Genomic DNA, 55721 nt, shown 5'->3' on the forward strand with positions numbered 1-55721 from the left:
CAAAACAGTATACATTCACGGATGACTTAATTAATAACTGATATCAATCAGAGTGGAGAATCTTACAAATCATTAGAGGCAGCTATTCAAGAACAACATGCAGCTTTATCCAAATAAAATCAGGAAGTAGAAATCAATAAAACTCAAATAGTAATCAGTGACAATTAACTCAGGATAAGTTAACAGAATTGGAAAATCAGATGCATCAGATTCCACAAAGAAACCCGATAATCCATTCAAATGAAACTATCAATTCAACAGGCATATTAAATGGATTAGGTCAGTTCGATAATACAGATAGCAATCTGCAGCTGAAACCATTTATCAATCAAATAAAACTAGTTCAAACCTTAGTAGCCACCTCTTGGAGTATGTGGCAACTCTAACCAGTTTGTTGTGCAGCAAACCTCTGTTGTTCTTCCAGATCCATCATCACGAATTCAGGACATTGGACGAATTCATTACAGCTCTCCTGGAACAATATTGGAATAAAAATAGACAATTGGATGCCTTAGCCAATATCATATCATGTGAATTCAATCCTAGGACAGATGGGGCATATACTACTTTCATTACTGCCCTACAATTCAAAAATTCTCAACTGGATGAGCCCATTAATGATTTAGCTCTAGCCAATATCATATTAAAGAAGCTACCTTTCCAAGTTAAAAAGACATTGACTAAGCAACCTATATCTGGTTGTAAAAATCTTATCAACCAGTTATATAGTATCCAGTCTGTAATGACCGAACCCAGCAGTAGAACAGGCCAACAAGGGAATCATAATCAATCTATATACAGTCAGGATTGCTACTCAATAAACTTTAACGATAGGAGACAAGGTGAGCACCTAGGATCGACTACTAGATTCGCGCGGCGTGAGAAGAATGTCCCTAGAGAGAGCAGATTTGAAGGGAATTTCCAGGAACAGCATGTTAACTGTTACCAGCCACAATCAAATCGAGGGGCATACCACACTGGCCTGAACAAATTAAACTACAATAAGAGAAGATATTCAAATAATAGCTACAATAGAAACTATAACCCGCCACCACAACAAGTATGCACAAATTATACCGTAGAACATGCAATAGGATTTAATCAACAAAAAGAACAGACCAACTACCATAACAACCCGCCACCAAACACTGAAGCTCATCATGCATTTAAACGATCTTGCAAACAGCAACCCATATTATATTATATTATTCAGTATATTATTCACCCCCGAAAATATGCCACCAGAAATTACAACACAAAATTCAATAAGTACAAATTATAGTAGAGAACAGACAACCAAACTACAGAAACTACAAGAAAAACCGGATGATTCAACCGAGAAAGCACCATCAATTCCCGATGCAACCCAATCACAGGAAGTACACCACAAGCAGCTACCCATAATGAGCAGTAATACACCACCGACGACTACTATACTACCGAAAATAATTGTTGATTACCAAAGCCCAAATCCAACCCATCTACATAGCCTAAACCAAAGTGCATCTATACATCCACCAACTGGAAACACAAGCGGCCGCCGGGGAGAGTAACCAACCACCAAGGAATACCAGGATGCAGTTAGGGAGTTGCTTAATATAGAGCACACATATGAGGTACCGCACACGAACGCCACACCCGCGCAGCGATGGACCCCCCCCCCCACAGCAGCATGTCAAGGACCAGAAGATGAAGGCCTGGAGACGGAAATGACAAGGGAGGAACAGCACGCGACGACACCGTCCACACACTCGGTTCAAGCCACGCCGGCAGGACTCCCTGGCATCAGACGAGAGTTGGAGGAAGGACCCAGTCAACAAGGAGGAGAACGACTGACACCAGCAGGGCATATGCGCCGCCAAATATAACGTCACAAGTAAATGACAACCTGATATTCATGAAGATTGAATTTATGAAATAAGTTTTCTTAGATTAGTCACCTATTGAAATCCTTGCATTCCACTGAAAGGCCCCATATTTCACTTCAGAAGTAGGATACAAATACCTCTTGACTAGATTATGGAAGCAATGTACTCTTAGAATTAGCAATGAATGACTCTATAAGTTACTAGCAGGCAACTAGTGCTTTGCACCAGGGAAAACTTTGTGTTCTAAATGCAATCTTCTTATGTCCAGGAAACATTTACAAATAGAATAATCATCTATTATTTTGTCAAAATTGCATGGATGATCTTTATCAGAGTTGAAAACTCTCAGCAGAAAATTATGAGTTTGATTGGTCTCCTTCCATTCATGAGCCGCGTGAGTAACCAATTACGTCACGGATTCAATTTTTCAATTTATTCACAACACACAAAAATACAATGAGTAAAAGCAATATACAACAAATCAATAACAATAACAGTAACAATGATATTAACACATTAAAAGACAATAAAATGATGTGTGCTGGAAGAAAGAGGGGAAAAATACCTTGCCAACTATGGTTTCCCATGTAATAGGCAGGTAAGGTATAACTGGAAGGGAAGGGTGTGTGATAGGGAAGTGGAAGAAGGTAGGTAGATAGACATGGCTGAGGGAAGGGAAGATAGGATGTGAATTAACGATCCAGGAAACGGTTACAATAATTTGAAGATTGGAAAAATAATTGCTTTTTATCCAATTAATGATTTCCTGCTTCATTATCTTTGTAATTTTAGCATTGTTGAGATATTGATCCGGAATTTTATTGATTATTATAGTACTTAGATAGATAAGTTGCCGTCTAATTCTTTCAATATTAGTATTATATATCAAATACTTATTTGATGTAGGTATCAAGCGGTACTGTCTATTTAATGAGTTGTTGGTGCATGGAAAATTGGTTCTATTTTTTATTAAATATTTAATTCCATTTTCAACATATAACTGTCTAACTGTCAAAACCTTGAATTCCTCGAATATAAGATCAGACGGGAAAAATCTGGGTTTATTTAAAATAGATTAAATTATCAATTTCTGCATTGAGAACAGTTCTTCCGAATGGGAATTATAACACCCCCCCCCCAAACTGCTACTCCGTATTGCATTATCGACTGTACTATAGCAAAATAAAGCATTTTAAGATGAGTTGGATTCAGAATTTTTCTAGCTACAAAAAATTTGTAAGAGAGGTATTTCATCCTTCTGCAAATGAATATGGAAATCCCAATTTCAGGTTCTCTATAGATACTTGGATATTTACAATTTTCAACTTTACTAATGATAGGACAAGTGCAGGAGTTGGTGTCAAGGTTGCAATTTGAATGGAGTTTCAAGTTTAATTCTCTGTATGGCTGTCCTAATTTTTTGAAAGAAAAGGTAATATATATGGTTTTTTGTATGTTTACGCTCAAAGTATTTTTATCTAGCCACTTTTTTATGCTCAAGCAGTTTTGCTCTGCTATTTCATGAACCTCAGCCCACGTTCTTCCTGAGAAAATAGCTGCTGTATCATGTCACGTGGTAAATTAATACCACCAAATATTTTAAAATGAACTAATGAAATATAATAGAACTATAAAATTGGAAAGAAGGTTAGACCTAGTCAAAGGATAAAACAACTCAAATCAAGTATTATTAGCGATTAGGAGTAATAGCATTATCAACAAATGATAAGAAAACATGTATAATTGTGATTTAATAATTATGAGAACCCATTGGTAAGATCAAAAAGTTATAAAGCGGCTTACTTATTATTGGCAGATTATAAAAAAAAGATAAAATGCATGAACATTGAGGTTAGAGTTACTTGTTTACATTTTGAAAAGAATTAGTCGATCTTGGATAAATCGATAATTATTAGAATCAATACTGAGCGAATCAGCTGATTATTCGATCAACCCATATGACAGGTTGAATTATATAAAATTTACTCATAAAGGATATGTTATGTATACTAAAGGAAGTCGATGTGTAGAAATACAGACACCCATTATTTTTGTATAAATATTTATTATAATCTAAGAAAGCATGATAAATCAAGAGTATACAAAACTCATATAAAGACTGAATGTAGTAACATCGCATGTTAGGATTTATTTATGAAATCAATTTAAGATAAACACTCCATACATTTGTATAAGAATTCTTTTTTATTTAATTTTTTCTATTATAAAGCCGAGGAAGCCCTGATTCCCAAGGCAACCAATTGTATTGAGTCTATTAAATTGAAGGCCAATCAGAGAGTAGCTTACAGAATTATTCTTGGAAGAGGCAAATTTTTCTAAAAACCTCCTTCTTCTGGCTTAAGATCCTGACCCGAGAGGATGCACATGGAGTTTAGGGTTTTTTCTTCTTCCTTTTAAAATTTTAAAACTATTAAGCCAGACCCTTTTTAATGTAAAGTATTTGTATTAAATGTTCAATTATATGTGAACTCAGTGCTGTCAAAGAGTTCGTAATTTGTAAAGATTCCCATAAAAATAGCTAATTCGAAAGAAACTTATAAAAATCTGGATCACGCGTTAGCCCAGCAGTGACGAAAAGGAGCCTACCTAATTAATTATTGGAAATAATTAATTCAATCCACGAGACCAGCTAGAACTTCAGTTCAGTGAGTGATAAGTCAAACCAAACGAGCTCGTTTTTTCTACGTCCAGTGGGGGTAATTAATTAATAAAAAAGCGCTATTCCAATTAATTTGAATTAAAATAAAAAGTCACCACGTGTTGAACAATATCACATAGTCCATAAGAACATTTATGAATTTATTTAATATATGTAGGAAGCTTACTTCCATGCACAGCCCGAATTCATATAAATCCCTGAGATCTCATGTTTGAATATTAATTTATTAATTATAATTTTGTCAATTGAACAAAGTACATCATATCAAACCTATAGACCGAACAGGTTTTTATCTGCAGAATTTTATATTGATTGGAAGTATAAGTACCAGTATTAAATATAATATATTTATGAATTTGAAACTCACTATTGTGAATATTAGTAAAGCCTGTGATAATTATTCAGATTTTAGAAATAGATTATTTAAGTGAATTATAGATATATCGAATATTTTATGCATATCTTTTTTATGGGAATATATTTTGTGTTTTTAGTCAGCATACAAATCGTAGAAGTTTATTTTATCCTAGTTCATCTCGTGATATACAGTTTGAGCTGTTTTAATATCAACAAATATTTTGCAGCACTTAAAATTATTGAATCAAGTGATATTAATCTTATTCAGAGCACTCAATATTTATCATCCTTTGATGATACTCATCTCATATACCAGAATAAGTATATTAAGAAATTATATTAATAAGGTTCCAGTTATATCATATAAGGATCCAGAGAGCTTCCAGAACTGGCGTTGTAAGTTCTAAGGAATTTTGGAAGGGTATATTGGTGAATACTTGTATTCACGACGAGCGTTTTAAGAATCAACTAGAAACAACTATAGTTGGTCCTTATTATTCTCTAGTGATGCATGGTTACTGATAATCAGTCATCAAATATTCTTTTATTTTCCGTATTGGTATTCTTCAAGAACTTCATAGAAGCAGCGGTAAGAATTACCAATCACCGGTCACTGAACCTTATGGTGATTATTTGTATTTATAAAATTCATGTTTCTACCACTGAGCTAGAGCTGAGGTTTGAACCCAGTAATTTTGCGAGCCGGACGGCCTTAATTTTTTGTGAATTTATTCGCAAAAGAGGGAATTTAGAGACTGCTCTTATAAATATCAGAAACATCGTATCATCTGTGAAGGATTTACAATTAACAACTTCACATAATATGGCACCCAACCAGTGGAGCGTGATGAAAAGCTTACCTACTCAATCTCACTATCAATGATTCATAAAATTATTGCTAAAACTGAAAACTGCAAGAAGTATAATCTGAAGTTGATTCAACAAGATATATCTGATAATCTATTATAAGTTCTGGCTAAAATAATTGAGTTGCTCTTCAAATTAAAATTTTTCAAGCTGCATAAATACAGACAAACTGTATCACATGAGTTTGATAACATAATTCTCATAATAGAGAAAAATTGGATGGAAATTTCCATAAAAGTCTATAGTAAAATTTTGATTTTGATTTTTGAATCTAGATATTGTATGCTGACCAGGGGTATAGATTATTTGAAATATAATCGCATAGCTACTAGTAAGGAAGATAAAACCCTACCTAAAATTTTAAGAACTATATTAGCGTAATCTGTCTATGTTGATAAGCGTACCTGTAGCACTCGAAGGTCTTTTCGTAATATATGTACATGACACTTGAAACTTTAACACCACACAATTTTATCCAGAATAGGCACTATCACTGAATCCATTTTAATATTCCTGAAACTTGGCAACACACTTGGCTATTTACTCGAAGTATTCCATAATAACGTCACCATGAACCAGTCGCCAGCTAACTCGCAAATTTCCTACTTCAGCGACCACCCCCAAAACTATGCAGCTACGACACCGGCCAATCAACAACCCCAGGACCATGCAGCGGAGACCCCACGAGAGAGAGAGGGAGGCAGCATATGCTCCATCAATTTCGACCCGCAAAACCTGGCCCAATTGTCTTCTACGAAGATCGATAACGTCGTTGATGCGATTAATTCCGATGAGAGTCCGGATGAGGGAGTGAGGGCGTCCAACCCGGTACCGGCGTCTTCGCAGATCGCTCCAAGCGCCGCCGAAGGAATGGAGAGTGCCGCCACCCAATCGCCATCCGATATCGCCAGTCAACCGCCATCCGCAACCACCAATCTAGGAAAAGGCAACACCACATTAAATTCTTCAGTCGGATATACTACAAACCTCATAGCAAACGATTCTATAAATGAATTTAAACTCTTGCTCAGCCAAGCCTTGGAGGGAGTGACTAAAAAAATACAAGAAGATATCAATGAAAACACTAAAGCCATCCAGGATAAAGCGAAGGAAAATACTAAAATCCTACAGGAAGGTATCAAAACTATGGATGAAAAATTTTCTAGCTTCAGGGAGGAAGTGAGAAATATAATAGATACAAAAATAGATACTCAATCTGCAGTTATCAAAAAGTTAGAAATTCGTATAGATGACGTCACCTGTCAAATAAATGAACGGTTGGATAACGTACCAAAGGAAGTTGAAAAACAGGTGGACGTATTGGGTAAGGAGCTGGGCACCGCTATCATGGGAACTGTCATGGGAAAGGTGTTAGAAAATAAGGGCGAGATAGAGTCGAAAGTGGAGGAAAATAATAAGAAAATAATAGAGATAGTCAAGGAACAAAGTAACGTGCAGGCATGTATGGCAAATTTAGCGGAGGAGGGGGCAAAATCAAGTGAGAGATACGGCATGTTGGAGAATGCTATAGGCGGACAGCAGTTGAAGCTAACCGGATTGTATGATGAAGTGAATACACATAAGAAAATTATGAATGATAAATGGATCGCAAATGAAGAACGAGTCTCCAGAATAGAGACACGTATGGAAAATATCCCAGTCAGTCGAGTGCAGTATACACCGAATGAAGTAGTAAACGGCACTCAACTTTTTCAAAGTCTTGGAAAATTTGATAATTCCCATCGTCATATGCAACCCAGACCATTCATAGATCAAATAAAAGCTATTCAGGAATTGATACCCACCTCTTGGTTAGTATGGCGCTTCCAACTGTCCAGTCTATTACTCGGCGAGCCGCTGATGTTTTTCCAGAGCCGGATGCGAGATATCAATAGCTTGGAGGACTTCATCTCCCAATTCCTGCAGCAGTATTGGAGTAAACGTAAGCAGATGGACGCACTATCAGAGATTATATCATGCACATATGATAATAGAGGCAGACAATCATATACTGAATTTGTAGCTAAGATGATGTGCAAGAATTCGCAACTAGACGAATCTTTGGCGGATACATCATTAGCAAATATATTAACAAAAAAGCTTCCTTACAATGTTCGCATGACACTAGCAGTATCTTCGATTTCCAGTTGCAAAGAATTAATGGAACATTTACACCATATCCAATCTGTTACTTCTGAATCCAGTCAAGTAAACGATCGCACAGGAGACTTCAATCATTCTCTTCAACATAATAGCAATAGTTTCAGAAAAAATTATAATGGTGAGAATCAAATGTCAAATGCCGGAGCAAACACTCGATATCCAAAATACACCAAAAATATTAGCAGAGGTCAATCGTTTGAAAATAATTCTAGAAATAGATCTCCATATTACAATAACAAACAACAGGATAGAGGAGCACATTATAACAGCAGACATCATTGGTATAGAAATAATAAACAGAAAATAACTTTCACAAATCAAGAAGTAAATTTCACAAAACAGGACGAAAATAATCAAAATAGTAACAGAGCAAATACATCATATACAGTGGCATGCACAATAAAAACAGACCAACAACAACCTACAGTAAATCAACCACCAGAACAAATCCACCACCGCACCAGCCCGCCACCAAATAAAGAAGCCAAACATACATCAAAATCAATCTGCAAAAAGCAACCCATATTAAGCCTACTATTTCCCCCCGAGGATCTACCACCAGTAACCAGCCCACCACCGAAAATAACATGCAGCATTAACACGGAAATAATTAGAGAATCACCGATAATAAAACCTGAAAATGATACACCGCCTTCATGCACTGAACGTATATGCCAGCAAGCAACGCCCCCACAACATACCCGATTGGAACAGCCACCACCTAAGCATCGTTGGATTCACCCGCGGCACACTAGGTTCAAGGGGCAAACCACCACCAAGGCAAGCCGAAAGTGTGACTGGCAGGACGACGTCGGAGTGAACCCTAGAGTCCAACACCGGAAGGCCCCACCGGAGAAAACAACAGGGAAGGCCACAGAAGAGAAGTTATCGCCCGCATGCTAAATTCAAGCACCGCAAAGGGTATATCAAGAAATCAGACAACCAGAAAAAGAAGGCAGCATGCAGAGAGGATAACCGACACCAGAATGAGATGAATATTTGGACCGACATGCACCCCAAGCACACACGGTTCAAGCAAGCAGCTTACCGTCATGATTGCAATTATGGAATAAAGAAAAGGAACATGCTCAAAAACAAGGAAAAAGTAATAACGGATCCGGGTTTAGAAAATGATAAAGGAAGAAATTATTATAGGAAGCTATTGGAAGATGGAATATGTGCATTGAAATTTAAAGAAGGAATGAATTGTTCATTGAAGGGAAGAACATCTGTGTATTGTTCACCAAGAGGTTATGTTACAAGCTTAACAATTATGCTGATTCATTTTTTTTATGATTATTAGTACGACTATGATGTCAGGTAAAAATTATGTTGCAAATATAATAATGGATGGTAAAACGTGTGAACTAAAATCGAAAGGAATAGTACATTGTTTATCGAAAATGGAATTATACGATTGTTGTTTATGGAAAGGTTATGTTGGAAGAAATACAATAAATACATTGATTTATTTTGTGAATATTATTATTATTATGGCTGTGATAGCAATTAAAGAAAATATTATTAATGCAATGAGGAATGAGGGCGTATCTTATATTGAGAAGATTGATTCAAAAATTTTCAAAACTAATCTGAAACTCAGAATGATTCAAGATAAACAAAGTAAATACTCTGGGCTATCCAGGATAAGGGAGTTGATGGAGAATCGGTCGTCAGAACCGCCAAACAATTCACAGAATCAAAGCCAAATACTTATAATCTCAAGCCGTATTATCGAGACAATAAGCGATAAGAAAGTAAACAATAATATTTGGATTCATGGACCTACCTGTCAACAAATACGTACCAAACAAACACCAGGCAACACACTTATTTCGCAGACGAGTATTCATTTCGACCAGCATACCTGAAAATAAAGAAAGAACAAATTTAGAAACCATTTTTAACACCATTCTTACTAATGAAACAAGTGAATAAATAACTTCCAATTTAAAAACCAGCTTACCGTTGTATATCTTAAAGAGGCATCAAAATGGCGACAGGTGAATAAAGAGAAGCCACTCAAACATCCAAGGATCAGCTGTTCACTACGAGGACCAGAATGATCAGTGCCTATTAAATCATCTAAGTTGATACCCCGAATAAGAGAAGATCAAGTGTCATATAAATGTGAATTGCATGTAGAGATATTATAAAAATATTATATTATTATTATTTATGTATAAACTAATTAAGAAAATCACTAAAATTATCCGCCAAATGATCAAACCGCATAGTTACCACCAAAAGCATTAAGCCAAAGTCTCAATGTATTAGATGAATAAGAAGTTCTTGTTGATAAAACCTACCAAAGATTATCCTTAAAAATATCCATTATATGAAAGCAAAGCCCAAATTCTGCAAGAGAATGAAATGAAAATGTACAAGTCACTGTTCTATGTTGAGGGAGAAAAAATATTATATTCTGCAAGTCGGAGAATTACCAGTTTGTTAGGTTGGCAATGATTTTGCACCAACGTTCAAATGTGCTTCTGGCCTGAGGGCGGAGCGTGGATTAGAAAAAAGATTTATATTATGTATGGAGGAGGAGATAGTTTTATTTGTGTATTGTGTATAGAAGGAGATTGGCCAATGTAAGGCGTATGTATTCGAATTGAATTTATTTATTGTGTATATGTTGTTGAATTGTTAGGAGGTAGAATTCTCAGTAGATTTATTAACAGACTTTGTAACATGTATGATTTCTGATCCAAAACCAACTGGATCATAAAATTTATATTATCTTCTCGAATTGTCGTTTTAAATCAGAAATCAGAGGGCGTATTGTGTCACGTGGTAAATTAATACCACCAAATATTTTAAAATGAACTAATGAAATATAATAGAACTATAAAATTGGAAAGAAGGTTAGACCTAGTCAAAGGATAAAACAACTCAAATCAAGTATTATTAGCGATTAGGAGTAATAGCATTATCAACAAATGATAAGAAAACATGTATAATTGTGATTTAATAATTATGAGAACCCATTGGTAAGATCAAAAAGTTATAAAGCGGCTTACTTATTATTGGCGGATTATAAAAAAAAATAAAATGCATGAACATTGAGGTTAGAGTTACTTGTTTACATTTTGAAAAGAATTAGTCGATCTTGGATAAATCGATAATTATTAAAATCAATACTGAGCGAATCAGCTGATTATTCGATCAACCCATATGACAGGTTGAATTATATAAAATTTACTCATAAAGGATATGTTATGTATACTAAAGGAAGTCGATGTGTAGAAATACAGACACCCATTATTTTTGTATAAATATTTATTATAATCTAAGAAAGCATGATAAATCAAGAGTATACAAAACTCATATAAAGACTGAATGTAGTAACATCACATGTTAGGATTTATTTATGAAATCAATTTAAGATAAACACTCCATACATTTGTATAAGAATTCTTTTTTATTTAATTTTTTCTATTATAAAGCCGAGGAAGCCCTGATTCCCAAGGCAACCAATTGTATTGAGTCTATTAAATTGAAGGCCAATCAGAGAGTAGCTTACAGAATTATTCTTGGAAGAGGCAAATTTTTCTAAAAACCTCCTTCTTCTGGCTTAAGATCCTGACCCGAGAGGATGCACATGGAGTTTAGGGGTTTTTTCTTCTTCCTTTTAAAATTTTAAAACTATTAAGCCAGACCCTTTTTAATGTAAAGTATTTGTATTAAATGTTCAATTATATGTGAACTCAGTGCTGTCAAAGAGTTCGTAATTTGTAAAGATTCCCATAAAAATAGCTAATTCGAAAGAAACTTATAAAAGTCTGGATGCGCTAGCCCAGCAGAGACGAAAGGAGCCTACCTAATTAATTATTGGAAATAATTAATTCAATCCACGAGACCAGCTAGAACTTCAGTTCAGTGAGTGATAAGTCAAACCAAACGAGCTCGTTTTTTCTACGTCCAGTGGGGGTAATTAATTAATAAAAAAGCGCTATTCCAATTAATTTGAATTAAAATAAAAAGTCACCACGTGTTGAACAATATCACATAGTCCATAAGAACATTTATAAATTTATTTAATATATGTAGGAAGCTTACTTCCATGCACAGCCCGAATTCATATAAATCCCTGAGATCTCATGTTTGAATATTAATTTATTAATTATAATTTTGTCAATTGAACAAAGTACATCATATCAAACCTATAGACCGAACAGGTTTTTATCTGCAGAATTTTATATTGATTGGAAGTATAAGTACCAGTATTAAATATAATATATTTATGAATTTGAAACTCACTATTGTGAATATTAGTAAAGCCTGTGATAATTATTCAGATTTTAGAAATAGATTATTTAAGTGAATTATAGATATATCGAATACTTTATGCATATCTTTTTTATGGGAATATATTTTGTGTTTTTAGTCAGCATACAAATCGTAGAAGTTTATTTTATCCTAGTTCATCTCGTGATATACAGTTTGAGCTGTTTTAATATCAACAAATATTTTGCAGCACTTAAAATTATTGAATCAAGTGATATTAATCTTATTCAGAGCACTCAATATTTATCATCCTTTGATGATACTCATCTCATATACCAGAATAAGTATATTAAGAAATTATATTAATAAGGTTCCAGTTATATCATATAAGGATCCAGAGAGCTTCCAGAACTGGCGTTGTAAGTTCTAAGGAATTTTGGAAGGGTATATTGGTGAATACTTGTATTCACGACGAGCGTTTTAAGAATCAACTAGAAACAACTATAGTTGGTCCTTATTATTCTCTAGTGATGCATGGTTACTGATAATCAGTCATCAAATATTCTTTTATTTTCCGTATTGGTATTCTTCAAGAACTTCATAGAAGCAGCGGTAAGAATTACCAATCACCGGTCACTGAACCTTATGGTGATTATTTGTATTTATAAAATTCATGTTTCTACCACTGAGCTAGAGCTGAGGTTTGAACCCAGTAATTTTGCGAGCCGGACGGCCTTAATTTTTTGTGAATTTATTCGCAAAAGAGGGAATTTAGAGACTGCTCTTATAAATATCAGAAACATCGTATCATCTGTGAAGGATTTACAATTAACAACTTCACAATCATCAGCAGAGGATATCATGGTTGAGTTTTAAGTTTTAAACTTAATCATTCACATAAATTATGAAAAGTAATGGCGATAAAACAGTGCCCTGAGGGAGGCCATAAGGGGTGAGCTCGGTGGTATTATTTTCATTATTTACAGATAGGTATTGGGTTCTATCAGACAAATAGCTCTCAATAAGGTCAAGGAAGACTCCCCTGAAGCCATATATTTGGAGTTTATCAAAAAGAGAATCATGAGGGATGGTATCAAAAGCTTTTATCATATCTAATGGAACAGCAATGGTTTTTAGATTAGAATTAAGGTTCTGGGAGACGGTATTAGTAAATTTAATTGAAGCATCTTTGGTATTTTCACATGTTTGAAAGCCATATCAATTATTGATTATTATATTATGCTTGTTCAAGAACATCACAAGTCTTTTCTTAGTGATTTTTTCAAAAATATTTGCTAAATTACTGTTAAGACTAATTATTGGTCTATAGTTACTTGGGTCTGAGGGATCACCTTGTTTGAAAAGCGGTTTCATTTTAGCTTTCTTGAAATGTTTAGGAGAGTAGCCTTTCTCAAATATTCAATAAAAATAAATAGTTAGTGGTTCAGAAATTATGTGGGCTATTTTTTTAAGGATTGAATTACTAATATTATCAATTCCTGGGCTTGAATTAATTTTTAGTTCCTCAATTGTAGATTCAACCACATTAAAATTTGTGGGTTTTAGGAAAAAAGAGTTCAAAACAGATGTGATATCATTGTTATGGAAGCTTGTGAGATTATTCCTAACCTTTTGGGCCTGCCTTGATCCCACATTTGTGAAGAAATCATTTAAATTAGCGGCGTCAACTCCAATTTTGCAACCATCCTTTTTTATCTTCACCAATGGCTTCATTTATTCATCTCCAAAGTTTTGAACTATTATTATTAGCCTACACTTCAATTTTGGTTTTGTGATATACTTCTTTTGTTCTACTTATTATACTATTTAATGTGTTTCTATAAGTTTTGTATTTGTTTATCAAATCTACATTATAAAGGGGCTTTTTTAGCTTTATCATGCATTTTATCATGAACGATTATTGATTTAACTAGACCTTCTGTTATCCAAGGTTTAAGGGGACAATTTTTACGAGGAATTCTAATTACAATTTCACTATGATTTATGGCATTTTTCAAACAGTTTACGAATTTCTCAACAAGTGTGTGATTCACATGGACAGAGCTCTGTTTGGCTGGGCTTTTATAGTTGCTTAAACTTCGAACCACAAATTGGATAGATTGGTTTTGATTTTTGGATAAAATTGATTGATTAATGAAAATTTAAAATACAAGCTGGATTATTTATCCACAGTAAAGTCAGAATCTTCACGTAAAATTGCAAGTTTATCAGTCCATAAAAATGATGATGAGTCAAACGTGTACTTCCTGTCCCGTACATGTATGAGTCAATTATTATTCCTTTCTTTATAATAATATACACGATATGAGAACAATAATTCAAATGGTGATTTTTCAAATTATTTTTTATGATAAAAAAATTTCTGTATAATATTGATAATGAAGATCTGTGACATATTCCATGTGGCACAAAGTTTTTTAAGAAAGATTGCTTGGGCACTGAAAACGAGCTTTTCCAAAGTACCTTTAGGAACAAACGAATCTTCTCGCATAATAATGTCTCTTGGTGTGTATGATGTGTCTAAGAGACACTCACCAATTTTTCATGAGTATTTTGGTCAAACTATGTAGGATACTAATATTCCTCCTTTCAGTACATTTTCGTTCAATCTTTCTGAACTTATTGTAGTCGTTAGTTGAATGACCGAACCAGAATAGTGGTGTGAGCTTCTGACGCGTTTGTAAAGTACAGTGACAATCAGTGTCCATCAGACACTGCATACACTCATCTTATATTATATAATATTTATATCTTATGAGGTATAACAGCGTGGGCAAGTTCTAATTTTTGATTTCACGTGTATTACTAACTTAGACTACATTGTTGCTCATTATCCTATACTAATATTTTTCTACCATGTGTTTTCCATCAATTACCTGATGAATCCAGTCTTTTCCATTCACTTTCTCTTCCCCTTTAATCATTTCAGGCCTAAGATTCATCAGGAATTTCAATCAGTGTAAGCTTGATCCTGCATGCTCTCTGGTCAAAGAAAATGTAGCATACACACCAAGGGATATTGTAAATATAAACTGCTGCTGTTTCACGCATAACGGTTGTTACATTTTTTTGGTTTACAGTAAAAATTTAGAATAAATTTTGAATCACGTAACAAAATAAAGACTACTTGACCTACTATCTGGTGTGGAAAGGAGATTCATTAATGAACAACATATTTGTAGAGAGAGAGATATGACTTTAATGGACTTGATTTTGTGAACATTACAATAGTTATTTGTGCAACTAGTGCGCAAAGTGACAGTTTGCTGCACCGAAAGAAATTTTTACGCACGAGCCGTAGGCGAGTGCGGAATAATGGTTTATTAAGTGCAGCAAACGAACTTTGCAAACGTATTTCAAATTAAATTTTTCCTACAGTTACCATTGAATATGAAAAGTGAGTAATTATGGGTAAAATTCCCTGAAATCCATCGAATGTTTTCCTGTGTAATTTTATTATAAATAAAAACCTTAATTTATTTAATATTGAATAATAATAATTAAATTATAATGATAAGTGATTCTATTGAAAATTTATCTGACTGCTTGAAGGGGGTTTATCTTATGTAAGCATAGAAATGACTTTAATCAAGGCACATAATAAATAGGCAACGCCGTTCTCCACTGCCATTATAAAATGGACCTCACTATACCACAGTCAGTGTTACCAATTTAATTTTGATTTCCCTGCACTGGTGCTCCATATAACCTACTAACTATTTTGCATTGTCATGCTGAAAATCTGGAGTATGCAAAGTAATACGTTGCGCACTAGAGCGGAAAAGGGATTCTTTGCGGGCTGCAATCAGTGTAGAAATGGTCACTTTTCAAGGTATCTGTAGGAAAAATATATTTCAACTGACTAGAAATATTTTTGACTAGAGATAATAAAGCCTTAAGAAATCAGGTAAGCCAAGATTAATACAGAGATCTTCAAAATAATAGATTATTTCAGCAAACAAGAAATTTATCAAAATCTAAGGTTGAGAAGTTACTCAAATGGGAACTATTAGGACTCTAGTAAAATTCGAACTAAAACAAAACAAGTTTACAAGATCATCCTGTTCTTCACATTACAGGAAATTAACCTATTAAATCTAATTCATAGTCCCTAGGCGCCTTTCATTATTTTTACCCCAAAGACTTAGATTGTGTCAGGGGTGATTAAACATTTTTAGAAATGCTAATCACACCAAACACAGTCTGTATTGGCGAACCCCTCCCCTTTTTGAAACAGTTCATAATCCACTTCGTTTTCCCTGTTTACATCTTTTCACGATGAATTATTTTTTCATACCTTGTTCCGTTGATCGTACTGGGTATTGTATTGATTTGATACTGACGGTTTGTTGCTGTCCCTGACACGTCCTGCGAGTTCGTAGTACAGAGCCCGTTTTTAGAATCCACTGCGGCAGTCCTTATAATGATTCGAGGGTTCCTGGTCGATTGTGAAGGCGGTGGGTCGTCAACTCGTAAACCGCTGTTTGAAATGAAATCAAACTAAATAATTTCGGTGTCTCTAGCAAGAGTTCAAAGCAACTAACACTGATACAAAACACAATTCTACGATCTAACTTCAAATTAGAATCAAAATACAGATGACCTAGAGACTACTCTGTGTTTGCTTCAAGAAAAGTATGAAATTACCCTACTTCATGTTACAGGAACTTAAGAGCTGTAATAATTTACAAAAACAATAATGCTAACCAAAAATAATTTCCACTCCTTATCTCGTTAAGTTATTCCAATCGTTATGGTATCATGATTCCATAAATTAAATCGCTCAGTTGTCTTATTGAGTACTCTTATTAAGTTACCTCAGCCAAAATTACTTCCAAGTAATTTAAAATAACAGGAAACAATACCTAACCTCAAAACGGTTACATCAGATGCCCTTGATAAAAGGTTACATCAGATCATAAACTGAAATCAAAAAATTTGTTTGGAAAATCAATCTAATGAATCTATAAAATACAAGTTACAATTTTTTTTATAAAATACGAAACTCTAAGCGGAAATTGTTCAAGAATAAAATCGAGCCATTTTCGTATCTCTCTCTTCCCTAGTTTTACATGAAATTTATTAGAACATAATAGAAGAAAAAAATAATACTGAAGAATATGTACAATTTGGTCACAACCAATGAACGACTACATATTTTGAATGGAAACCAAAACTAGAATAAATTGCAACAAAAAATCGGGCAGAGATACGCAGATGTTCCCTGGCTCCAAAGTTTTTCCAAGTGACGGGGAACGCCTTAGCAAAATCTTGGATGCAGCTCGATCAGGCTTGTCAATTAATAGACGATAAAAATTAATTCCCCTCATAAGCTTGAATTTTAAAAAACACTTTTGAAGTGAAAATACACTTACTTTTGTAGTGACGATCGTTTCGACCTGTTGTTGATCATCATCAGACTGTGGGAATTTACTCAGATGGACAGTAACTGATGGACTACGGTTTATAACTGCATGAGGTCTACTGTTCACAGCACTACTAGTCATAGACTATGTAAACACGCTTAAATCTATCATAATATCAAGAACAACTAGCATATTCATAATTATTGAAGACGTAATAACGTAATTAATAATGAGGACGTAAATTACGAATGATATGAATCAATTACCTAATATTTCAATTCAATTCATATCATTAATAATTTCCCTGATTTAAAAACTGAAAAATATTTTGAACATTCCTCTTATCTGACCTTTCACTTGGTTGGGGCAGCTCTTTTACTTTCTGCAGCACGAAGTGCTTCATTCTTTCCTTTCTCCAGCACAATGTGAAACAGTGTCTCTTCTCAGTTGGACTTTTATCTGCTAGAGCGCAGCAAGTACATTAAGGCTGGCTGTTCGATACACGTTTTTTATTATTATAAATTGGATGATCTTTTTCATTGTTGAGATCATTATAAGAGTGAGAAAAAGTGGCAACTGAAATTTTTAAGTGGTCTAATAAGCGAGTTATGGGTCGTTGAAGTGCTAACTCAGATTTCTTTCCAGATCATAAACGGTTTCGACTATATTAACAGAACTTCTTTTGAAAATTCAAAAAATGTATTTTCTCAAACTAAATCATTAATTTATTCCCCTTATCATTCATAAATAAAAAGTGTCATTTTTGTAAATTCGATAACTTGTTCATTTTGGCATAAATCGCGAAAAAACGCATATTAGAACAAAGCCAATGATATACCATACTGAATGTATTAAAAAAAATCACAATGGAAAATTCGAAACCGTTTATGATCTGGAAAGAAATGGGAGTTAGCACTTTCAACAACTCGCTTATTAGACTACTTAAAAATTCCAGTTGCCACTTTTTCTCACTCTTATAATTATATTGAAAAATATTATCCAATTAAAATAATAAAAAAGTGTACCGAACAGCCTTGACTCTGCAGTGACTATAGAAATAAAAAAATATGAAATCTCTGAAAATAACTCTAGGCAAGGTCTATAGACCTAGGTCTGATAATATGGACTATTCATGTATAATACATTTTCTAGATTTCCATATTATCAATAATTGATAGTCTGAATATTGAGTTATTTCAGTTATTAAATTTTATTTTGATTATTCATAAGAAGCAGGTCTTCATGTGAATAGATATTTCGGAAATTTTTTTCCCTTTGATATGATACATTGACATGTATTCATAGTCTAGTGCTTTCTGCTGAAATTCATAGGTATATAAAATAATATTGCTTGATATCTATTATTGGTATGATTGATTTAATATTCGATAGAGAAGATAGTTGAGTCAAAAGTAGGCTCAATGTTAGGCATTGAACAATATTGACCTTATGCAGTTCGATGGATTGGTGTGTTTTCTTTTGAATATTTTGTGGGATGAGAGACGTTAAAACATACACAAATTGCAATCTTTTCTGCTCTTATTCTAGAATTTTATTCCGCCTCTCAATATTTTCCAGTTTCTTGTTAAGTCTTCATTTTCTATCTACATCCATACAAAATCATTGCTATAGGCCTATAGATGATAGCCCGATGTTTTTCCTGCACACAGGCATTTTTCCCATGCATGAAAAAAAAGTTTATTATTCTCATTTTAAATGTATAAAATAAATAAATTTTATTTATTTATGCTAATGATACTGGAATCAATTGCAATATTTTATATAAAAAATATAAGATTGTGCGCACTCACACAAATTTCCTTGCCGTTATGAAAATTGATCAACTGACGCTAGTGTTCCCGCGCATATCAAATCTACTATTCTAAAGCTGTGTACACATATTCGCGCTTCCAACCCGCACCGAGCACGCTCCTCCCTCGTACCACCATCGAACCACAGTCGCTCCTCCCACGCACCCATCATGAACGTTACAGAAGATGTTAGATCTTCTCGCGTTCCCCGGTCGAACCACTCTTGCTCACGGGTCGATCATCAATCGCTCTGCTGGAGTGACGTTCGGTTGCGGAGCAGAACGAAAGTCTGTACGCACCTTAAGATCTGAGACAGCTCACCAGCCGGACAATAGCGCTCCAGACACACGGAGTCTGCTATCTCTTCATAGTGAATGATTTAATAGAATCAACAGTTGCCAACAGTTTGCAATTAAATAATCTTATTTTCTCGCATTTCGAGCTTATTTTCAATTTTAGGTGAAAATGTTACAGAACATTAATTGTAGAGATATTCATGCTGAATCTTTTCCACTAAATTTTTTTGTTTAAATTGTATCTGAAGCCTGGTAATTGAGAATCTAAAATCAAACTTTGCATAGATGGGGCGGTGCTACTGAAATTTTTACAGATATGGGACTTGTGGCAGTCAATAGAGCTTATCAATTACTTTTTTAGGTATGAATTTGATCAAAATCGTTGGAGCCGTTTTCGAGAAAATCGCGAAAAACCCTGTTTTTACAACATTTTTGCCATTTTAGCCGCCATCTTGAATTGCATTTGATCGAAATTGTTCGTGTCAGATCCTTATAGTGTAAGGACCTCAAGTTCCAAATTTCGAGTCATTCCGTTAATTGGGAGATGAGATATCGTGTACACAGACGCACATACACTCATACACACACACACACACACACACACACATACAGACCAATACCCAAAACCATTTTTTTGGACTCAGGGGACCTTGAAACGTATAGAAATTTAGAAATTGGGGTACCTTAATTTTTTTCGGAAAGCAATACTTTCCTTACCTATGGTAAAAGGGCAAGGAAAGTAAAAATCATACCGCACTCAAGAATGAATGAAATACATTCTCTGTTCAAATTTGACAACATAGTAAATTAGTTTCAAGTATCGCATGAACCTCATGTGTGCTCAGGAATTCTGGCAACAGATCTCTCAGCTTAGCTGATGTGTTTTTGCACCTTGAAATATTATGTTATTCGAACCAAAGGAGATTAGCCTATGGTATGTCACACCGAACGCTTCCCTGGAAGACGACAAACGATAATAATCAATAAGGATGAAGGATTTTTTTTCAAATGGAAAAAAGTTGGTTCGAGATCCATTTTAGACCATTGTAGTTACAGGATTTCAATGATATTATTGATTTGCTCTGTGTCTTGTAATCCACTGGTAATTGACACTGTGCCCTTATACAATTAATTATACAATAATTCGGGCGCAAATGTCATTCCGTGGTCATTTTTGAGTAACAGCCGTGGAAGATGTCTCAATTTCTTCGTTAGGTCTAGCATAATAAGGATCGTGATGATGATAAGTCGAAATCACAGGCAAACACCTCGAAAACAAGATGGCCGCCAAAATTTTCAGGGTTTTGCTATATCGCTTGAATTTCAATAACCGTTCAAGATATTGAACCGTTTTTTTAGACTAGAATATTTTTAAAATCTTCCTCTACAATTTTTTGCTTATAAAATTTTCCTCCAAAACGCATAAATTTTTAGTTATAACCTTCAAAAGTCCCAAAAAAAGATTTTTCTAATTTTTTCAAACTTCATTCCATTATAACTTTTTTTGTGCAAGAGATACAGAGAAATTTTACATCTATGAAATTTAGAGCGTTTTTTCAACTCTGGAATGATATACCTTTATGCACTGTACGTCAAAAAATGAGTTCTCCAGAGCCCTCCAAATAAAAACCTGCATGATTTCTGGTCCGTTTTTCCATACGCATGAGGTAACAAGCTAGAACTATAAAATCGATTTTTTCATGACTTATTCAAGATAGAAACTTGCAAATGGTCTCAATCTCTTCCTTACAGCAAGACAAATAAGAATATTGTTGATGGAAACAACGAAAATATTCGACATCATTCAAAAATACAAGATGGCGGTCATTATAGACAGATATTTTTATATCGCTTGTTATTCAGTTATTGTAAGAGATATCGGATTGGTTTTATCACCAAAGTGTTCAGAATTAGCCAAACAATGATGCTCGACAGAATCATCTCATTTCGACAACTCTTTCCATTATTTATTCAACTTCAAAAACTTGGAACATACATTTTTCGGAGACAATATTTTACGTTCCACCCTGTATATGTATTCGCAGTGGACAAAAACTAGTATTATTGGCACAGTGCTGTAGAATATTTCCAAAGCTTCAAAATTACATCTGGTTGGAGGCTGTAAGTTCATATTCTATGGCTGGAGCGTCATCGGAAAAAGAGTAAAATGTACTGTTTGCAACGGAAAACACGCTTTTTCCACCAAATGCCAATCCCAACAATTGGAAAACCGTGTAACTCATGACTCCTCGAAGGTACAGACTTGAGAATGGTATCAATCTCTTTGTAATGATGTGTAGAAAGAGAATATCCATGATGACAATCTCAAAAATGTTAGTCATCATGAAAAAAGAAGATGGCGGAAAAAATATATCGATTTCCAAAAAATCTACTGTTATTCTAATAATGTCGAGGATATCGGATCAATTCAGCCATCTGGAAGCTCCAAAATAATCATACTACAATATCCGAAAGATTTATCCGATTCCACCAACTTTTACTATGGTGAATATAACTTCATGACATTTTTGTGCCTTATTCATGACATTTGGGCCCGGACAAATTACATTCATTGTAATATTGCGGAGAGCCAAGAAAGAGAATTTTTAATGACTGAGCAAAGTTTTATTCACAAATACAAAAATATTCTCTTATAAAAGCTTATTTACATGTTCACATTTTACAAAAATGCATAAATTTCTTAAATAAATAAAAAACCATAGCTATATACATAACATGACATCTTAGAAGTAGTCATCAGTATATCATTCTTCAGAGATCCATTATAATATTGAGTTGATTTCTATAGTTGATTGAATAGTTATCTCTTGTATTGGTATCCACCATTACTGTTCCCATTGGAGTAACCGTTGCCATTTCCATTTGAATATCCATTGCCATTTCCATTACCATTACCGTTTCCATTGGAGTAGCCATTACCGTTTCCATTGGAGTAACCATTGCCGTTTCCATTGGAGTAACCATTGCCATTTCCATTGGAGTAACCATTGCCATTTCCATTGGAGTAACCATTGCCGTTTCCATTGGAGTAACCATTGCCATTTCCATTGGAGTAACCATTGCCATTTACATTGGAGTAACCATTTCCATTTCCATTAGAATAGCCATTGCCGTTGCCACTTGCTTCTTGATAGGTGACTGTTGGTTTGTATCCTTCCTGGTCAGCTGTGTACTCAACCAGTTGTTTCCTGCCATCAGGCAGCAGGACGTAGTAGGATCCTTTGGCAAAATCATCTTGACGGCTCTCCTGATGACCAAACTCAACACCATATTCGGGTGCATTCACATCGTAAGAGAATTCATAGTTTGCAGGTTCCTGTAAAAGCAAAACTTGTATGAATATTTATCCAAAAAGCAATAGGGCTACACTAAAAAAATCTGTTCCAGTGTAGTGCTCTCTTGATAAGGTATTACCAAGGTAGCTGATAGCACTCAAACCATCAGTGTAGCTGATAGCACTCATTATCTCATCTTTAGAACCCTTTCAAGCACTTTCTCCATTTTCTGAATGAATCACATAATTGTGTTCCCAGTTTATTGGCTATGTCAACTGATTCACTAAATCATTGTACAGAGATAACTTAGGCCTACTCACTTAAAATTGAAACTTATGTTCGTACAAGCTACAAACTAATTTAAAGTGATTATATGTTTATACTCGGGGCTTGATTTGTTGCTCAAAGTGTTGCAATTAGTTGAATAGTTTCCAAAACACTCATCATTATTAAGTACAGCAAATAATTAGTATTCCAAGTATAATAAATAACCCATAAAAACATGATAATTGATGCAGTAGCCTATGTCATGAAAGGAAGGAATTACACATCAAGAAGCCTTATACACAAGAGGCCTTTCAGTCAATTCTGTAATTTGAGGTGTATCATCCACAGGGTTATTATAACTTCACTTACAATCCACAACTATTGTAAAAATTCACAATGAGTTGTAAAATAATATTGAATTACAGTTTTTGCATTGAATAATTAATTTCTGTAAATAGACTGATCCAAGTAAATGAATAATATAACTGAAGAACTAAATTATTATTGCCATCAAGCCTTGTAGTAGCTTACATTTCTATTCTGATTGATGAAAACATAAACAAACTATAGAAATCAATAAAAAATTGTCAATAATTACATTCATAAACTATTCAAAATTATTTCATAGCTAGTGGAATAAGTTACTCTATCTGAATAATATTTGTCTACCCAATGCCAATCCCAACAATTGGAAAACCGTGTAACTCATGACTCCTCGAAGGTACAGACTTGGGAATGGTATCAATCTCTTTGTAATGATGTGTAGAAAGAGAATATCCATGATGACAATCTCAAAAATGTTAGTCATCATGAAAAAAGAAGATGGCGGAAAAAATATATCGATTTCCAAAAAATCTACTGTTATTCTAATAATGTCGAGGATATCGGATCAATTCAGCCATCTGGAAGCTCCAAAATAATCATACTACAATATCCGAAAGATTTATCCGATTCCACCAACTTTTACTATGGTGAATATAACTTCATGACATTTTTGTGCCTTATTCATGACATTTGGGCACGGACAAATTACATTCATTGTAATATAACAAGTAGTAGGAAGAATTTTACAAGTAGTAGGAAGACTCTTACTGTTTTTTTGGATCTGGCGAAAGCCTTCGATACAATACCTCACAAAAAACTGTTAACAAAGTTGGAAAACCTAGGAATTAGGGGTATAGCTCTAAAATTGTTTGAAAATTATTTAAAGGATAGAACACAAATAATAACTATTGGTGACAAGACAGATCAAACAAATTTATCAGGATATGGTGTACCACAGAGTACGGTGCTTTCTCCGATACTATTCCTCATTTATATAAATGACCTACTAAATTTAAGTACTGATAAAAGAACGCTTATCTCGTTTGCCGATGATACCACGGTAACATTTACAGGTACATCATGGGAGGATGTATATGCTCTTGCAGCTGAGGGATTGAGCATCGTTGAGTCTTGGTTGAATGAAAATACACTCACACTCAATCATAAAAAAAGTACATATATAACTTTTTCACCAAATGCTAGGACTCAGCCTATAAATCTGACCTTGAAGTTGCATTCTCCTTCCTGCAGTCTGCTTGCATCAACCCCTTGCCAGTGTGCAGTACTGGATAAAACAGACTCTGCCAAGTACCTTGGGATTATTATTGATTCACATCTTAGATGAAACTGTCAAATTGATGATAAATGTAAAAAGCTAAAATATTTAATATATAGATTTCACAGAATTAGTTTGATTAATGATAAAAGTATTTCAAAGTTGCTTTATACTGCTTACGTTCAATCCATCTTGCAGTATGGTTTACTGGCGTGGGGTGGTGCGGCGGGTTGTCACATAGGTAGGTTGTTTATGGTGCAAAAGCATATTATGAGAGCAGCGTTGGGTAAGCCCAGACTCTACCCAAGCTCAGAGTTATTTAGAGAATTTGATGTTCTGACTCTAAGACAGCTATATATTAAAAGTCTAATTCAGTATGCAGATAAAAATAAAATTCAACATGATATCCGTGAAACCCCGTACAACCTAAGAAATTTGACAGTGGTCCAAAACAGAGTTGACCTAAATGTTTGTCGATATCAATTCAGTTACAGAGTTAATAGATTAATAAATGTTGTGCCTAGTAGAATTATTAAAATAAGCTGTAAGAAACATAACTCTAAGGAAGTGGATAATTGGATAAAAACAAATGATCTTATTGTATGGTGATCTGAGTTTGTCAGGTACCTATTTCTTGTCTACCGATTTTTTAAGAGTTGTGGAGGATTTCCGTTGTGTTTCTGTATTGAACTTACTTAATTTTCAAAACTCAATATTTCATTTTGTAGTTTGTGTATTTTCTGTCTGTCTGAAGTGTTCTCATAACTATGTCTTATTCTATTTGTAGGAATACTTAATAATGTAGAAAAATATAAGTAGTATATATATATATATATAATATATATATATATATATATATATAATATATATATATATAATATAAGTGAATATATAAATGTTGAAATATATTTCACATAAGAAAAATAATCAAAATAGTTTATGCATTGTTTTTGCTTAGAATAGTTCGCCTTCTTGCTGCTTTGTTGTGATCAGAATTTATATAGACTCCTTCCTGCGCTCAGGTTTTTACCTTTGCAGGGAGATATTTCTTCATAGACTGATGTAATATTTCTGTTTCTGTGAATGTATTTTTTGAGGAAATAAATTTGATTTTGATTTTGATTTTGAATATTGCGGAGAGCCAAGAAAGAGAATTTTTAATGACTGAGCAAAGTTTTATTCACAAATACAAAAATATTCTCTTATAAAAGCTTATTTACATGTTCACATTTTACAAAAATGCATAAATTTCTTAAATAAATAAAAAACCATAGCTATATACATAACATGACATCTTAGAAGTAGTCATCAGTATATCATTCTTCAGAGATCCATTATAATATTGAGTTGATTTCTATAGTTGATTGAATAGTTATCTCTTGTATTGGTATCCACCATTACTGTTCCCATTGGAGTAACCGTTGCCATTTCCATTACCATTACCGTTTCCATTGGAGTAACCATTGCCATTTCCATTACCATTACCGTTTCCATTGGAGTAGCCATTACCGTTTCCATTGGAGTAACCATTGCCATTTCCATTGGAGTAACCATTGCCGTTCCCATTGGAGTAACCATTGCCATTTCCATTGGAGTAACCATTGCCATTTCCATTGGAGTAACCATTGCCGTTTCCATTGGAGTAACCATTGCCATTTCCATTGGAGTAACCATTGCCATTTCCATTGGAGTAACCATTTCCATTTCCATTAGAATAGCCATTGCCGTTGCCACTTGCTTCTTGATAGGTGACTGTTGGTTTGTATCCTTCCTGGTCAGCCGTGTACTCAACCAGTTGTTTCCTGCCATCAGGCAGCAGGACGTAGTAGGATCCTTTGGCAAAATCATCTTGACGGCTCTCCTGATGACCAAACTCAACACCATATTCGGGTGCATTCACATCGTAAGAGAATTCATAGTTTGCAGGTTCCTGTAAAAGCAAAACTTGTATGAATATTTATCCAAAAAGCAATAGGGCTACACTAAAAAAATCTGTTCCAGTGTAGTGCTCTCTTGATAAGGTATTACCAAGGTGATAGCTCAAACCATCAGTGTAGCTGATAGCACTCATTATCTCATCTTTAAAACCCTTTCAAGCACTTTCTCCATTTTCTGAATGAATCACATAATTGTGTTCCCAGTTTATTTGCTATGTCAACTGATTCACTAAATCATTGTACAGAGATAACTTAGGCCTACTCACTTAAAATTGAAACTTATGTTCGTACAAGCTACAAACTAATTTAAAGTGATTATATGTTTACACTCGGGGCTTGATTTGTTGCTAAAAGTGTTGCAATTAGTTGAATAGTTTCCAAAACACTTATCATTATTAAGTACAGCAAATGATTAGTATTCCAAGTATAATAAATAACCCATAAAAACATGATAATTGATGCAGTAGCCTATGTCATGAAAGGAAGGAATTACACATCAAGAAGCCTTATACACAAGAGGCCTTTCAGTCAATTCTGTAATTTGAGGTGTATCATCCACAGGGTTATTATAACTTCACTTACAATCCACAACTATTGTAAAAATTCACAATGAGTTGTAAAATAATATTGAATTACAGTTTTTGCTTTGAATAATTAATTTCTGTAAATAGACTGATCCAAGTAAATGAATAATATAACTGAAGAACTAAATTATTATTGCCATCAAGCCTTGTAGTAGCTTACATTTCTATTCTGATTGATGAAAGCATAAACAAACTATAGAAATCAATAAAAAATTGTCAATAATTACATTCATAAACTATTCAAAATTATTTCATAGCTAGTGGAATAAGTTACTCTATCTGAATAATATTTGTCCACCCAATGAGAGGACTGCTAGTGGATGAGAGAATGATACTTCGAGAGAAATATGTTTGCGAATTTGAAAAACTGCTTCATCTTTATGTTGAATCACTTCAATTGTACAGGTCAGTATTATTCATAAATGGTATATTCCATGTACAAAACTGGCTCTCATAAAGAGAAAATATACAAATACTGATTTATAGGTATATACGATACCTTAAATTGATAGAAAGAAAATATATATTGCGGAATATTAATGAACTCATTATCATGAATTATTTTTCTTCATTTAATTTTCTTATTTCTAATTTGTCTGGCTGTATTTCAAATTTTCTTTCAAATTTCAATCTATTATTGTAATGGAAGCAAAATGGATTTTTGATCTGTTGCTTTCTCATATTCTTGTTTTCCAATAGATAAATAAACTTTAGAAACATCATGATGAGTAGTTGTGATTTATTTTCAGGGATTTCCCAAACTCAAATATTTTTGTAATATTAGAGACTCCATATGAAGCTCAGCTCATTAATGATAAGATTGCATCTCATTACACTTACTGATTGGTCATCATAGCCACTTCCACTGCTGCCATAACCATTGCCATTACTGTTGCTGTATCCACTTCCTGAACTGTAGCCATTTCCATTTCCATTGCCGAATCCATTTTCATTTCCATTGCTGTATCCATTTCCTGAACTGTAGCCATTTCCATTCCCATTGGTGTACCCATTTCCATTTCCTGAACTGTAGCCATTTCCATTCCCATTGGTGTAGCCATTCCCATTTCCATTGTTGTAGCCATTACCATTTCCATTGCTGTAGCCGTTCTTTCCATTTCCGTTGCTGTAGCCATTTCCATTTCCATTGGTGTAGCCATTTCCATTTCCATTGCTGTACCCATTCTTCCCATTGCCATTGCTGTAGCCGTTCTTTCCATTGCCATTGCTGAGACCATTGCTATATGCTGCTGATGTTATTTTGGAGCCATAACCATTGCCATTGGTTGGTGCCCCATACTGACTTGACAAACCATTACCATTGGTGGGAGTGCCATACTGGCTTGATACACCATTACCATTGGCTGGTGCACCATATTGGGAAGACAGCCCATTGCCATTCGATGGTGCTCCATACTTTGAGGAAGGAGGTAGGTAGCCATTCACTGGTGGCTCTGCTAATGTGACCAAAGCCAAACAGCTAAGAAGAAATAGTACCTGTGAATGGGAAAACTCAATGATTAATTTTATTATTGAATAATTTACGTTTATTATGAGATGATTATCTCAGAAACGTTATACATATTAGAATGTCAAGAAGAACTTCCTACTTTGTTAAATTATCTTTGTCTTTGTATTTTACTTTGTTGATGTATCTGATAGGTAGCCCACTGTAAATAGTAGTTCATCTTTCCAGATACCACTATTATTTGAGATGTGTGGATTGAAGATTTTTCATAGACCCATGCATTTAAGCATATTATGTATTTTCCATATTTTTCTCTTTTATTGTCACTGAATGTTCAATAATACAGCTCTGATCTGTGGTAATGTTAATCAATAGTAATGTTTTCCACTGCTTTCCCAACTGAACTTGGGCAGCAGTTGATTCCGTTTCTACTGATTCGTGAAAATGCACAGAAAACCTTCTCTCAAGACGAATTTCGATCATAACTATGAGGCAACGTTTCATGTGAGTGGCTATGTCAATCGACGTAATGTTCGTATATGAGGAACCGAAAATCCTCATCAAGCAGTAGATAATGAACGAGATTCGCCAAAGTTTTCCAGATTTAGGGAAGTGAACGTTTCTTGTGCATTTTTACAATCACAGTGCATGGAATACAAATCATGAACTTGATGTTTGTGTGAGTAATTTGATGTGGAATGAATTGAAATGAAACAATCTTTTTTGGGCGGCAATAGGACTTTCAAGCTCTCTCTACCACTCAGCCTCGAAACGATGTGAGATTGGCTTGTGAGTTTTTTTAAGGTTAATATAATTGCTTGCTTAAAATCTTCTTGCATCAAATATGGATTTGATGCAGTGGATTTGCTGAACAACAGAAATAGAATCCTGGAAGCGTATCCGGGGAGGATGATAGAGGAGGATAGATGTAGGTCTGACAATTCTCAAATGTCTCCTTTGTATAGAATGTTCAATCCTGATTCGGTACTGGGAGAACAGCTTACTTTTCAGCTGCCAATTCGAATGATTAGGTGCGTAACACAATTGAGATTATCGGCAAAAAGTACATTCATTCAAATTAATGGTAACAGGTATCAAGTTGATCCACAGAAAATATGCCCCGCTTGTGAATCACAGTTAGAAACAGTTCTGCATTTTCTTCTTATTTGTCCCTCCTATGAAGACCTCAGGATTCAATACATTGCGCCTCATGTTCATAACATAGTTCAAAGCGTTGATAGAATAATGGTTTTATTATCTAATTCTAATGTTGAGAAAATTGAACATGTTTATCAATATACTACTAAGGCTAGGAGGGATACTATGGTCTCTGTAATCGTTAGGGCTACATAATCAACGATTCTTTTCGATGGAAATGGAAATATTTTGAAATGGTTATTGTTAATTGAGTAGGTTCTTTTCATTGAAAGTGAAGTCTGTAAACTAATTGAATTAGTTAAGTTAACTGGAATTGTTAAGTTTTATCAGTTTAGTGGATTTGTTGAATGTATTAAATTTATTGGATTTTCTGAACTTGTTGAATGTATTTAAGTTACTGAGTTATTTGAATGTGTTGAATCTATTTAATTTATTGATTAGGAATTACCTTGTACCTTCTAAAGTGAGCTTGTTGAATGTTAGCAATTCATAGTAATATTGCTTATTGATTGTAATGTGGGTACTTTCATTGTTCGTGGTTAAATGCAAATTTATAATTGGATCTTGTTATTAGTTTGATCTATTACCAAATATTTTGTTCATGTGGTTTAATTTAGTCATTGTTAGAATTTGTTATACTTAATTCATTTGTATGGTTAAACCGTGTATAAATAGAATGATTTATTATTATATTATTATTATTATAATTATTATTATTATTATTATTATTATTATTATTATTATTATTATTATTATTATTATTATTATTATTATTATTATTATAATTGCTTGCTTCATTCATTTTGAATCTCCCTTTTTTATTGAAAATGGCTTAGTACGCTAATTGAACTGTTCAACTGTTCTTCAAATTATTCAAATTGCTTATAGACATGAAACTTGAACTGCATAACATAAATAATTATTCTATTATTAGATAATAATCTCTATCATATTACCCTATTCAGGTTTCCTATTCCAACAATCTATTTTTATTTAACTATATGGATTTCTCAATACTATTGATTTTATGATTTTTTTCTCAAGTATCGTACAAGTTTCAAAACTTATGAGATGTAATATAATACAATTGACAATTGACATACCTCAAAGATATAATTCATACGGTAACTTGAATCTTCTGCTTTCTTGACTGAACTCCAGATCAGAGGTCTCACTTAATAATTGTGAACTCTTATCATAATTATTTTTTTGATGACCATTTTTTGAGGATAATAGATCCATAACAAGAGAAGATTACATAGACCTTCTTAATAGAGATTTACTTACAAAACACAATTTCTACCAAAGGCAGCTGACACTGTGATCCTCCTTAATCTAAACAAATATTGTCGGTATCTTTATATTAGAGCTGATGCCAAATTGTACTGGCCATCTTACGTATTACGGTATCATAGAGAATGAATGGTGACAGTAATGTGTTGTTTGAATTGTTGTGGTTACAGAACCTATTAACTTGGAATTACTTTTCAACTTATTCTGTTCTGTCTCTATTTTACTATGCGTCTGAGGATCTTAAATAACGTTTCCATGGATTGAACGTTTTCATGATCGTTACGACTTCACGATTTCACAGGCAGCCTATGTTTTGAGAATCTCAGATGTAGTATTATTCGCTCTGCTCCAATTTTATTGTGTGAGCTCAAATATCAAAGTCTGATAATAAATATTATAAAATGGATTATTTGAAGATCCAAGTATGTATTCTAAAAACCATTCTCAATTTCTTCTCGTGAATTCTCAGATTGGAAGATAGTCAATTCACCACTCGAACCCCCCCCCCCCCCGGCAAATTCATGAACTTACCCCCTTTAAATTAAAAATTGAACAAAACAAAAAACATTAATTAACTCCAATTATTAGCTAGATGAATATTTTTAACATAGCAATTCATCAATTATATGAATCATGTTCAATCTAATATGAGTTTAGTTTATTTATGTACTTCACTTTATAGTGATGGCAATCCATAGGTAATTTATACTGTGGAATAGTGCAAACTGCACTCCAGTAAAGTCTTTTTTTCAAGCCCTGAGTACCTATTCAAATAACTGGTTGAAAATGTGTTATTCTAAAATGATATTTTGTTCTCCGAAAATATGATTTTGTTGATTTCTTTCAATATTGCATTCAAACTCTTTGTTCAAATCACTATCAATTAAGGAAACACTAGACCTATGAAAATTAATATGTGTAGCCTATCAAGGCTCCTTCTTTCGTATTCTCGGAAGAAGTCAACTTATTATTGAATCATATTACTTTTACTCTTCCTGAATAATGTATCTACTTGTCTTGTTGTTTTCTTCTCCAGGTTGATGGAGTAGATGAATAGTTTACACTTTTTGTATGTCTTATGCCTACTCGAATCGATTTATCACTCCAATCATATTATATCGTATTACAATGAAAATACAGCAGTTTTTTCAAATATTCATCTATGATTATCAAAGATACACTTGAAAGGAGCTGAGACATTGAAGAAAACATTTTTTGCAACATCATTGATTGGCTCAAATGTATTCGTTCAATGTTAAGTATTCATATACCTATAGATGTCGGTGATGATCAATCAATCAACAATTGCCATTCAAAGAAAACAAAGAAAATATTAATATTCCAGAATATTCAAAACTAATCATTCGTGTGGGAGAAGTACGGTACATGGTTCCCACAATGAACTCAAATTTTCACTTATTTGATTATAATAATAATGTCGTTTTTCGGATTCTGCTCTCCATTTTAAATCACCCAAGACAGTAGATTATTCCAACTAAATCACGTAGTACACTGACTTACCTTAATCATACCGGCTTGTGCTGGTTACACTTTGGTAGAATACTACTACTGAACTGGATAAAGTGCTATCACAACTATAGAGTACTGGGCATTAGCATCATATTTATATTGTAGAACAACTCACAAATAAAAGTGGAATGGGGGAAGATGCTTCTTGCACTCGTTATGGAGGTGGAGGAAATCAAAAATAGAGTTTGTGGAAATTGAAAAGGTAGGGGCAAAGTGCGGGTGACTATCTTATCTGAATGAAGAGGAGAAGAAGAAGAATAAGAAGAAGATGAAGAGGAGAAGAAGTAGAAGGGGGAAGAGGAGTGGTTGATAAAAAGAGGAGTAGGTGGTGAAGAAAGGCGAAAGAAGAGTGGTCAAATGGACCAATTGCATCACGCAATCCCCCTAACGCACTTTGCCTTCATTCTCCTTAATCCTCCACCTGCATGGCAGCAACCAGTCATTATAGCGTTGAATAAATTGAAAAATCAAGCCGATGATGAATCTATCAGTGGTCCCAATCAATGTGTCGCAAATATATCTCATGAGAATATTATTGTGATTGGGGGCTTTCAATACAAACATTAAAAACTAATCAATTTAAACTCATGAAATAGTCTGACTGCTCAACTCTGCTGAATTATGATTGGGGATCAATTATTGGAATTGGAATTCAATATGGATAATTTTCATATTTTAAATTGGAAGTCAGATTAACACATCACCAAGTGCACCACAGTTACATATTATTTGTGAAAGATTAATTATCAAATTCATCTCCCAAAAGCTGAAGAAACAACCTTATTCCACAGATCGAACCTCTGTTTATTAGTTATTCTTTGTGATTTTACATGTTATTAGGATTTTCAATACGGGAACGAATTTTCCGTTCATGCGGAGTTTATAGAAGCAGATATTCGTGTAGGCCTATCCTTTGTTAGTAAGGCGCTACGATCTATTACAAAATCCGAGGACAATTATTGATATCAAGATGAGAAAGAGTTCTTGAAGTTACCTTATTCATTTAGTAACTCCCAAAGCAGAATTGATTGATAAAGCAATAATGATAATCCTTACAAGCGTTGAAATATTGTGATCCAGCCAGTTTCTACATTAGTCTTTCGACTCATTTTTTGATAAACGTGCAACGTTTACGAGATATAATGATAATGTATCGCTAAGAATTATTTTAGGTTATTCTTTCGTTTTTCTACAATATAATATTATTATTATCTTTAATGAACTACCGTAGCGAGTACCTACTTTTGAGGTGAGGCTCGAATCGTAATTTGTTTGTAAGTTCGACGATATACTTTGAATACTTTCCGTAATCAACTTCAAATTCTCAACACATATTCATTTAACCATAATACAGATCATGCTCGACGCTGCTCGTTGGTCAATACGATTGATGAATTACTTTCTTCTTCAAGGCAAGAAAGGATTTGTGCTCAATATCACTATAATATGATATCATGTTTACAATACACACGAGAGGATAAAATCATGTAAAAGTCATAAGGAATATTTTGTATCGATCCGAACCGGATATTTCAATAGAACAGTTTGACAAAATATCAGTAGCATTTGGAGCGAGTTCTCCAGCCTAGCATATTAAGCTCGTTGAATTGAAACACAACTAACTAGGTCTAGATAATAATAATGTAGAAAATATCAGAAGCTGAGTTAGACGGGACACTTTAATTTTTCATAGTACAAAGATATTTGTTTTTAATAAAATCTCATCAATCAATAAATTTCTATAATAATTAGGATTAACTCAATCTCCAATAATTCTTTATTCCTTAAGTAGCCCTTAACATTTTCTTCTTCACAGGAAATTGAGAGTTCAATTTTCCAGCAAATAAATAAGTATTAAACTTTTTGTTGATTTCTGATTAGCGTTTAATGATATCCAACTTTCTTTTAATGATTACTAACTGAGAAAAAATGATACTCCTTGATGGAAAAATTCAATATTATTATCTGATCATTTAACAATACAATTAACTGCCATCTTAATAATAGACTACATGTACTGGCTATATTCATTGACTATTCAAAGGCTTTTGATACCCTAGATCACCAGTTTCTCTTAAATGAGTTGAATAAAATTGGTATTTCTGGTTACAATTATGATTGGTTCAAGAGTTATTTACATAACCGCTCGTTTCTTGTAAAATTAGATAAATACACAAGTCAATCTTATGGATGCGATGTAGGAGTACCACAGGGAAGTATACTAGCTCCTATTTTATATAACATTTACGTTAATGGATTGCCATCTGTGATAAAAAATGGAGAGCTATTTATGTATGCAGACGACACTGCTTTGATAGTAGCCCATAAAAATTTTGAAATAACCGAAAAATTGATTCAAGATGACTATAATAATATTCTTCGATGGTCACATGATAGGAACTTGATTATTAATAAATCTAAGACAGTGGTCCTACACTTCAAAACACCCCATACTAAAGTTCTTAATCCCCCAGTCCCAGTTATGAAAAATCATGATTGTAAGTGTCTTTATTTGAATAATGGTGATACCTGCACATGTAACCCTTTGAAAGTTACAAATAGCACCCGTTACCTTGGTGTAATCTTGGATGATAAACTAAAATGGGAATTACATATAGATCATATTTCGAAAAAGTTACGTGCAATCAGTGCTCAAATCTTCTTTTTACATAGAAATATACCACCAGATTGTCTTTATCTAATTTATAAATCATTATCAGAATCCCTAATTAGGTATGGCATCGAGGCTTGGGGATGTGCTGCAAACTACCTATTAGACAGGGTAGAGCGTATCCAATTCAGAACCCTCAAATGTATAATGTCCGTATCTAACCGATTAAATTTCACAATTCATGATAAACAATCCGTTCAACGATTTTTTCACACACTCACTATAATCTTAGAGCATTCAGTGTGTATTCAATTCCTAGATATAATAATTTGTACGGAAAAAGATCATTGAAATACACTATTCCAAAACTGTTTTATTTGCTCCCTATCATCATCCGAGATTATTCCAAGGAAGATATTTTCCAACTTATCATTGTGAATGATTTTAATTTGTGACACTACTAATCCAACACTTTAATGTGTACTAGATAGTGAAAAATCATCAATCTTTTGCTTTTTTTTTATTTTTATAATTACAAAATATTAGTTTGCTGGTAAAATGAATTTTAGTATCTGTGAAACACCGCCGCCTTAGAGTGACTATCTAATTTTTCATAATATATATTAATATATCATTTAATTTTCATATACTATATGGATGGTAATTAACGTTTGAGACTCCCGATCACTTATTGTATTTTTTATTTAGTATTATCCTTAATTCTGAATAAGATTAATATCTTTTGATGTCTACTTACTATAGAGTATCAAGTTTATTTTATTTTAAATGTAATTTAGTTTTATGATTTGAAGGTTTTTAGTTTTCCATTTTTTTCCAATTCCCATTAACCCTATACCACCCTATTAATCATCCTTAGTTCATCTAATACCCCATACTCCTTTTCAAATTCCTAAACTCCCACTTTCATGAAAAAAATGTTTCCTTAGTTTATTTTTCAAGTTAGCATTCATTCTATTTATGTATTTTATTATTTGTAGGCACCTGCTGTAAAATCTTTTAGGTTTAGCGGGACCAATTTTGTAAAGCATTTTACTGAATAAAATGATTGATTGATTGATACAAATTTTCAATTCCCCTCACTCTGATGTGGTAAAAGGTTCTTATCTTGTAGAGAGAGAAAGAGAGAGAGAGTGTGTGAGAGAGAGATAGAGAGAGAGTCACTCTCTGTGAGGGATATTTGACCTTTCAATTTCGATGTATGAAGGTAACTCAATAATCATAAACTTCCATCTCATTTTTCCTCTATATGGAGCTAATTGCTGCTGTAATTCTTTCACTGTTACTCCACTAAGGCTGGAAGGACATCTTCAGCTGCATTTCAGTCAATACTCAACAATAACCTATAAAAAAAACGCCTTCTTTGTCGGTGGTTTACCACCAATGCCATCAGCAGCCTTTCTCCACTGTCACAATCAACACGTATGAGAAAAACAATTGAAAGAAAGAGAAACGAAAAGGATAAAAAGAAATGGAATTAGAGAACAGTTTTCAGTTTGTACTGAATTTGAGATGTAATCAACAGCTCCACTCTTCTAACAGTAGAATGCAGACAAATGCTCAAGAGATTCGTTATTGTCAGTGTGACAAATGTTATCAGTAATCTCAAGCAATGTAGGCTAGATTTGACACGTTCCGAGGCTCAATTACTTCACAGTACCATTTCAAGGCACGGATTATTTCTGCAATATTATATCACTTCTACACTAGTAGAATATTGTAAACGCTATGAAAATCCTTTTAATAGCCGGGCTTCTCCAAAGAAGTTTATCTCTAGCTCCAATCATACTTTACTTCAAGCTATCGATATTACTATTATTTGTGATGAGTTTCAAAACCATTGCAATAGGCATACATTAAGGTGCAGAGAAAATGAACCGAGAATAGTTTGTTTGTGACCCTAGATACAACCCATTGAGTGCCCTACGATAGCAAGTATACTCATAGTCATGATTGCTCCAGTTATGTTTAAAATTTGTTGGATAAACTTAAGAATAGCCATACTGTTTTTCAATTTGAAATTTTACATTCAACTCGTTTCGAACTCAGCAAAAAAATTATGGTTGCTTCAAATTTCTGAGGAATAAGCCCTCCAAAATGCCTCCTCTCCATCACTGATAGGTAGAATATTGAAACCTCCATATTATTTTCATGAAATATTGTGAATTCTGTAATCAGGAATGGAATTTTGTAGTATATCATTGATCAAATGATTTAAATCCAAGCGGAATAGAATCTCTCCAAAACTAAAATTGTATTAATTGTTTATATTCAATTTCTTAGGATATGAGTAGAAGCAATATCCTTCCTTGTAAACTCTTTGCTTGTTCTTGTTCATGATCATGGGAGTCAGAGATGAGCGCGAAAGATTTCACATCACATACAGTAGGCTACTTTCACGTGAATCGTGAGGATGAATGAGTTACAGATAATTAATTACAACTTACTCCTGCTTCGCTCAACTGTAGCTTACTACTTATGTTTAAAGCTTCTGCTCTATTTCTTTGTCTATTAATATCTTCTAATAGCAGCATTACTACCTCAATCTCGCACGAATCATCGCAATTTCATATATTGAAGGAGTTCTATCGGAACTTAAAAAGTGATTTATATAGGAACATTCGCTTGAGTTTTGCAAGTTTGCGTGCCAACCATACACATTCAAACCAGCCGATTAATTGAACTTCGTTGGATTAGAAATGAATCTTGATTAAATGCAACAAGTCGAATTCACAATTATTAGGTACGAGTGAGGACGCTTGAAAGTCGTCATAACTGTAAAGTACACTATGTAGCTAACTCTATGCTCTAGGAAGTTGTGTTCAATACTTTTTTTAGCTAAGAAATATAGTTGAAAAACTGATACCGAAATCCTGAAGTACATCCGAAGTATGATAATGCTCAGTTAATCGATGCCCTTATCATTCAGCAAGCAATTGAATAATTATATTCAAGATTTCCTCATTCGGTACGTTTTATAGTGAGCTTAGTAATTAATTTTGAAAAACAGCAATCGTCATTATAATATTAAGGTTGAGTGAATAATAAGGAGCAACCATGATATTGGAAGGTATCGAACAATAAATTACTATAAAGCTAGATTAGCCCAAATGAGAGGAGTGACAACTCAGTCGAGTAATAGTTGAATTGAGAATGATGTTTTTTATTCATATACGTAAATTTCAATTTCATTCCAAATTTCCAAAATGCACTCTTTACAATAGAACACACATTTTGGATTGAAATACATAGGTGAATAAATAATATTGACTTCGTAATAATGATTTTTCATCCAACACGGCACAGTTCTATGAACAGTGGATTGAATATCCAATCATTAACCACCAACTTGCAGCCAACAGATACAATACTCTCAAAATATAATAGCCTATCTCATAATATACCTCTAAAGTTAGTTGACTAAACGATTCTAAACATTGAATAAACGATTTTTTATAATTTTATAGGTCCAAATCCCATGTCCGCGGTTCACATGATATTTTCTTTTTGCTACATGGCAAAGTAATTTCCACGTGATCAATCATCAATTAAATATGAAATGGAAGTCATAATCAGCTCCATGCATTTCCCAGAATCAATTTTCTACACAAATGAAAATCTACAATAGTAGACATTTAATTCACTACTCAAGTAATAAAAATTTTTTCGCAGATTATTCATACAAAGGTTCACTAAGAATAATCAAGAAGATTTAGGTGGATTATTATTGTTTGATATTAAGAATAAATTCACTCGTGATATTGGGGAAGTTTTGACGTTTGAAATCTATTGCGGTTGACAATATTCTTCTTAATTGAACAGAACATTCTGTCCAATTTGGTTGGTTGCAGCTCATAGCACAAGTGTTTGCTACAGAAAAGAGCTGAGATGGGTGCTAAGATAATCTGTAAGATGCAGGCGGCATGATTCAAAGTTTAATTTGAAAACAGGTTACCGGGTCCTCCTCTCTCATTATAAGTGCACTCTTGTAAAGTGTACAGAAGCGTTCATTCCACAGAATTATGTGCTCTCCATCATGAACTGTTACTTGAAGCTCCTTTCAGTAGCGAAGTGCCCTGCTCTTGTGACCTGGCTCAACACAACGTAACAGCTTCTACAATATATGTGAACACTGAGAGTGAAAGTAATTTAGTCAAGCTTGATCTACAAATTTGTACCTCAATTTTTCATGCTTATCTACATGTTTTATTTGCATTCTCATCTAATTTCTCATCATTTATCACTATTTCTTATACGGTTTGTTCTATATTTATATGATGATAATGTTGGGCAGAATTATAGATTCTGTAATAAATTATTCATTGGAAAGAATATATAATTCTGACATATTCTTCTTATTTGAATGATGAATATACCATATCGATCAAGCAGTAATGTCGCTATTTTCGTCCAAGAAATAGCAATGATATACTGGACAAGATAAAATGTGGCCATACACTCGATTCTGATAAAATTTTCACTATAGTGTTGCAAACAAGATTTTCCGTTTACTCACTCACTACTCATTATTGATTATAATTTTTCGAAAAAAAGCACTTTAATAGATTTCACATGTTTAATGACAATGCATATTATAACATGTGTCACGGTGAGATTCGCCAAACAGCTTTGATAAGCAACTTTCTATAATAATAAGCTAAAAATTACAACTACCCACCTTTATTGGCTGTTGAAATAACAACAAAATCTATGATATATTTATTTATTAAGATCCAGATTCACAAACAGTTGTAAATGGTTTTCGAATAACCTATAACAGCATAATGAATGTTTGTTTACAATAAGGGTTAGTTTCTCGATGCAAACTGAGCCGGCTACCTTATCAGTCAGCTGATAACCGGCATGTCTGTTTCTGGTTGTTGACTGCTTGCTTCGATTTTCAATTTTATTATATTGTTTATTGTACACTCTGACCTGCTGAAAAATCTGCTCATTGTTCCCCTATTTGTTTTTGCTTGTTTTCTCGTTTTTATTTGTAAAATTATTTATTTATTCTATATGGCACACCTGAGCACATTCTCTTCATTTGTAGCCATTCTATTGGTAGATTTGTTTTTCTGACCAGTGATTGGTCATTAACTGGTCATGTGACCTTTTCTTCCCCAAACCTAGCTTCTCAATTTCAGAGAAGAAGGAAGAAAGAGAGAGATTAACTGAGCACGCTAATGGAGAGTCGTTTGTAACTCCTATTTGTTATTTTTTGTCATTTTAAATGTTTCATTGTTGAATTTATGTAAGAGTGCTAAATTTCAATTAATGTAGAGTTCCCGTAACGTTAGAATTTAATTTGATTACCAAGTCTCAGTTAAAAAGAAGTTATCAATTAAAATCGCGAGCCAAATAATGAAGCCTAATATGATGCCATGCAGCCTGACGAAAGATGCCAGCCATGCAGTGAGCAAATCTTCATTAGTGAGTGCGCGTATATTATGGGCCCATATAAATGTGAGTGATTTATAATATTTATTACTTCAAAATCTCTTCGACTCAGTTTTCCATAGACGAACTGGTATATCGTATTCTGACGTTACACTGTCCAAGCTTGAGTCGGGCAACCCTTGGGTGAGAGCACTACATGCTCATCCTTAATAAATTTATTAACTTGAAAGAACTCTTTAAAATTCAAATTATATTGTTTATGGGCTTAACCCTTCATTATCAAATTCATTTATTACTTATTGAACCAACAATATTCTTATATGATTTAGTAAATTTAATAAATGCAACTTGTCATCACATGTTGTTCCTTAGTGACCCTGTGTTCGACCTTGCTTATAGCTTATTTATTTGCTAATATCATATTCATTTCAGAGGCTAATAGTAACCCAACATCGAGTTACTTGATCTTGAGAAAAAATAGTACAATTAATCCTTTGATTAATTGTCAGGAAAATAATCTAGTATACTCTAGACATTTTTCCCTATTTCGTGTGACAAGGGTACTTCCCAAAACAGGAATTAACCCTCAGATAAGTGCCGTCACCGACAGGAGACAGGTATAAACCCCCACACATGGAAGAGCTTAAATGATTTAAGAACGTGATTGAACTGCATCCCTCCTGATACTTTCAATTTAAAGAGCGGTGATAGGAGTGAAAAGAAGAAGGGAGCCTATTTATCCTACATAATTTACAGTAGGTGTTGGATAATATAGTCAGTCTAATGATGGCAAAGTATTGTATGGATGAATGAATAAATAGAAGTGGATGACAGTTGAGAGAGTGGAAACAATAGAATGATAGTGCTCCAATAAAGTGCTCCTTTGGACTCTATTGTTTATGCTACTATACACATTTATCCATTGTATTTTCAATACCGACTCACCTGAGTTAAAAAGAGCTTCATACTACATTCTATTACACTGTTACCAAAATTCAAATTGCAAATATTCTGTAGAGAAAAGTTTCCAAATAGCTTATGTAATAGATTAAAATCGGGTTAAACAACAATGAATTGGAAATTGAGACCATATTAGCCGACAATTTTATTCGAGTTCATCACATATTCTGTACAAATGTTATTAAAGGGCTGTCTGAAATAAACCTGAGAAACCTAATATGTATATCCTCTTTGATTTCTCAATTGTTCGTTATTCTGATAAGTGCCACCATGATAATAGCTATTGTGATTGTCAGCATATCCAGGGGAACTCAAATCTAAACTCGAAACTAGAAAATCTGAGGTTGTGCTAGGCTGACTGTGAAGAGTCACATGGCTGTTTCTGTAGTTTTGTCGGGGGAGTGTGAATGGTACTTTGGGCGCCTCGTAGGAGTAACCAGATTGTTTGTTGTTGTTTGACAACGGGAAGCCGTTGAACTGATTACGTTGTTGTGATACAAGTTGATTGTGAACTGGAAGAGGTCTAGGTGGCGTGACGTAACGCAGCGCTGGATAGTTGCGGTTTGGAGATGATGTCGGCGTTAAACTGTTGCCCGCTAGCGACGAGTAAGTGGAGGCGGGCAAGTAGTTCAAGGACGGCTGATTCGAGTTGAAGTTCCTCTGCAGAGAAGACGTCTGTTGTCCCCAAGACGGCCGAAAGCCCGCCGTGGCTCGCGGGAAATTGATCGCCCTGCCGAAAGGGTCCGCCTCGATCACCACTGATTCCGGGTCTTCGAAGGCGCCTGGAGGCTGAGAGCCATCTGCCGGAAACTGGACTGGAGGCGGCGGTCGGTTGCTCGGGGGCAGGTACTGGCCGGAAGGCGGTCGCGAGCCTGGCGGCAGATAATGCTCGCTGACGTCCGCTGTCACCAAACTCAGCGCTGTCAGAACGAGTAGTGCTAGTATCTGTATAATTAATAAACAAATTGAAAATAAATGAATGATTCAGTGATCAATGTTTATCACTGATTTTATTATCAAAAATTATCAATGATTTATTGAATAATTCAAAGATTTAATGTTTCAGTTATTGAATAATCAAATATCTCAATGATTCAATCGTTTAATGTTTCAATAATTCATGCTTGCAATCTGAGAACAATGAGTTTGCTTGGTATTGTTTTTTCATTTTTCTTCAAGTGGTAATAATTCTTGAGATTTTCAAATATCAATTCAATGATCAACATCAGTTAGATCCATACTAATAGTATACAATCTCATACAAAATGTTCCACTTTGAACTATTCTGAAATATGAAATAGGAATCAACAAGCTTTTTTCGAATTCGAATAAGATTGTCAACGCCATGTTGCTTCAATAACGGTGTACGATAAATAGTCTGGTATCTGATCCAGAATTTTTGTTACAATACAGAGGGGTTCAAAAAATGTATTAAACGTAAAGCGGGGATCCCAGCGTATTAATACGCAATCTATGAACAGTTCACAACAAAATATATTTTTAATGTGTTTGATTTAACACAGTTTAAACTGTGCTTGGAACCTCAAGTCACCTTTGAGCTCAGAGCGCATGAGCTAGCCGAGATAAGGAAACCGCAGCATTGGCGATGCATAATACGCATCGAAATCGATGCAAGGCGATGCTACGTCGGTTAGAAATGGGCAGATTGTTTAAAATTGGGAGATATTTCTTTCAAAATACCTAAGAATGATGATATGGGTCGGCATGTCAATGCATTACCAATATATTCACTGTCAACTGTGTATATATTTTTTTGGATCCCTCTGTAATAGACATTGATATTAATATCATCTTCCAATGCATGTTTATTGCGCAACATATTTTAAAATTGAACAAACTATAGGAAATATAAAATTTCAGATTGATGTTGTACTGTAAATATTTTTTCAAATATCTATTGAATATCTATTGAATAATAAATGAATGTAATAGAAATAAAGTTATGTTGCTCTTCACCAGTAGGTAACTTCACATACATGACAAGAGTGATGTTGGACATCGACTTCGTTGGTGAGACAAGAAAAAGATTTGGCAAGGTGAAAAAAAAATTGATGAACTGGGATTGAGTAAGTTCATATCCTGTTCTTGAACAGATTATTGTCTTCAATGCGTTAATAGAATCAATGTGGCTGAACTTGAATAATCTATTACCTTGAATGTGAAGCATCGGAGACATGAAACACGGAATCATTGTTCAAACTTGCATATGGATGAACGTGATTATCATAATCTCTGACATTGTAAGAGCTATTATCCTTTGATGTTCTGCATTCCACCAAACTATTCAAACAGCAAATAACTGTGCTCAACCTCAAAATTTTCTATTGTCAAGAAATATTCTGTTATTTTAAAAAGAATGAATAAAACATCAAACATCCGTGTTCGCTCAAATTCATAATTTGGTGGATTCTACTTTACCCTTGAGTCTTTTCAAATCGGTAACATGAATAGACCAGATTATCCATGACTCGTAGGCCTAACTGCGTGTTCACTGGAGTGGGTCACTGATCTATTGCGCTTCGTCTGCTGTTAAAAGCCTATTCATACAAATTTCCATGCTTGGAATCACCTAGTGAATAGTGTAGTGCCATTTGTTGTCAAGTGTGATGTCACGTGAGAATCTGAGAGGACAGGAAATGAAAATAATGAGGCCTGATAGGACTAGAAGGACTATAGCCAAGGGCCTAGGGAGAAGGATTACAGAGAATGAAAAAGTTTTGCCTAAAACAATGGAAAAATGTTTGACTTTAAATATTTTTCAACCCATGGAAAAAGTCATTGAGTTATTTTTCATATGGAAAATCTGTCCAAACGCGCTTCTTGCTATCCTCAAATTTCTCTTGCTTTTTTATTATTATATAACTGATTTACTCAATCGATTCAATATCTCAAGTCCAAGCGGTTTTTCAAGAAGTCGCGGGATGGTTCAAACCTATTCAACATTTTTCACCTAATCAACTCATATTTCGTAGCATGAGATTCTTCACATGGAGTTTCTCTTCCAAATAGTTACAATATAATCATTATGGCAAAGTTTTGAAAAAATCAATAAATTGAAGTGCTTGAAGTTGAGTGCAATCCAGCTAACAATACTGAATTCAAAAATGATTCAGTTCGGTAAGATGAGCTGTAAATTTTCATGCGCAACTGCTTGTCAGATCTCAAACACTCCAACTCTCTGACTATAGGTGTATCAACCAATCGTTAGTCCATGCTCCAACTAATAGACTATCCATTTGGATGAGTCGTTGATATTCACTCAGTCAATGAAGACAAAAAACAGGGTTTTTCGTAACTAATCATGGGAAAGCTGAATGTTTGCAGTTGTTAGTATAGATAGTACATACAGGTTGAAACCGCAGAGTCCCCATCGTCTCCCGCTTGATTACCTCCCAGGAAAACCCAGAAGTTCGAAGCTGCAATGGTTTCGTAAAAAGAGTAGATCTCGGTTCCAAATCAAGGTGACTTTGATTTCATTCTTATTTAACATTTCATCGTATATCCATTGTTCAGTGAGTTATTCCCATAAGAAGAATGAAAAATTAGGAAATTTTCACCTCATAGTTTTATACTTTATCTAATAAAAATTTACGCTACTGTTTTTCGAGAAAAATGTTTCGTATAAAAGTAGTAGCTCGTCCCAAGACCTTTAAAATGATGTATCATAAGCAATACTTTTTCAGGTCCTATAATCTTAATTGTCCAGTTAATCTGCATAATGTACTTTTTTCCCGTGCTAAATGCCGATTTGAGCAATAGCCTACTACCACCAACAGGTTGTTTCGTGAAAACTATTATTCAAAGTGTTTTTTTGCTGTTCTCAATACCACCTCGGGAGCCCTTGATGTTGGGGAATTGAAAATGGTCTTAATCTGTGGACGAGAAATTTTCATTTCTCTTCCATTTTATTGAGTTTCTAATATTGAATTGAGAGTGGATAATTTTGAAATTAGTGACGTAAGTTCAAATAAGCCGAACATTTCAAGAGATTTACCCTCTTTCCAGAGTTCTAGCCATTTTCCAATAAAACAGAGTTGATGAAGACAAATTTGAGACAACAGGGCTCATAGACAATAAACTTCCCTATAATTCTTCACCAGAAACTTGTTTTTCTCTTGCATTATTATCTATATAGTGGGTGATAAATAAAAGAAAAATGGGAATTTCAAATTTTCTTTCTTTTCTAGTACATATAACTTTTTGATGGTGAGTCAATACTTGGTGGAATTTATAGGAGCTTGAAAAGGATTACATTTCTCTATAGACTGGCCATATTTGGAAATTTCCACCTTGAATAGTCTTTCAAAATGGGGTTTATTGTAGAGAAAATGTGATCGATCATAACCGCAATTTTCCAATACTAGCACTTCTCAATGCCGATTGGTAACTCGTTCTAGGTGGATTTAATAATTTTGAATAATGCTGAATAATACGATGAGTTTATCAATAATATTGATCATGCCGTGAGGAAGGACATCCATCCATCAGTAATACAACTGAACACAAATCAATACAAATTTTGATAGTATGAAGATAGTAACCTTATAAATAAATAAACATGTTAATACTATTCAACTTCTCAGGAAGAAGGATAGATTAATGCAAGTCTCTCCTATTATAGAATTGAATTTTCATTCAGATTATACATAGAATGAAAACTCAGACATGATAAACATAAAACCGGCGTGAATTTTTCTTACTTTGTAAAATATGGGAAATATGTCTCAAACTATGTTGATAAACTACTCTCTATTAATTTACTGGATATCATATTAGATAATAGGCTACTTATGTTGATATATTCTTATTTATTACATGTATTCATATAAGCTCAAATCTTCCAATAGTAAAGTGAAGCAATAGTAGAGTTGAAAAAATGTCAATTTATAGAACATTCCTGCCTACTCCTAAAAAATGCTGATTAATCAATCAATAGGGTTTTCAATAATATCTCAAACGATAAAAAAACGGAAATTCAAAACATATCCTCTCTAATGATTCATTCAAGAGTCACCTTCCAAAACCAGAAATAGTTTTGTGATAATTACAATAAATCTCACGATAACGAATAACCTCATTCAGATTCTATCAAATTATAAAAAATAGTGAAAGTAGTTTACTAAAGTAGTAATTAGTAGCAGTTTTGGGTTTATCCTGTTGATTCACTCCCAATCTGTGATTTGGTTTCGTGCTTGTGTAAATAAATTGAATAAAATATCTTAACAACTGTCAAATGTTACCAACAATTCTATTCATAAGTAAATTAACATTCCTTAACCAAATGTTTTAATTGATTGATCAAATAGCATTTTCTTGAAAAATTGTATTATATAATATGATCTACAAATCTATACTAATTTTACTCAATATTTTGAAGTTGACTTGAATTCTCAATTGTAGTATAGATGGAATCAACAAATAAATGAAAACAAGGAAATAAATTTGCAATAAAAACTCACTCACCTGTTCCATAGCGTCCTAGCAGTGTGTTGGGACGAGTTGTGTGCGGAACCAGGTTGGCTTTTTCAGTTATATACACGCATGCAGAGAATATGCACACACAGCCTGCGCCTCTAGGCTCACAGTTCGTCCGATAATTTCCCCAAATTATTCACCAATCGTTGAACGTCCTTCAGTTGAGGACCCTCCTCGTTTTGGTGGAGAGCAGCAGGCAATCGTCATCACACCATCGGGCCAATGACGGTGACAACTAACTCAAACACTCACTCACCATCTCTCTCCAACACACTCACTCAAGTACACTTGTGGAGAGAAAGAAGAATGACACTTCTTCACATATATTAGAGAGAAGAAAAATAAGAGAATGAATGAGAGACTGAATGTCAGTGATCACAATGTAGGAAGCTTTTCGATTCTGTAACTGACTTGAAATCTTCAAGTTACAAGCTGACTAAGTGATGGAGGTGATGAGAGACTGAGTTTGAGAACACAATAACTACCTATTTGGTTTTGTGATTCAACACTGGCTGTTAGTGTTAGCAAGTGTTAACAAGTCTCCTTCACAATTTGCTCAAATAGTAGTGTATAGGATGTATCGTTATGTAAATACTTTATTCTATGTGCTTACTGTCTTACTGTGTGAGAGATCTCTTCAGTGATTGGAAAATTCTAGGTATCAGGCAGAAAAGCAAACTTCAGACTGGTATGAGGTTTGAGATTTACAATGGGGTTTTCCGTGACAATTTTTCATCAAATCGATTTGGTAGATTAATTGAGATGCATTGAGTTTGCTTGATACAATTTAATATAAATCTATCGAACAGGTTTTGACTACAGTGTATAGTTTCCCTGAAGTGGTATCTTGGATGTGAGTGCAGGAGAAATGATATTGTAGAAGCAAGTCGAATAATACATTTCTAAACAAATCAGACTCTAGAGAATATGTACTGAGATTCAAATCAGCATACGTTGATGAAAACGATTATCAGCCCACATTCTCAACATTGAAAACTCATAGACATACTGTATGATTGTTATCTATCTCATACATTCAGCCAAAATTCGAAGAATATCGATTTAAATTGAAGCATATTAGAGGAAAATAGTATTTGAATAAAATTTAAATAAAACCATCTGAGAGAAATCATTCAACAGACAATTTCAATCCATTATAAACTATATTTTGATTCCTCGAACCTTAGCTTCTTATAAAACCTATGGCTCAAAACTTACGATGAACTTGGAGTATGAATAACAAGTCAGACAAATTTCCTTGCACTACATACAACTGCTGGTGTGGTGTCTGATGTTATTCAGAATTGGCTGTGATTTCGGTACTCATTAGGCCATCACCCATCAAGTGCTGGATGCTGGATGCTGGATGCAGTGTTTGATTTCTTATATTCCTACTCATCATGCTTCGAGCCATCCACGCCCATTTGCTTGTTAAAAAAGCTGTTTCAACATGTGCCTGTGTTGCGTGATGAACAGCACTACTACATCTATTCATCAGATGCAGCTCCACCAAATAAGGTCACGATTAAAAGTGGACTGCCTCATGATTTTTTCTATATATTACAGACTCACTATGATCGTAGTATGTTTAAAAAATAGTAAGCCTTGAATTTCATTGAAATCCATAATCTTTTATAAAAAAAGCCTATTGGGAAATATTTGGTCATGATGTTCTGTCCTCTATGTCTATAAATATTTTCTATTCAAACTCCAAATCAATATAATCAATATCCTGTACTAGCCGTCAGGCTCGCTGCGCTCGCCATATCCGTCTAGCCAGGGGGCTCCGCCCCCTGGACCTCCGATAATGAGATCAGCAGGCTCGCTTCGCTCGCCTGCATTTTTCATTTGAGAATTTTTATCATATGTTAGGACAATCCAGTCGGGGGTCCAGACTAAACGTCTGGCTAAACGGATATGGCGAGCGAAGCGATCCTGACGGCTACTAATATAATATTCCAAGGATCGAAGTAGCAGTGCCCAATCAATTTTTCCGCGATAAATGCATTTAAATCTTCAACTTGGTGCCAACCTAACAAAGTCAACTCAACATACCTACCAAATTTGAACGTTTTTGGTCCGGTAGATTTTTAGTTCTGCGAGTGAGTGAGTGAGTGAGTGAGTCAGTCAGTCAGTCAGTCAGTCAGTGAGTGAGTGCCATTTCGCTTTTATATATATAGATAATAATTATTATATTTTACCAGATTTTTGTAATTGTGTGTTGAACAGAAAGGATACATTTGCATGTGAACTCTTCAATTAATATTTTGATAGTACAGTATTTTGTTACAATCACTTGTCTTTTTAGCTCCCCTTCTGAATTGTCAAATCAGGAAAGGATAAATTCCATGACAAGCAATGAATAAAACTATATTTCAACTCGGAATAATAATCTATTACGGGAAATAAACAGGTTCATTTTTTTTCTTTCGAATAACGTCATGCTCAATTTTGAATACGAGCTCTTATTGGAACTTGAGTAGTTCCATTATCATTTTACGATACATGAGTTTCATCAATTCGAGAATAAAAAATTCCCTGGCAGTTCCAGGAAAGGTTATGTAGCATTACATATAAATTCAATGTTAAGTTATGGTGAACGTTATTTTTCCAACAATTTGTCTTGCTGTTGTTAAATCTGAATTTGATTTTACAAAATATTATGACATTACCGTACTACATTATAGTAGGATTTTTTCTACATTATGTATGGGGGCTATATTGGTTTGGGGAGAGAATCATTTTCATGATTTGGGAATAGTATTGGTACTCTTATAAATTCTCCAATTTTTTATTCGATCCATTTGTTGAAGATTAATTATTAAAGCCCTATTAAGGTTCAGTATGTAACATAGTTCATTGATTTTCTCTTTTGTCGATATTCTCTGAGAAGTCTTCAGATCGTGTTTGGATCTGGGTTCTCGTTCAATTCATTATTACAGAATCCCTCTTCAACTTATTCACTCGTGTTAGCTTCAATCTAATACCCACGTCATCAACCAAGTGGGGCTTACGGTTATTTAATAAGCCTTCCCACCATGCAGACGAATTATCAATTTACTCATATCAGATAGTGATTTTTGCAATTATATAATCAGTATACGATCAGTATTCAATCAGTATTCTATCGATTATGTCATGTATATGTCGAGTCAATACAGTCAACAACATGTGTAGATCACGATGCAAGTAGTCGGCTGTCCTTCCCACGCAGGTCCGCCCCGCGCAACCAAACTTCGACAAAATAAAGACAAATCGATCAATGATCGTGACCGTCCAAGTGGAGATGACCCTTCAAGAATTAGAGACATCTTATACATAATTCAAATGAGGATAATTTTATATACAGACATTTCGATTTTTACAGTGAATTCCAGTTATACAGGAATGCGTCTATATTTGGAAACGGTAGCTACCCATTCATATTCTCTCTGTTTGCATTAGAGGCTTGTAAATCCCATTTCAGTTCAGTATTGTGCTTCAACTCAATGAATGCACTCTGATCCATTCATTGAAATAACCTATGTACTGTATTACGTCTCTTCATACAAACGTAATTGGTCCAACATGCCTACCTATTTCATACTACACTGCCTCTTTCTATATACCTATATAATTCCCCTCCCTCTTCTACCAGTGTACCTCCAATGTAACGGGTAACAAATTGGGCTGCTCGATTCCCAAACTGCTCGATTGCGCAATCGGAATTAGCAGATTCAGTCAGCAGACAATTTGCAGAGTGCATCACTTGATGCGATGAAATTCCTTTCTCTTTCTCGTTCCAAAGCCAATGTAGACAATAGAAGTATTTATTTTATTCTGGTGCAAGTCATTACCACTCTCCGTGCAAAGGTGGGCATTGTTTATTGGCCTCTCTTCTTCAATCACTTATCACTTCTCACACTCAATCAAATGTTACGGAACGCTGGTGCATCTACGACCACGATCCACCTTTGATTACTCTATTTACTCAAATAGTTGTGTGGTCACCACTTCTTCTACTTCGTCTTATTATACTAGCTGATACGTGGAAAGGAACTCTTTTGTCTGTGAGGATGATATTACCGTGTGTCTTTTGGATATTTATTATAGAGAGTGGGTGAAAATCCGAGAACGGCTTAATACACAAATGTAATTTGACGGTGGTTGTGATTGGGGATCGTACTCAAATTGAAAATACTACTCTACTATGACTTTCAAAATCTGGCCCGCCATCTTGGATCCGCCATTTTGAATGCAACTTTATTTTTTTAAATATGAAGGTGGTCATGCGATACATGATTTCAATATGGAATTCCAAGAAAAAATGAATAGCGAAAACCGCACATCGATATTTCAAACCGTTTAGAAGATACTAGCAAGAACCTGTGCTTCGCAAGGGTCTATTTTAAAACTTGACAAAATGAAAACTTGACGTAATGAATTATATAAATCTAAAGTGTAGGTCATATCTAAATTCACAAAGAGCTCGATTCTTGTTGGCAAGATAGATGTTATTCAATGTAGAAATCATTGTTATTTTACTAAAAGATAGGATAAAATGAATAGTTCTCTTTCAGGGGGAGTTTTGACAACCCACAAAACTCATTTTTCATTTGAAGAAATAATATCAAAAAGGTGCATAGGACCTTACTTTTTTGTTCAGCTTGCCAAAATACCCCTCATTTCAATATTAAAATTTTCGACTGACTGTACAGTGAGTCAATCATTCTACAGTATCAAGGCTTGAATAATTTTGAAATTTTAATTAAATAAAAATGGTGGAGAATAATTATCATGTAGATATCAACACCTTTATTTAAAGACATTTAGATTTTTACAGTGAATTCCAGTTATACAGGAAGGCGTCTATATTTGGAAATGGTAGCTACCCATTCATCTTCTCTCTGTTTGCATTAGAGGCTTGTAAATCCCATTTCAGTTCAGTATTGTGCTTCAACTCAATGAATGCACTCCGATTCATTCATTGCAATCACCTATGTACTGTATTACGTCTCTTCATACAAACGTAATTGGTCCAACATGCCTACCTATTTCATACTACACTGCCTCTTTCTATATACCTATATAATTCCCCTCCCTCTTCTACCAGTGTACCTCCAATGTAACGGGTAACAAATTGGGCTGCTCGATTCCCAAACTGCTCGATTGCGCAATCGGAATTAGCAGATTCAGTCTGCAGACAATTTGCAGAGTGCATCACTTGATGCGATGAAATTCCTTTCTCTTTCTCGTTCCAAAGCCAATGTAGACAATAGAAGTATTTATTTTATTCTGGTGCAAGTCATTACCACTCTCCGTGCAAAGGTGGGCATTGTTTATTGGCCTCTCTTCTTCAATCACTTATCACTTCTCACACTCAATCAAATGTTACGGAACGCTGGTGCATCTACGACCACGATCCACCTTTGATTACTCTATTTACTCAAATAGTTGTGTGGTCACCACTTCTTCTTCTACTTCGTCTTATTATACTAGCTGATACGTGGAAAGGAACTCTTTTGTCTGTGAGGATGATATTACCGTGTGTCTTTTGGATATTTATTATAGAGAGTGGGTGAAAATCCGAGAACGGCTTAATACACAAATGTAATTTGACGGTGGTTGTGATTGGGGATCGTACTCAAATTGAAAATACTACTTTACTATGACTTTCAAAATCTGGCCCGCCATCTTGGATCCGCAATTTTGAATGCAACTTTATTTTTTTAAATATGAAGGTGGTCATGCGATACATGATTTCAATATGGAATTCCAAGAAAAAATGAATAGCGAAAACCGCACATCGATATTTCAAACCGTTTAGAAGATATTATTAATCAGTACCACTCATGTATTTCATCTCTGATTTGCATGGTACTGATTGATAATGTGATATCTTCTGAACGGTTTGAGATATCGATGTGCGGTTTTTGCCATTCATTTTTTCTTGAAATTTCGTATCGAAATCATGTATCGCATAACCACCTTCCTATTTTTAAAATAAACTTACATTCAAAATGGCGGACTAGATTTTTAAAGTCATAGTAATGTAGTATTTTCAATCTGAGTAAGATCCCCAATCACACCCTTCTTGGAATCACATTTTTTATGAGATACTAAGCCGTTCTTATATTTTTCTCCCTCCTTTCAGCTTTGAATAGTATTGATTAATAATCTAAATATCTTCTAAATGGTTTCCGATATCGATATGCGGTTTCCGCCATTCATTTCTTCTTGAAATTCCGTATTGAAATCATGTATCGCATGACTACCTTCCTATTTAGAAAAATGAAGATTAGATTTAATTCTTCTGCTATCGGACCATACCGTCATCAGCAACATCAATAGAATATTCATAACACTTAACACTTAATTTATTATAAAGAATGTGTGAAAAACTCCTCCAAAGAAAAGAAGGGGTTTGCACGCAGAAGATCAAATAGTAATTTGCCGAACAAAGAGACTGGATAATCTTTTATTGACTCTGGAAACCTATTGTAGACCTTTGTTCCCAAGACGTGATGGGACTTCTGTACTTTGATTAATCTTGTACGTTGGGTATCAAGTTGTTGTCTTTGGCGGGTGTTGTATGAATGAACCATACTTCTTGTGTTCATTTTACACTTAGTTTTATGTATATACAAGGCAACAACATTGCATTCAAAATGGCGGATCTATGATGGCGTACCAGATTTTTGAAGTCATAGTAAAGTAGTTTTTTTCCAATTTGAGTAAGATCCCCAATCATACCCACAATCAAATTTCCTTTGTGTATGAGATATTAAGCCATTCTCGGACTTTTCACCCACTCTGTATTTTACTGAAAATGTAAGGATTCCGGTACTGTAATTTTCCGTTAGCGTAGCAGCTGGCCCTCTCTCGCAGTTAATACCAGATCTGAAATATTTGATCTTTCTACCTTATTAAAGAGTTTTTTTTTCAATTTTAACACGCTCTTCGTGCAACTGGGTCTTAATCTGACAGTTCAGTTATTGTAAGAATGCAACGGAAATATTCACTACTCGCTTAAGGAGTGAACTAGTGGACAGTTTCAGAGAGCACAATGCTGTTCACCTGTTGAAATAATAATTATTGTGTACAGTACCATCATGTTCAAACGTTCCTGTATGTATGTCTGCTATTAGTGTTGTTTTGAATGTATTGTTTATCAATCAGCATAGGTCTCAAGGTGAAAACGAATTTGTTCAGAATACTGATGAAATAGGCCTACGTCATAAATTCGTGCAGATACAATATTTTTTACTCGATTTTCAAATCAAATTGAAATCTGAATTGCAAATTATGAGAATGTTCACTCTCATCATTCTGCCTGCTCCCATTTTCCGCCTCAATCTCCTCCATCCAATATATGTTCGCAATATATTACTTTATGTCAATTTTAGTATTATTTACATTGAGATAAGAAATATGTCCTTCGGATTAAGAAATAGATGACACAATCATTCATTCAATGCTACTATCAGAAGCATCAACTACGAGTATGTCTATGTAGCCTATCAGATGATGTGGATCACCATGTGATGATTCAGAGCAACAACAGTAATCGTGATAGTCTCCGTAAATTTATGTTTGGAATAATGTTTGAATTCTATTCAACGGCCTTGATCTTATAAGAGCCATCGAAATGAATTGAATATCCTCTATGGTATAAGAGCAACAATATGTGTCATATGTGAGCTAAATACCAATCTTCAGATTATCACCATTCACTTCATAACTATTATTATTACGGTATTCTCCTGAAGGTTTTCAATAATTCACCTTTCTCTTATTGTTCTACTCCTGGATCAGCCAGGATCTTCTGCAATATATTGTAAATTTCTAGTATGCGATCCGAAGTTTGTTGGAAATTGAATTATTCGAAGTTGCCAAGATGGAATTTTGGCACGTACCGTTAGCGTAGCAGCTGGCCCTCTCTCGCAGTTAATACCAGATCTGAAATATTTGATCTTTCTACCTTATTAAAGAGTTTATTTCAATTTTAACACGCTCTTCGTGCAACTGGGTCTTAATCTGACAGTTCAGTTATTGTAAGAATGCAACGGAAATATTCACTACTCGCTTAAGGAGTGAACTAGTGGACAGTTTCAGAGAGCACAATGCTGTTCACCTGTTGAAATAATAATTATTGTGTACAGTACCATCATGTTCAAACGTTCCTGTATGTATGTCTGCTATTAGTGTTGTTTTGAATGTATTGTTTATCGATCAACATAGGTCTCAAGGTGAAAACGAATTTGTTCAGAATACTGATGAAATAGGCATACGTCATAAATTCGTGCAGATACAATATTTTTTACTCGATTTTCAAATCAAATTGAAATCTGAATTGCAAATTATGAGAATGTTCACTCTCATCATTCTGCCTGCTCCCATTTTCCGCCTCAATCTCCTCCATCCAATATATGTTCGCAATATATTACTTTATGTCAATTTTAGTA

At 34.2% G+C, this 55721-nt stretch overlaps 3 protein-coding genes across 4 annotated transcripts; all 3 read right to left on the reverse strand.

Moving 5' to 3' along the window:
- Positions 1-22262: 22262 nt before the first annotated feature.
- LOC120350217 (aspartate and glycine-rich protein-like) lies at positions 22263-23017 on the reverse strand (the record flags this gene model as incomplete). The annotated part of the gene is made up of 1 exon (XM_039422778.1): positions 22263-23017. A coding segment is annotated over one exon (537 nt), but the record flags the coding sequence as incomplete, so codon positions are not given.
- A 2959-nt stretch (positions 23018-25976) lies between these two features.
- LOC111051451 (pro-resilin) lies at positions 25977-32904 on the reverse strand. Of its 2 annotated transcripts, XM_039423645.1 has the most exons (4): positions 32784-32904; positions 28184-28840; positions 26302-26752; positions 25977-26259 (listed from the first exon to the last, which is right to left on the reverse strand). In XM_039423645.1, the coding sequence occupies exons 1-4, from the start codon at positions 32790-32792 to the stop codon at positions 26195-26197; spliced, it is 1182 nt and encodes a 393-aa protein (XP_039279579.1). In that variant the 5' UTR covers positions 32793-32904; the 3' UTR covers positions 25977-26194. The 2 variants fall into 2 exon arrangements, with proteins under 2 accessions (XP_039279579.1, XP_039279577.1); XM_039423643.1 differs by having other exon boundaries at positions 25977-26752.
- A 9002-nt stretch (positions 32905-41906) lies between these two features.
- LOC111051452 lies at positions 41907-47710 on the reverse strand. Its single transcript, XM_022337973.2, has 2 exons — positions 47266-47710; positions 41907-42726 (listed from the first exon to the last, which is right to left on the reverse strand). Exons 1-2 carry the CDS (start codon positions 47272-47274, stop codon positions 41995-41997), a joined length of 741 nt encoding a protein of 246 aa, XP_022193665.2. The 5' UTR covers positions 47275-47710; the 3' UTR covers positions 41907-41994.
- Positions 47711-55721: the final 8011 nt, after the last annotated feature.

The sequence above is a fragment of the Nilaparvata lugens genome, chromosome 3, assembly GCF_014356525.2.
Source record: "Nilaparvata lugens isolate BPH chromosome 3, ASM1435652v1, whole genome shotgun sequence".
NCBI classification, from domain to species: Eukaryota; Metazoa; Arthropoda; class Insecta; order Hemiptera; family Delphacidae; genus Nilaparvata; species Nilaparvata lugens.

Excerpts from the sequence above, each read along its gene's own strand:
- LOC111051451 (XM_039423643.1), bottom strand. Across the intron at positions 26,753-28,183 it reads GTGGCTATGATGACCAATCA|GAACCTGCAAACTATGAATT; the intron begins GTAAGTGTAATG and ends TTGCTTTTACAG.